The 72,089-nt window shown below is 39.7% G+C and overlaps 1 long non-coding RNA gene, 1 pseudogene and 2 gene segments (V, D, J or C); 3 read left to right on the top strand and 1 right to left on the bottom strand.

The window, feature by feature from the left end:
* Positions 1-15,747: 15,747 nt before the first annotated feature.
* Positions 15,748-16,623, top strand: LOC113899563. The segment is given in 2 exon segments: positions 15,748-15,985; positions 16,202-16,623. Coding segments are annotated over 2 exon segments (627 nt in total).
* A 22,679-nt stretch (positions 16,624-39,302) lies between these two features.
* Positions 39,303-42,658, bottom strand: LOC113899967. Its single transcript, XR_003513038.1, has 3 exons — positions 42,565-42,658; positions 40,302-40,519; positions 39,303-39,521 (listed from the first exon to the last, which is right to left on the bottom strand). It is a non-coding gene; the product is annotated as an uncharacterized LOC113899967 (long non-coding RNA).
* Positions 42,659-53,689: 11,031 nt separating this feature from the next.
* LOC113899562 lies at positions 53,690-54,409 on the top strand. The segment is given in 2 exon segments: positions 53,690-53,788; positions 53,991-54,409. Coding segments are annotated over 2 exon segments (471 nt in total).
* Positions 54,410-62,084: 7,675 nt separating this feature from the next.
* Positions 62,085-66,104, top strand: LOC113899388 (annotated as a pseudogene).
* The last annotated feature ends 5,985 nt before the right edge of the window (positions 66,105-72,089 follow it).

Raw genomic sequence — 72,089 nt, 5'->3', positions numbered from 1 at the left:
ATTAAAAAAAATCCCTGGACTCAGACAGTATTACTAGATAATTCTTTTGACATATTAGCATGAATTATACACTATTTCTTCCAGAAAAAAAAGGAGAAAAGAATTCATCACTCATTTTATGAAGCTAGTGTTCCCCTGAAATTAAAATCAGACAAAGATCATAACAGAAAACTGCAGAGAAACATATTTCATGAATACAGACATAAAGTTTCTTAAAAATATTAGCAAGTAAAATTCATCTATATTAAATGAGTAAAATACCAAGCACAAATGAATTTTTTTCAAGGATGCACATTACTTCAAATTGAAAATCAGCTGATGAAATTCACCATATTAACAGGATAAAAGAAGAAAAATTACATCATATTAATCTATGTAGAATAAACTTTTGCCAAAATTCAACAGTCAACTATGGTGAAGACTTTGAGAAACACAGGCATAGTGGGGAAGTTCCTCCATAGCTAGCAGTATGCTTACTAACAAAAGACTGTATATGTTTCCCTAAGACTGGGAACAAGGCAAGCACATCCACTCTCATCCCTCTCCTTCAGCACAGAGCTAAATGTCAGAGCCAGTGCAATAAACAAAGCAGATGTAAAGACAGTCTTGGACCAGAAAAGAAGCGAAAATGCCAGGCAATATGATTATCTATATAGAAAATCTCAAAGAATATACCCGCCAAAACTCTCAGACCTATTGAGTTCAGCAACACCATAGGAAATAAGATAAATGTATGTAGTCAATTTTATTTCTACATATTAGCGATGGACATGTGGACCTCAAAATTATATAATAACATTTATAATGACTTGAAAAAAGACCCTGAGTGGTCTTTTTTGTACTGAAAACATGTACAGAATTTTTAAGCTGAAAACTACAAAACACTGATGAAAGAAATTAAAGAAGACAGATGAAGAGACATCATGAGTTTGCAAACTGGAAGTTTCAAAGCGCTAAACATGACCGGTCTCTCCAAATTTATATACACATATTATAAAACTCCTGCTAAAATCCATCAGGATTTTAAAAAACAAATACAGGCAAGATTATTCTAAAATTTATATGTACAGGGAGAGATACTGGAATAATTTTTAAAATCTTGAAGAAATAAGAAGTCAGAACAATCAGTCAATCTGATTTCAGGCTAGAGTCATCAAGGTTATTTGGTACTGGTGCAGGGATACACACACAGTTCATTGGAAATGAACAGAGAACCCATAAATAGATCCACACAAATATACACAACTGACCTTTTCTGGCAAAGCACCAAATAAATTCGATAGAGGAAGGATAACCCTTTCAACAGATAGTGTTGGAGACAGTTGAAATCCATTGGCAGGAAAAATTAACCTTGATTCAGGTGTCACACTTCATACATACATTCTTTAAAATGAATCACAGACTTAAATGTAAAACATTAAATTATAAAAAATTTTATGAAAAAATACAGGATAAAAGTTTGATATGTGTATGGGCCAAGAGCCTTTGGACTTGACAACAAAACAACAGTCTATAAAATTTTCTTAAAATGACAAACTAAACTTCAAAATTAAGATCTTTTGCCCTGCAAAACAATTGTAAGAGCATAAAAAGACAAGCTACCAACTGTGAAAAACTATTATTTGGAAACCATACATTCCACAAGAAAGTAATATCTAGAATATATAAATAACTCTCAAAGTTAAACAGTATTTAAATAAGGCAAACATTTCACTTAGACCATGGGCAAAGAGCTATTTACCACAGAAGTATACAGATAGCAAATAAGCATATAAAAATATATTCAACATCATAAATCATTGGAGAAATACAATTAAAACCACAATAAGATATCACTAAGAGCACAGTCTAGTGTGTGTGTGGTAGCAGCACAAGGTGGGGGCTTCCCAGGTAGCTGAGATGGTTCTGCCTGCAGTGTGAGAGACTTGAGTTAGATCCTGGGTCTGGAAGATCCTCTGGAGAAGGGAATGACAACCCACTCCAGTATTCTTACCTGGAGAATTCCATGAACAGAGGGGCCTGGCAAACTATAGTCCACGGGGTTGCAAAGAGTTGGACAAAACTGAGTGACTCAGGGAGGAGAGAAGGAGCACAAGGTGGATTTAATTTACATTTGTTGATGAGTAATGGTGTTGACATCTGCTGGATCATCGAAAAAGCAAGAGAGTTCCAGAAAAACATCTATTTCTGCTTTATTGACTATGCCAAAGCCTTTGACTGTGTGGATCGCAATACACTGTGGAAAATTCTGAGAGATGGGAATACCAGACCACCTTACCTGCCTCTTGAGAAACCTGTATGCAGCTCAGGAAGCAACAGTTAGAACTGGACATGGAACAACAGACTGGTTCCAATAGGAAAAGGAGTTCGTCAAGGCTGTATGTTGTCACCCTGTTTATTTAACTTATATGCAGAGTACATCATGAGAAACGCTGGACTGGAAGAAACAGAAACTGGAATCAAGATTGCCGGGAGAAATATCAATAACCTCAGATATGCAGATGACACCACCCTTATGGCAGAAAGTGAAGAGCAACTAAAAAGCCTCTTGATGAAAGTGAAAGTGGAGAATGAAAAAGTTCCGAAAACGAAGATCATGGCATCCGGTCCCACCACTTCATGGGAAATAGATGGGGAAACAGTGGAAACAGTGTCAGACTTTATTTTTCTGGGCTCCAAAATCACTGCAGATGGTGACTGCAGCCATGAAATTAAAAGACGCTTACTCCTTGGAAGGAAAGTTATGACTAACCTAGATAGCATATTCAAAAGCAGAGACATTACTTTGCCAACAAAGGTTTGTCTAGTCAAGGCTATGGTTTTTCCTGTGGTCATGTATGGATGTGAGAGTTGGACTGTGAAGAAGGCTGAGTGCTGAAGAATTGATGCTTTTGAACTGTGGTGTTGGAGAAGACTCTTGAGAGTCCCTGGGACTGCAAGGAGATCCAACCAGTCCATTCTGAAGGAGATCAGCCCTGGGTGTTCTTTGGAAGGAATGATGCTAAAGCTGAAACTCCAGTACTTTGGCCACCTCATGTGAAGAGTTGACTCATTGGAAAAGACTCTGATGCTGGGAGGGATTGGGGGCAGGAGGACAAGCGGACAACAGAGCATGAGATGGCTGGATGGCATCACTGACTCAGTGGACATGAGTTTGGGTGAACTCCAGGAGTTGATGATGTACAGGGAGGCCTGGCGTACTGCAATTCATGGGGTCGCAAAGAATCGGACAGGACTGAGCAACTGATCTGATCTGAGAGCCGATTAACAATGTTGTGATAGTTTCAGGTGAACAGTGAGGGGCTCAGGCATGCATGTACATGTATCCATTCTCCCCCGGTTCCCCTCCAATCCACGTAATGTTGAGCAGAGTTCCATGTACTACAATAGGTCCTTGTTGGTTATCCATTTTAAATATAGTAGTGTATACATGACCATCCCAAATTCCCTAACTATCCTTTTCCCCTTATGACAACCATAAGTCTGTTTTCTAAGTCTGTGAGTCTTGTTCTGTTTTGTAAGTAAGTTCATTTGTATCATTTCTTTTTAGACCTCACATACAAGGGATGCCATATGATATTTCTCTGTCTGACTTACTTCACTCAGTATGAAATGCTCTAGGTCCATCCATGTTGCTACAGATGGCATTATTTCATTCTTTTTAATGGCTGGGCAATATTTCATTGTAGATATACACCACATCTTCTTTATACACTCCTCTGTTAATGAACAATTAGGTTCTTCTTTTACCTTCAAATTTGAGCTTTCCAAAAGGTTGCATGCTCAGAAGGGTTCAAGTTTGAGAAATCCCATGGGCAGAGAAGGCTGGTGGTCTACAGTCCATAAGGATACTGGAGTGGGTTGTCATCTCCTTCTACAGGGTATCTTCCTGGTCCAGGGATCGAACCCATGTCTCCTGCATCTCCTACACTGGCAGGCAGATTCTTACTGCTAAGCCATCTGGGAAGCCCCCTTTTAAGAGATCATATAGTAGTACTATAGTGCTCAGTCGTGTCCAACTTTTTGAGACCCCATGAACTATTGTAGACTGCCAGGTTCCTCTGTCCATGGCATTCTTCAGGTAAGAATACTAGAGTGCATTGCTGTTTCCTCCTCCAGGGGATCTTCCCGACTCAGAGGCTAAACCTGCATCTCCTTCTTCTTCTCCATTGGCAGGCAGACTTTTTACCACTGAGCCATACTTGTGGACTTTTGGCCTGGGTTTAGTTCTGCAGTTCAATTACTCAGTCACTGGAGGGGGCTGCTTCAACTGAAAACAGCTGTCCTTTCTGGGAGAAGGAAAGGGAAAAGTGTTTTCCATTGATGTGACAAAGAAAAATGAAAAATGATATACTTCCATTCTCTCTCTCTCTTTTGAATGTTTAAATATTCATTTTCATGTTAAAAAGAAAGAGTTACCCTGTGGTTAGAATACCTGTATGCTGAACTACAAAGTCACTTTTATTTCTGAAACAGTTCCAGAAAAAAAAAAAAAAGAAAGAAAGAAAGAAAGAAAAAAGGAAATAGAAATCCAAAAGTAAGGAAGAGTAAGATCAAAATATTCTGGTAGATTCCATCCACAGCCCCAACAGAAGCCATTCCCTCTAAAGGCTGCATCTCTAATTCAGTGCATTTTGTGATATCAGGTTCTTATGTTTCTCACCATCAATTTAGATATTTCTGAGCAGGCTGTCTCTACATTTAAAAGCTACAGCTTTGCATGCTTTTATTTGAAAAGGTATTTATTCCAACACACCTTTCAGTGTTTTAGTATATTGCCTATATTGCATACAAGAAATATCTGCTATCCATGTTTGAGCATAACTTTCCCACCACCCATACTGTTCCTTTACATAACGGGTGACACGCGATATATTACACATAGTACAGTTTTGAGGGAGGAGATGGTTGTTGGGTTTATAGACCACCTATCTTGCCATTTGCAGAGACTAGAATGGAGAACTGAGGCTGTTTTTGAGTTGATGAGAGTAGATAGGTGATGAAGGAAGGATTCAGATGGAACCACCCTCTGTGGTCAGTGGAGTTGGAATGAGTGATCTTCCCTGACAGAGACTTTACCGTGGTCCCAACATCCCAACATTGGGAAGATCTTATTCTCTTTTGACAACTTGTACTTTAAAATCCCTGCCTGAGTGTCTGTGGTCAAGGATTTTGGATATCTTAGCCCAACAGCCTAAGCTCTTTCCATGTACCTTCCTGAACACTACTTTATTTGTTTCCCTCCTCTGATTATCTTTTCCCTTCCCTATTACTTATGCTTTTATCCCTTCCTCTGATTTTTTCTGCCACTTACATCCACCCTACACTCCACCCCGATTTTGTTTGCATTCCTTCCTGTCTTTTCTCTCTGCTTCAGCATCCTTGGTGCACAGCACCTACAAGCAAGGGCATAGAGAACATGAGGATTAAAGATCACTCTTCAAGAAGAATGAGGTGAACACCATCTGAGTCATCAGTTACTATATCAAGAACAGATGCACTGAGAAATGTTTACCTAGATGGTGGTAGACACGTGATTCCAAGGACCTTTACAGCAGCCCAGAACTCCAGGTTGTATAGCTTTCGTCTCAACGTTATTAATATTTTCTGTCCTCCAGAGAACATCACTGCCTGCTCTGTAGTTTCACATACAGTTTCTGGAATGTGGATGGAAATTTTCATCTCCTTAAAACACAGAGCTCAGTACAGTTTTCTGGTATTAATTAATGTTTTCCATAAGCTTCATAGAACACCAATTTCTTTAAGGAACCAAATGATAGAACAATGGCTCTGGATAGACGGATCATTGTGATTGGTAAAAGTCATTGTAAAAGTCATTGTTCCTTTTACAGAACCAGACTTTAAACTTCACAGAGGATGGCATCAGACACCGTGTGAGTTGGGGATACCTCTCCTTGTTTGGAGGACTTGACTAAAACAGGGGAGGAAGAGCTAGACAAGGAACTGCTTGATCATTGGCTAACAGATCCTGGCAACAACACACTGATACCTGCACTGGTTCTAAGTCTCTACCAGTTGTAGTTCTTTCTGTTTTGTGGAAATAAGCCTAGGAGCAGACAGAAGTCTGAGCTCTGAGCCCATGGTCCTGGTTTCTCCTTGAAGTATGAGGCTGGTGACTGTAGTAACCGTGTTTCTGACCTTGGGTAAGTATTCTATGTCTATAAGGGATGACTTGAGGTCAAAGGGCCATGAAGTGTTATTGCTCTCTGCTCTCCCTGTGCTCTATTTAGCATTATAACAATGGAATTGAGAACTGATCTATGCATTTGCCAGGGAGCACAAACTTCTACATGACAGGTTAAATCATAGCCATGGTCCCAGAAGAGCACTTAGCAGTAATCAGTTTGTAAGAAATCCCTGGGTTTACTGAGCAAAGGACCCATGAGATAAAGGCTATAGAGTCTCAGATTCTTGCCATATGTCTTTGGTCTCTATATAATAAACACCAATGATATTTTGCAAGACATAGATAAAAACACTGGAATAGGGGGTAGGTTCAGACAGTTATGGGAATATTATATGCTTGATTCACAGAATTACACTGATTTGTGGTCAGGGGCTAATCTTATTTTCTTGACCCTTTAGGGACTGTGGTTGATGCTAAGACCACACAGCCCAACTCTATGGATTGTGCTGAAGGAGAAAATGTAAACCTGCCTTGTAACCACTCTATAATTCGTGGAGAAGACTATATACATTGGTATCGGCAAAATCCTAGTCAGAGTCCACAGTATGTCATTCATGGCTTACGAGGCACAGTGAACAACAGCATGGCCTCTCTGCACATAGCTTCAGACAGAAAGTCCAGCACCTTGGTCCTGCCCCAGGTCACCCTGAGAGTTGCCGCTGTGTACTACTGCACCCTGAGAGAGGCACACTGGGACAGATGGGGCTGCACCTGTGCAGTATCTCTGGTGGGAAGAAGTGAGGACAGAGTGGGGAGAGCAGTCACGAGAGCAAATCTAGAGTCATCTAGAAAGAGAGTCAGAGAGCAGTAAGAGATGAGGAAAATGAAGGGAAAGGAAAGGGAAGAAGATGCATAAAGAAAAGAGAAAGAGGACAAGGAATAAGCACCTAGTTTATTGATGTACCTGAGAAGAATTTTGAGGAATGTCAGAATCATAATTTTAGCATAGCAATAAAGAGGTGTTAATAATTTTTTATGGCTCCTCCTCATGTCAATAAAATGTTGGTTTCAGTGTGCTAGTCCCAACATAAAAAGTGGGAAACATACAAATAATTCTCCTTGTACCAAAGGCTTCTTTCACTTGGATCCAGGGCCAAGTCCGGACTCTGATGTGTTATAGTTGTTCCACTTACCAGAAACAAATTACTCTTTCTCTGAGAAAAATCTGAAATGTTATTGTTTCTATTCTAGAACATTCATATTTCCCATGAAGAAGTTTTTGAAAGAAACAAAAATTAAGTGAATAATAAGTTTTCACTTTCTAGGCAAGTCTGGAAACCCTGCTTCTATAAAGAGTTTTCATCATTTTTGATATTCCCTAAGCAGCACAAGGCTCAGCAGTAAAGAATCTGCCTGCTGCAGAGGCTGCAGGAGAGAGATGAGGGTTCGATCCCAGGGTTAGGAAGATCCCCTGGAGGAGGGCATGGCAACTCACTCCAATATTCTTGCCTGGGGCATCCCTGGCAGACTACAGACCCTAGAGTTGCAAAGAGTGGGACATGACTGAAGCGACTTAGCATGCAGGCATGCAAGCAGCATGTGGGGCTTACCCTGGTGGCTCAGTGGTAAAGAATCTTCCTGCCAATGCAGATTCAACCCCTGGTTGGACAACTAAGATCCTGCATGCCTTGGAGCAACTAGGCTTACGTGTTGCTACTACTGAAGCATCCTTGAACTGTCCATCTGAATGTTAGTGCCTGCAGATCACTTCACTTTCACTGCAGTGAAAATATACAGGTCCTCCTCTTCCATCCCTTTTACCCCCAAATCTACTGACAGAGAATCGATATTATTTACAGAGTCTGAGATAAGAGCACCATCTAAAATTATCTTCACATGGCTTCAAAAATACTTATTTTTCTCTAAAATAGCTTACTAAAATTAACAAGCAGAATACAAAACTAGTAATCAACAGTTTTAAAAATATATTTACAATAGAAATTTTATTTAAAACAATTTATTTTAAAATTAAAATTATAGATGCTTTAATAAAAATAAAACTATTACAATTAAATTTTCAATGTCCAGCTAGTGGTTAAGATAACTAATATTGCTTTTTATGCAGCCCTAGTCTAAAATAAATAGATATCTTTTAAAGTAATCAGTACCATTTTTACAGAATCCATATATATGCATTAATATGCGATATTTGTTTTTCTCTTTCTGACTTACTTCACTTTGTTTAACAGGCTCTAGTTTCATCCACCTCACTAGAACTGTCTCAAATGTGTTTTTTTATGGCTGAGTAATATTCCATTGTATATAGATACCACATGTATATAGGTACCACATGTATATAGGTACCACAACTTCTTTATCCATTCATCTGTTGCTGGACCCTATTTGCAGGACAAACATAGAGATGCAGATATAGAGAACAGACTTTGGACACAGTAGGGGAAGGAGAGGGTGGGATGAATTGAGAATAGCATTGAAACATATACATTACCATTTGCAAAAGAGACAGCTAGTGGGAGGTTGCTGTATGATGCAGGGAGCTCAACACGGTGTTCTGTGACAACCTAGAGGAATAGGTGGAAGGTTCAAAGGGAGGGGACGTATGTATACTTCTGGCTGATTCACATCATTTTATGGCAGAAGCCAACACAACATTGTAAAGTAATTATCCTCCAATTAAAAATAAATTAATTAAATAAAATTTAAAATACTGTTTAATACAGCAAAGTATTCCAGCCAATAGGAGCAAGTTCTGATACTGTGCTGATTCATGAGCACCCTTTAGAACCAGAAGTGAGAGCATAAGAGAAGCAAAAGCTGGATCCTAGCACTTCTGGGAAAAAGCATTTCATTACGAAAGAATCTACTGCATTCATGCCATGTGAGAGGAGGACGGGGCTATACAGTTAATTTTTGCTTTCTTTTCCCTAAAATTCACCCAAATTCCAAACCAGAGTCTGCGTTCTCCGGTATGTTCTCAGAAAGTATCCCTTAAGTCATAAAATAATGATCTTTCTATTTCCTTTTCTCACTCTACCCCTGGAGCACATTCTGAGTTGGCTGCGGTGGGAGGTTGGGGCGTCCTGTCAGTGTCACCTGAGCAGGATTTGTTGGGTGAGCTGATTGGCTGCAGGAGCAGGTACAACTTAAGACACTCATTCCCTCCCTCGGGGTTTAGTTAAGTGTCTTACAGTGAAAATGTCCCAACAAGAAGAGGAAGCATCATGAAGAGGCTAGCAGGCACTGTGCTGGGGCTTCTGTTTGCCCAGGTTTGCTGTGAGTTGGGGCTGCCCCACAGGGGATCTGAAGGAATGAGGCGCTGCTCTATTGTTGGGGGAGGGAGAGGAGCTGATAAGTCCTGCAGACTTTTTATCCTTCTCATCATCTATGGGGATGGGGAGGGCACTTTCAGGGTTTAGTAGGAGTTACAGTGACCCTCACCAGTGACTGTTTCTCTTTCCTCATCAGGTGTGCGAGGGGTGGATGTGGAGCAGAGTCCCCCAGCCCTGAGTCTCCAGGAGGGAGCCAGCTACACAATTCTGTGTAATTTTTCCAGTTCCCCACGGAGTGTGATTTGGTATCTTCAGAACTCTGGGGGCTGCATCATACAGCTGTTTTACATTCCTTCAGGGACAAAGCAGGATGGAAGATTAAATGCCACGACAGCTCCTAAAGAAGGCCGCAGCTCACTGCACATTTCCTCTTCACAGACCACAGACTCAGGCACTTACTTCTGTGCTGTGCAGCACAGTGCTCCCCAGGCACCTGCAGCCTGTACTCAAACCTGCAGCCGAGGCTCCAGCCACACTTTGCTGTGTAGATGAAACACATACAAACAAACACACACACATCAGTGTGTGCATAACAAGTCTTAATATATTTAATAAAACTGAAATTATACAGAATTTATTCTTTGACCAAGAAGGAAATGATATAGGAAATCAAGTGCAAAGAGATGTCTCTAGAAACTCCAAAATATTTGGATTATATGCACTAACTTTAAAACAACTCTAGGTTAAAGAAACAATTACAATGGCTATTAGAAAATATTTTGAAAGTAAATATTGTGAGAGCACATTATATAAATATGTGTGAGATGGAGCTAAAATAATACATAAAAGGAAATTTATCTTTTTAAGTACTTATATTACTAAAGAAAGATGTTGAAACAATGTTATGAAGACTCAGCAAAAAATGATAGAAAAGCAAAGTAAACCCAACATAAAATGAAAGATGTAATAATAAAATGTTCAATTGGTGAAATATAAATAAAATGATAGCGATAACCATGAAACACAAATTTAATTTTGTTAAAATGATTAATAAAATCAATATATTCCTAGGTATAATTATCAAGGGGAAAAAGAAAAAAGACAAATTATTAATATAAGTAATAAAAAAGAGAACCATTCTACAAGCTCTATAATGTTATAAATGTAATGGAAGAATATCATTAACAAGTTTATGTCACTGAGTAAATGTGTAGAAGTAGATCCACACAGGAAAACTTATTTTTTGACAAATGCAAAGACAGTTCAATAGAGGTAACAACATAGTCTTATGAGCAAATGAGGTTGGGATGATTGTATATTCTTGGAAAATAATTGAAAATTGACCTAAATATTACATCTTATACAAAAAATTGTGTACAGTCTCACAATGAACTATACATCCAACTATAAAATGTAATATTAAACCTTTTAGGAAACACATAAGAGAATATCTTCATGACCTAGGGTAAGACAAAAAGATTTTTGACATGACACCAAAACGCAATCCATACAACATAAATAACTTAGATTTCATCAAAATTAAAAATGTTTGCTCTGTGAAAGACACAGTTAAGAGAAGAAAAAAGATAAACCACAAAATGGCCGGAAATATTTGCAAAATACATTTTCATAAAAAAACTGTACTTAGAATACAATGAACTGTTCAAAACTCAGCAGGAGGAAACAAACAATCCAGTTGAAACCTGGACAAAAAGATTCAGACACTTTACCAAAGAGCTATGTGGTAAGGAAATAAGCATATAGAGAGATGGTCAGTGTTGTTAGTAGTTCAGTTCAGTTCAGTCACTCAGTCATGTCCAACTCTTTGCGACCCCATGAATCACAGCACACAGGCCTCCTTGTCCATCACCAACTCCTGGAGTTTACTTGAACTCATGTCCATCGAGTCAGTGATGCCATCCAGCCATCTCATGCTCTGTTGTCCGCTTGTCCTCCTGCCCCCAATCCCTCCCAGCATCAGAGTCTTTTCCAATGTGTCAACTCTTTGCATGATGTGGCCAAAGTACTAGAGTTTGAGCTTCAGCATCAGTCCTTCCAATGAACACCCAGGACTGATCTCCTTTAGAATGGACTGGTTGGATCTCCTTGCAGTCCAAGGAACTCTCAGGAGTCTTCTCCAACACCACAGTTGAAAAGCATTAATTCTTCAGCACTCAGCTTTCTTCACAGTCCAACTCTCACATCCATACATGACCACTGGAAAAACCATAGCCTTGACTAGACGGACCTTTGTTGGCAAAGTAATGTCTCTGCTTTTGAATATGCTATCTAGGTTGGTCATAACTTTCCTTCCAAGGAGTAAGCATCTTTTAATTTCATGGCTGCAGTCACCATCTGCAGTGATTTTGGAGCCCAAAAAAATAAAGTCTGACTGTTTCCACTGTTTCCCCATCTATTTCCCATGAAGTGATGGGACCAGATGCCATGATCTTGGTTTTCTGAATGTTGAGTTTTAAGCCAACTTTTTCACTCTCCTCTTTCACTTTCATCAAGAGGCTTTTTAGTTCCTCTTCACTTTCTGCCATTAGGGTGGTGTCATCTGCATATCTGGGGTTATTGATATTTCTCCCAGCAATCTTGATTCCAGCTTGTGCTTCTTCCAGCCCAGCCTTTCTTATGATGTACTCTGCATAGAAGTTAATTATACAGCCTTGACATATTCCTTTTCCTATTGGAACCAGTCTGTTGTTCCATGTCCAGTTCTAACTGTTGCTTCCTGGCCTGCATACTGGTTTCTCAAGAGGCAGGTCAGGTGGTCTGGTATTCCCATCTCTTTAAGAATTTTCCACAGTTTATTGTCATCCACATAGTCAAAGGCTTTGGCATAGTCAATAAAGCAGAACCACAAAGCAATACCACTTCACATCTATCATAAAGGCTAAAATTAAAAATACTGGCAATATCCAATTCTGGCAAAGATGGAGAGAAATTGGATCTCTCATACATTGCTGGTGGGTGAATGGTCCAGTCATTCTGGAAAACATTCCAAGAGTTTTGCATAAGCTTAAATACTCACTTACCTTACAACTCAGCAAAGCACACTCCTGGGTATTTACGCTTGAAAAATGAAAAACATTCACACAAAAATCTCTACCTGAATATTCATGGCAGCTATATTTGTGGTCACCAAAAACTGGAAATCAGCCAAGTATCTTTCACTGGGTAAATGCAACTGTAATACATCTTCTGTACAATGACATCTTACAGATTTTTCGCAACTTTCAATAGAGTTGTGTCTGAATAAGCCATTTTCAGTTGAGAATATCATAGGTGGAAAATACATTTAATATACCTAACCCAGCCTCCCTTGAAGGTGCTCAACATTTACATTAGCCTACAGATGGGAGAAATCATCTAACACAAAGTCTATTTTATAAAAAAGTGTTGAAAATCTCATGTAATTTATTGAGTACTGTACTTAAAGTGGGGCTTCCCAGGTGATGCTAGTGGTAAAGAACCTGCCTGCCAATGAGGGAGACACAAAAGACACAGTTCAATCTCTGGATGGGGAAGATCCCCTGGAGGAGGACATGGAAGCCCACTCCAGTATTCTTGCCTAGAGAATTCCATGGACAGAGGAGCCCGCTGGGCTACAGTCTAGAGTGTCACAAAGAGTCGGACACGACAGCAGCGACTTAGCACACACACACTGAAAGTGAAAACCAGAATGGTTGTATGAGTACAGAATGAATGTAAGTGTGTCGGTTGTTTACGCTCATGATTTCAGGGCTGGCCAGGAGCTCAGCTCACTGCTGCCAGGAGCTCAGCTCACTGCTGCTGCTCAGAGTCATCCAGAATGGTCCAGTCATTCTGGAATATATGCCTCATGTTGCTAGGATGGGAAAAGATCAAATTAAAAAATTCCAAGTATGGTTTCTACTGAATGTGTATTGCTTTCTTACCACTGGGAAGTAAAAAAACCTGAAATCAATACCATAAATTGGTGACAGTTTGTAGCAATTAAAAGAAACAGATTACTGATACATTTAGCAGCCTAGATGGGCCTTCCTAGGTGAATCAGTGGTAAAGAATCTGCCTGAAATGCAGAAGACCTGGGATTTATCCTTGGGTTGGGAAGATTCCCTGGAGAAGGAAATGGCAACTCAGTCCAGTATTTTTGCCTGGGAAATTCCGTAGACAAAGGAGCCCGGCGGGCTACAATATATGGGGTCATAAAGGAGTTAGACAGGACTTAGTGACTAAACAAATATAGCCTAGATGGATCTCAGGATGCTATGGTGAATGAAAAAAAAGTCAATTTCAGAGACGACATGGTGTATAATTACACTTATTGGATTATTATGATTATATACCTAGTATGATTCTACTTATATAACATTCTCAAAAGGACAAAATACAGAGATGAAAAGGGGATCAGTAGTTACTGGGGTTATAAAGAATTGCAGGGATGGGGAGGGTATGCAAAGAGGGTTTCTTTAGAGAAATGGAACAATTCTGTGTCATGATTTTAGTGGTGGTACAAGAACCTATATATGTGATAAAACTTCATAGAGCTTCATATCAAAACCAAAGAGCACATATAAAAACTGATGTGTAATATTATGGTCTGTATTCTGATAAAAAATTTTATCAGTATCAGTTTCCTAATATATATGTAATTATTATATTAATATATATCTATATTTTATAGTATCATGCTGCTGCACAGGCTGCTGTGGTCATTCATGATTTCCTCTGCTTAGTTACAAATAATTTCAAGCCCAGGCATTCGTTGCCTGTCAGCGCTCAGAAGTGAAATGGGACAGAAGAGTAGATGTCTCAGATAAATACAACCTTTCCTTTCTGCTTCACTCATTCACGAGTTATTTTGATCTTAAATTATGTGAACTGGCACTGTTTTAGAACTTGTCTGTATTTTCTTTTCTACTTGCCTATGTGCTTTTGTTCTTTTATATTAATTCATCTCTTACAGCAATGAAACCAAGTGGAAGGTTGACAGCTGCATTCCACATGGACATGAAACAGTGCAGAGAACTTCAGTCACCAGCTTCTGTGGGGTTGACAGGTACTAAGTGTTTGCAGTCTGTAGATATTGAGTTTCATAGGAGTGCATTATAGCATTACATAAGAGAAAAATCCAGCATGTCTATCTTAACTTTATTTTACAAAGAGAAATAATAATGAGTGAGTAACAAGTGAGACTGAATACTATGGACCAATGAGACAGAAAATGTGACATGATAATTCTAGGACACATGATCTAATAAGTACAATTCTACATTTAGAGGTAAGAGGATTGAATACCCTGATCCCCCTCAAAGTCTAATACATAAGAATCAATATCAGATTTCAAAAGAATATTTTATTCCTGTTATAATTTCATTTAAATACAAACCACTGAATAGGCTCTGAAATTCAGATGGACTGATTTTTTAAAAATCATTTCATGTTGAAATAATTTTATTTATTGAAAAATCTGAGTGGAGCCCTGGAACTCAGTAAAAAAAATAATAGAGAGATATACATTAATTATTTTGGATAAGATTGCTTTTCACCAGAAGGCCTAAGATCTGTGAATATTTTAAAACAGTCACTAGATTCTGGATGGAGACAAGTAAGTAAAGGCTAATTAATGACTAATCAGTAGATTACAAGAATGTTTCATAGGCTATACAAAATTATATCTTAAACAGGATGGAAAAGTCATTTTACTGAATAATTACCAATGTATGTCAAGTTGTCTAATTTTCAGTTTCCCTCAGTTCAAACCTTTAATATTAATTGCTTTCTTCATGCCCCTTTTCAGGATCTGCCAAACGTAATGTCCAGGGAAAAATAGGTAGACAAAGTAAAGATTTGTGGTGAGCCAGACAGTAGTCATATACTTAAAGCTATGGTTTTTCCAGTAGTCATGTATGGATGTGAGAGTTGGACCATAAAGAAAGTGGAGTACCAAAGAATTGATGCTTTTGAACTGTAGCATTGGAGAAAACTCTTGAGAGCCCCTTGGGCTGCAAGGAGATCAAACCAGTCCCTCCTAAAGGAAATCAGTCCTGAATATTCATTGAAAGGACTGATACTGAAGCTGAAACTCCAATACTTTGACCACCTGATGCGAAAAACTGACTCATTTGATAAGACCCTAATGCTGGGGAAGATTGAAGGCAGGAGGAGAACAGGATGACGGAGGATGAGATGGTTGGATGGCATCACCGACTCAATGGACATGACTCTGAGTAAACTCTGGGAGTTGGGGATGGACAGGAAGGCCTGGCAGGCTGCAGTCCATGGGGTCGCAAAGAGTCAGATAGGATTGAGTGACTGAACTGAACTGAGACTTTTTCCATCTGTGCACAGACCATGTGGTTGATCTACATGACAAACCCCACTTCCTGTCTTGGGGGAGAGTCACAAGGAACCCAGGTACTGTGTATATGTGCTCTCAGGCACTTAAAGACACTGAACTCTCAGCTTGAGGCAGAATTAAACAGATTTGTGCAGGGGAATCCATGCCTCATGCTGCTCTCCAGTCTGCTCTGGGTGTTCCTGGCCATTACCTTCTCTGGTAGGGATGCTTCCAAGCATGGGTGTGAGTGTTCAGGGTGAAAGGCCTGCACACAGGCGTGTGGTGCTTCACCGGGACTTGGGGAGGAAAAGAGGACTGGAGAAAAGCAAGCGTCTTATGATTTCAGTTTAGTTTTTCTTTTTGGAGACCTAAATGAGTCTAATTCCTATACTATTTTATTCACGCTTCATCTCTGTTTTCTGATTTTTTCCACAGGATCTGGTGTGGCCCAGAAAGTTACTCAAGACCAGCCAGACATAAACCGTCAAGTGGGGCAGTCAGTCACTCTGAACTGTCAGTATGAAGTAAGTTGGAACATGATCTCCTACTACATTTTTTGGTACAAGCAGCTTCCCAGTGGACAGATGACTTACCTTATTCGTCAGTATTCAGAAGATGGGAATGCAAGGGACGGCCGTTACTCTGTAAACTTCCAGAAAGCAGATAACTCCATCAGCCTCACCATTTCAGCCTTACAGCTGGAAGATACTGGAAAGTACTTCTGTGCTCTCCGTGAACTCACAGTGGTTGAAGTAATAGGAAAAGCTGAACAAAAACCCCAGAGCTTAATAAGAGAGAGCCTCCCTGCTGCAGGACTCCAGCTGAGATGCACACCTGCAGATCCCAGCAAGAAATGATAATTGTGTGGTTGCTTCATCTGTGGTCTGGATCATAGAATTTAATTCTAAATAAAAGCTTCTTCCTTGTTATTTGATGTTCAGAGTAATTTTCTACTGTTAACATTCTCTTCTTGAATTTTTGACTTTAAATCAATCATACAGAACATGTGTAAAGTTGTCTAAACTTGCTCCATAAATAATTAAAAGTGACAGTTTCACTAAAATACACTCACATCACAAATCTGAGTATAGTTATTTGGAATCATCATAAAAATAATTTCCTTAGTCCTTTGTTCTTAGTCTTGCGTCACTGAAGGTACAATCAGAGAAGCAGAGCCACCAGTGGTGTGGAATGAGAAATTAGTTATAAAGATTAGAACTCAGGTAATTGCTAGATCTGGTGGAAGAGTGTATACAAAACTGTTATCTTGATATCTGATGTTGAGACTGAACTCATTCTTTGTCAGCTAGAGTAATATTTGAAGAAGAAAGTTGGATATAGACCAGAGCCTGGACAAACTATGACTCATAAGGACAAACTAGAGTCACGAGGTAAATGGAAACCACAAAGACACACTAAAATTTGTCTGTTTCACCTCCTTCAGTCTCACAGTAGTGAGTGACCTTAGGAGAAGTGGGTGTCATTTGGCGTCATGCTGCCTGCATACTCGGCCCAAAACAGAAAAGACAAGGAGGAGGTTTGGTGGGAAGTGAAGGAGTTGTGAGTCAAGAATAAGTTGAGCTATCAGATCAGCAGCAATATGAGTGAACAACCATAGTCCCTGGAGCTCTGTGCCAACCCCCAAAACATAAAACCTATGGTTACTTCATCACAATCACCTTGCAAATGTTACACAAATTTCTTTTGTGGCCAACCCTAACCAAGAACAATACGGGAAGCACCTTCTGGGAAAGATATTTCCAGTTAGTTAAGATATTACAAAGCTGCTACAGGACCCTCTTTGTTAACCTGGAATCCATCTGTACTCTCTTAACAACTTTTGAATAAAGAAAGTAAAATTATGCTTCTTGCTAATGTTGTTGCTGTTCAGTCACTAAGTCGTGTCTGACTTTTTGTGACCCCATGGACTGGAGCATGACAGGCTCCTGTATCCTCCACCATCTTTCAGTTTGCTCAAATTCACCTCCCTTGATTTGGTAATGCTATCTAACCATCTCATCCTCTGCTGCCCCCTTCTCCTTTTGTGTTCAATCTTTCCCAGAACCAGGGTCTTTCCCAATGAGTGGCTCTTCTCATCAAGTGGCCAAATTACTGGAGTTTCAGCTTCATCATCAGTCCTTTCAATGAATATTCAGGGTTGATTTCCTTTAGGATTGACTGGCTTGATCTCCTTGCAGTCCAAGGGACTCTCAAGAGTCTTTTCCAACACCACAGTTCTTGCTAATATAATGCAGTAATTCCTCATTCAACCCAAAAGATTCTAACCTCATCCTGCAAAGATTATAGCAAGTTCATTTATCCATTTGGGAGTGAAGTTATTTTCTTTTCTAGCTAAGCCACATTCTCCCATTGAATCCTTTATCTTCACTACTAAGCTATAAGAAGATATAAGATTGACTTATATTAGCATATCTTACGTTACTACATGCAGGCAAATGGGAGAGGGGAGTTAAAATTGGTTAATGTAATACATAAATATATTTATATCAAAATGAAAAACAAATTCACATAAGTATTATTGTTCTCATTCCTGAAAATGACCACATGATTATAGCTGGTATTTATAACTACCTTTTCTATTACCCATCCCATAACCTCTTGTCCACTCACTGCCATACTTGACTTCCTATAAAACAATCTCCTTATTCAGGAGCAATGCTATGAGGAAAGCCATAAATTTGAATAAGGAATTCTGCAAGTCCACCACTCTGGTTTTGGCAGAAGATTGCAACTTTCACTACAATGATTGAAGTCGAATTCAAAAATCTATTTAAGTGGAAACAATCTTGCCAATACCCATGGACACTTTCCAGATTGTATTCTGGGAAACATCATTAAGAATGATACCTAACTTCACATCAGAAGCAATAGAAGCCACCAAGGTAAAATATTTTTTAAATGCTTAAAGAGAAAAAACAAAAAAAACTTTCAAGGTAGTATCTTATGAACATGAAAATGTATTTTTAAATTGTGTTTGTTATAAATCACTACTAAGAGTTTTGAAAGTCAGTGCACAGACTGATAAACTATATCTGCAATATGTATTTCTGAAAAAGGACTCAGATGAAGATTATGTTAAACAAAATATGTTAAAAGTTCCTCAAATCAATAAGAAAACAGATAATGAGAATGACAAAATCTTGGAAAGCCAACTGAGAAATGTGATATCCAATAGGTAATAAATATATAAAGACTTTAATGAAAATAAAACCTTATCTGAGGGTTCCATCTGGGTCCTTTCAGTATTTTGAGTATGTCAGTGTGGCTAGGAGAATATGATCCCAGGGAATAGGGAAAAATAATGACTGTATCCAGAAAAATAATTGATTAAGTGAATTTCCTAGAAGCTTCCATCATTGAACTGATATGGAGTAAAGAACAAACAGTAATAGGTCACAGACCTGGACATTGAAGGAGAGGTAGGTTTTACTAGAACAAAGAAAGTTGGTATTTATTGAGCTTTCTCTTTTTCAGGCACTGGTTTGCATTTTGGATTCATTATCTAATTTAAATATAAAAATCCTGTGAGATAAGTTTCATTATTCCCATTTTTTTAATCTATATGAAATGAGCCAAAACTCTCCTAACTGTGAAAAGCATCTCCAGCTTTTATTGCCAGCCAGAGTGTATCATTTTAAGGGGCTCCTTAGGAGCAAGATTTGGACTATGGAGAAGCACTTGACCCCAGAACATAGTGGCTAGATGTCTTAGTGGTTCGTGACATTACTGGTTTAAACTGGAAGCTAAAGGGAACTAGGAACGAAAATGCCAAACCATAGATTCAATTGCCCCAGGATCAGTAGGTGAGGAAATCATCCACTAACCAGTTAACAGTGCTGGATGCCTTAGTAAGTTTCTTGTGTCATAGTGTGCTGGGGAAAACAAGGGCTACAAAGAGGTTTTATTCCTTTAACACTCTAAGCTTGTTTCCCTATCAAGCCCTGTGCCCCTTGTCTGCTTCTCTACTGTGATGCTTGGTTGTTGTTTAGTCACAAAGCTCTATCTGACTCATCCTCAGTGATAGTCACCTACACACTCGGCCGTCAGTGAATTCCAGCCTTTTGAGTCCTGGCTGCCTGGACTACTTGCTTGGTGTCCTGTGATAAACACTGAATTTTGCTTCACTGCAATCCGCATGAGCAAGTGGACGCAGGAAGGTCCACAACCAGTAAAGAATCCACCTGCAATGCAGGGGACACAGGAGACTCGGGTTCAATCCCTGAGTCAGGAAGATCCCCCGGAGGAGGAAATGCAACCCACTCCAGTATTCTTGCCTGCAATATCCCGTGGATAGAGGAACCTGGCAGGCTACAGTCCATGGGGTCCCCAAAATGTCAGACATGACTTAGTGACTAAACAACTATATATATATATGCATACACTAAGTTGCTTCAGTCGTGTCCGACTCTTTGCGACCCTATGGACTATAGCATACCAGGCTCTTCTGTCCAAGAATACTGGAGTGGGTTGCCATCTCCTTCTCTAGGGGATCTTCCTGACCCAGTAATCGAACCCGCATCTTCTCCATTCCAGGTGGATTGTTTATCACTGAGCCACTTGGGAAACCCATTATATATGTGTGTGTGTGTGTGTGTGTGTGTGTGTGTGTGTGTGCGTGTGTGGTGCAAAAGATAAAAGTATTTCTAGAGTTCACACTATTCAAACTCTAAAATAAAAGGCTAAGTTGGATTCATTTTGATTTTTTTTATCTAGATGTCAACATTTCTACCTTGCAAGCCTCTTCAGGCAATATTTATTTAATTTACCTAGTGGTCAATTGGCTTGGCCTCTATTTCAAATAATTATGATGGCTTTGGTTTCAGGATTCTGCCTTATTAGTTGAAGGAATGCTCCCTACTGTTGGAGACATATACTTCCTGGTTTGGACAAAGCCCCTCCAATATGTGGGTAAATTTACCAAGGAATTAGTAGTCTTATTAGAAATAAGCTCCATAGCAAATGAACTTTTTGAATGGTGTGGTCTTGTCCTCACAATCTTATCCTCAAGCGGTCTGATTGCTGCAAGTTGACTGATTGTGTGATCTGGAGGGAAAAAAAAGTAAATTGATTTGTGGTGACTTGTGTGTGTCAAGGCTTCCCAGGTGGCGCTAGTGGTAAAGAACTCACATGTCAATGCTGGAAACATGAAATGCGGGTTCAATCCCTGGGTCTGGAAGATCTCCTGGAGGAGGGCATGGCAACCCACTGCAGTATTCTTGCCCCGAGAATCCCATGGACAGTAGAGCCTGGTTGGTTACAGTCCCTGGGGTTGCAAAGAGTTGGACAAAACTAAGAAACTTTCACTACACTACACTACTGTTTATCTAGCATTCCCTCCCCAACCATATGTTCATACTTCTAAACAGGAGATGTTAATGAGGCTTTTTAGATATTCCTTTACTAACTGCAGCTGCATCTCTTTTCTTGGGAATTTAGTTAGAATTTGGCCATTGAGATGCCTTCCAATCCTGTTTCACTTTTCATACCACAATTTAAATTTGAGTAAGTGGAAGGCACTGCTCTGACTTTTAGCACCACCCTATACTGTTTACGTGAGATGAAATATGGGTCACAAAGAGTTGAACATGACTTAGTGACTGAACAACCATGTTGTTTCCTTTGCTTATTTCAGTTGTTCATTGGAAAGAAGATTTTGTAGTTGGGCACCCCTAGATTCTAATATTTGAGAATGTGAAGAATGAACACTCTGTAGAGAAATCAGTTTCTATGATTGACACTGTCTTTCTGAACAGGAGTGAGCAGCCTTTTGACTGTGGTGTCAGGAAGGAGAAAGCCCCAATTTCACCTGAAGTTTCCCTTCCAGCTCTTTCTATGCTTTACATTGGTATAGATGGAAACCTACAAAAAGCCCCAAGAACCTGTTTGTAATGAGTGTAAATGGGGATGAAAAGAAGCAAGGATGAGTGAGAGTCACTCTGAATACTAAGGAGGGCTACAGCTCCATGTACATCAGAGGATCCCAGCCTGAAGACTCAGCCACCTACCTCTGTGCCTCCACACAGTGTCCCTCAGCCCCCTGCAGCTCATACCCAAAGCCGTGCCTGCTGCTGCTCTGGGACCAGCGTTGAGGAAGAGTCATGTGTGGGAAGGAAAAGGGAAATTCAATGAACTACACGGTGTTTTCAGTAATCAGGGGGAAATGTAAACATAAACAGGTGTTCCAGTCACTGTAGTTCCCTCAGCTAAATGGACTGTTAGTGAACACCAGGAACCTTGACTCCTACCAGTATATTGGCCATACATATCATTGAGTGAGATCTCTAGCCTTCTCTTTTACCACAATTTAAAGTGCACTAGATGATTATTAAAAGATGTCAAACAAAATAATGTGGCTCAGCTAGGGCAACATTTAAACTTCACTGTTGCTACATCTGAGACTAGACCTAGTTTTCACCTGCATGAATGCAACATGGAGATATGCCTTCTTCTCACACACCTGGCATGGAAATCTGCATGTTTTATAACACAACAGTCAATTATGTCTCATTAACTCATTGGAGATTTTGAATTTGGTTTAGTTCAACCTTCTGCATTTGTAAAAACCACTGGATATCTGAAAGGAGAAATGATAGGGGAAGTTCGCCACTGTCTCCTGAGAAAGCTGTACAGCTACAGTTAGAATCAGACATAGAACAGCAGACTGGTTCAAAATTGGGATTGGAGTATGTGGGGGATGTTATTGTCACCGTGCTTTTTTAAGTCTATGCAGAGTACATTATGCAGGACCACAGGCTGGATGAATCACAAGCTGGAATCAAAACTGCTGGGAGAAATATCAATAACCTCAGATATGCAGATGACACCACCCTGATGGCAGAAAGCAAAGAGGAACTAAAGAGCCTCTTGATGAGGTTGAAAGAGCAGAGAGAAAAAGCTGGCTTGAAAGTCAACATTCAAAAAATTAAAATCAAGACCTCTGGTCCCATCACTTCATGGCAAATAGGTGGGGGAAAAGTGGTAGCCGTGGCAAATATTATATTTTTAGGCTGCAAAATCACTGGGGATGGTGACTGCAGCCATGAAATTAAAAGACACTTTCTCCTTGGAAGATAAGCTATGACAAACCTACATAGTGTATTAAAAAACAGAGGCATCACTTTGCCGACAAAGATCTGTATAGTCAAGGCTATGGTTTTCCCAGTAGTCATAAATGGAGACTTGAACCCATAAATGTGAGAGTTGAACCCTAAAGAAGGCTGACCACAGAACTGATCATTTTGAATTGTGGTAGTGGAGAAGACTCTTGAAGAGTCCTGGGACAGTATGGTGATCAAAGCGGTCAATCCTACTGGAAATCAACTCTGAATATTCTTTGAAAGGACTGATGCTGAAGCTGATTCTCTGATACTTTGGCCACCTGATGCCAAGAGCTAACTCATTGGAAAAGATCCTGATGCTGGGAAAAATCGAGGGCAGGAGGAGAAGATGGTGACAAAGGATGAGATACTTGGATGGCATCACTGACTAGTGAACACGTGAGTGGAAGTTGCTCATGTCCTACTCTTTGCAACCCCACAGAGTATACAGTCCATGGAATTCTCCAGGCCAGAATACTGGAGCGAGTAGTCTTTCCCTTCTCTAGGGGATCTTCCCAACTCAGGGATTGAACCCAGGCTCCCACATTGCAGGCAGATTCTTTACCAACTGAGCCACCAGGGAAGTCCAAGAATACTGGAGTGGGTAGCCTATCCCTTCTTCAGCGGATCTTCCCGATCCAGGAATCCATACGGGGTCTTCCGCATTGTGGGTGGATTCTTTACCAGTTGAGCTACCAGGAAACATGAGTTTGAGCATATTGGGAGATAACGAAGGACAGAGAAGCCTGGCATGCTGTTGTCCACGACGTTGCAAAGAGTCAGACACAACTTAGTGACTGAACAACAACAGCAATTTAATATGCAAACCCCAGAAAACACTCTTAGCTTAGAAGGGGAAGAAATTCAAGCCTGGGTAAGAATAGGGAGGATATCGGGAGGGGCACAAAAGACTCAATAGGAAATTTGCTCTATTGACCTCCAGGGGGTGATGTTGCATTAACTGGAAATGTCACCTCTAATAAAAGCTCCTTTTCACTTCTATGAGCTTCTGTACCTCACAGCTCACTGAGGTGCTGTGATAATCACCAGGAGCAGTGATTATCAAGGAAGCATCTCTTATTGATAGTCACTAGAACTTGCTTGCATTGGGATCCTTTGAATCTCAGATTTCCCTGTAATATGACTCAGCACACTCTGGCACATTCCTTCCTGCTCCTCAGGGGAGATCTTCCGCAATATGGCTCTCCGCTTCCTTCCTGTATAGCCATGCTCTTACCACCCTTCTCCTGTTGGGAATGTTCTTCATAGGGAATCAGTAACATTATATTCCATGCTCCTGCCTCTATAGACCAAACAGAGTTCTGGTTGAAATCTGAATAGAGACACTCTCATTATAAGCAGGTCTGTCCTAGTCTCACTGATTCAGCACTGCTGTTGCAGGAAGAACTGGAGCCCAGTCAGTGACCTGCCTGACAGCCACATCACTGGCTCAAAGGGGCTTCCTTAAGTGGAGATGCAACTATTCCTCCCTCTAGTTAACTTCCCTATCTCTTCTTATATGCCCAGACAATAGAGTAGGAAGGAAAAAAGGTTTGCTTTATCTAGAGGCTGCCTGTAACAGGCATTCTAGGTTAAACACATTTTCATGCAAAGTTCCAAGTGACCCACTGTGGTTGCCCCCCTCCTCTTCTCTCTCTTCTAATTCAACTCCTCTAATACCCACTGTGTGCCCAATAATAATTGATTCTAATCAACTTTATTTTCTACACTATTTCTCACAGTTCCTTTAGTAAACATTTGCCATAATCTCGAACTACTCATCTGATCCTCGTGTCTGCAGATCACTTCAATTTTACCTCAGTGAAAATATACAGGTCCTCATTTCCATCCTTTTTACCTCAAAATCCATATACACTGAACCATTATTATTCATAGAGTCTGAGAAAAAGCAAAGATTGCCTTTCATATGTTTTTAAAACCCTTATTTTTCTTTTGAAATAACCTACTAGAGGCAAAAAGCAGAATACAATAACAATAGTTAACAGTTAAAATGTATTTTGTGTAAAATAGATAACTAATGGGAAGTTGCAATATAAACAGGGAGCCCATACTGGTGCTCTGTGAGGAACTAGAGCATTGGAGGGAGGCTCAAGAGGGAGGGGATATATATATATATAATACTAACTGATTCACTTTGTTGTACAGCAGAAAATGACCCAAAATGTAAAGCAATTATTCTCTAATTTAAAAAATAATAAAATAAAATTTATTTAAACCTGAAATTTTATTTAAAATTTATTTTAAAATTATGTTTTTAATTAATTAATTAATCTTAATTGGAGGGTAATTATTTTACAATATTGTGGAGGTTTTTGCTGTATTTCAACATGAATGAGTTTTAACAAAAATAAAACTATTAGTTTTAATAAAAATAAAGCTATTTACAATTCTATTTTCAATGCTCATCAAGTGACAAAAAATAATATCACACTTTATGTAGGTTCAGTCTAAAATAAATATATATATATATTTTTAAAGTAAACTGCAAAATGTTCCAGCCAAGACTGCTATGAATACTGTGTTGATTCATGAGCACCCTTCAGAATCACAGGTGAGTACATACGAAATGCCAAAGAGGAAAAAAAAAAAAAAAGGATCCTGAGAACTTCTGGGAAATAAAATTTCATTTTGCAAGAATCTCCTGCATCCATGCCAGCTAGATAATTAATGTTTGTTTTCTGTTCCCTAAAATCCTCCACAAATTCAAATCAGAGTCTGCCTTCTTTGCAATGTTCTTAGAAAATGCCCCTCAAGTCCTAAAATAATGACCTTTCTATTTCTCACTCTCCTCACTCCTCTGCAGTCCATTCTGAATTGGTTGAGGTGGGAGGGTGGGGCTTTCTATCAGAAAGTGAGGGCATGAGCAGGATTTGTTGGGTAAGCCGATTGGCTGCAGGAGCGGAACATTTCCACAAGGACTTAGGACACTCACCCCCTCAGGGTTTAGTAAAGTGTCTTACAGTGAAAATATCTCAGTAAGAAGAGGAAACATCATGAAGAGGATAGCAGGCACTGTGCTGGGGCTTTTGTTTGCCCAGGTTTGCTGTGAGTTGGGGCTACGCCAGAGGAGCATCTGAAGGATTGAGCAGCTGCTGTATTGTTAAGGGAGGGAGAGGAGCTGACAAGTCCTGCAGACTTTCTATCCTCATCTATGGGATCAGCGGAAGAGCAGGTGGGGGGCAGGTGGAGGCACTTTCAGGGTTTTATAGGAGTTACAGTGACCCTCATCAGCGACTGTTTCCCTTTCTTCATCTGGTGTTCGAGGGGTGGATGTGGAGCACAGTCCCCCAGCCCTGAGTCTCCAGGAAGGTGCCAACTCCACGCTTCAGTGTAATTTTTCCACTTACCCACAGAATGTGAATTGGTATCTTAAGAACCCTGGGGGCCGCCTCATCCACCTGGTTTACGTTCCTTCAGGGACAAAGCAGTTTGGAAGATTAACGGCCACGACAGTCCCTACAGAACGCCGCAGTTCACTGCACATTTCCTCTTCGCAGACCACAGACTCAGGCACTTACTTCTGTGCTGTGCAGCACAGTGCTCCCCAGGCACCTGCAGCCTCTACACAAACCCTCCGCGGGCTCAGCCCCTCCTCCAGCCACAGTCACACCGTGAAGCCACCACAGGGCATTTGCAGTGCTTAGTATTTCTTATGAACATTGGTATAGGTATAACCACAAGCGCTTTTTAGCCCTACAGATTTGTCTATCTCCTTCTGCACCAGAACCTCTAACTTGTAACTAAAAAAGTAGCTGATAAGAGAACAGAATTAAAATAAATATTTCCCACAGTATGCCAGACTCCAAAACAGTAAACATTGAAAGCAACTAAAAGAAGAGAGAAATCTCTCCAGTAAAGATACTATCCAGCTTGGTTGGGTGTCTCAAGAATGTTCAATCTGTCTCACTGTGATGTATCCCAACAGGCAACTGCAAGCACTGGTATCCCATCCTATGAGTGCAGCAAAGTGAAGAGAAAATATTTGCTCAGTGTTTAATATGAATTTGACCACTTATAATATATTTCTTATAGTTCTGGATGCAAGAAATCTAAAATCCATTTCGCTGTCTACAGCCAAGGTCTTGGCAGGGTTGATTCCTTCCAGATTCTCTGGGGAAGAATCTGTTTCCTTTCCTTTTGTAGCTTCTGGAGGCCACTTGAATCCATGGCTCAAGACCCCTTCTTGAATCACTCCAAATCTTACTTTCACCACCATGGCTCCCTCCTCTCCTGGAGTCAAATCTTTTTCTGACTCTGTCCTATAAGGTATAAAGATTTAAAGCACAGAAATCTCAATTAAATAGAGCTGGCAGAAGAATGGGAGTTCTCCTGACCTGTGGACATCACAGAGGGCAAAAAGAAGACGAAAGAAGCCTTTACTTCCCTGGTCAGGATGCAGTCAATGGAAAGTCAAGGGCATTCTGTTTACTATAACCCTCCTAATTTCCTTGTCTTCTCTATAAAAGCATTTCCTTTCCTTGTTCAGTGGGGACTTGCATGTGGCTCCTCATGGTTGCAGATCTGGAATTTCAGTCCTTTGGTGATATCAAATAAACTCATCTTTTCTGGAGAAATATTTGGCAGTCTGTCATTTGTTCCCTGTACCTTGTGATTTTGTTTTTGTTCTGTTGTATTTGTTCCTTTGTTTTGATTCATTTTTATATATCATATATAAGTAAAAAACAGTATTTATCTTTCTCTGATTTATTTCACTAAGTATAATACACTCCATATCTATCTGTGTTGTTCCATTTGGCAAGATTGCATTCTTTTTTATATTTGATTAATGTTCTATTGTGTGATGTGTGTGTGTGTGTGTGTGTGTGTGTGTGTGTGTGTGAGGGTATATAGATAGATAGATAGATGAAAGATTGATATTTTCTTTATCCATTCATCTATGAATGAACACTTAGCTTGGTTCCAGATCTTGGTTACTGTAAAAAATGCTGCTATAAACATTGGAGTGCAGATACAATTTGGAAGAGTTTTGTTTTCTTTGGACAAATACCTAGGAGAGAAATTGCTGGGTCATCTGGTAGTTGTATTTTTAGTGTTTTGAGAAGAATCTCCATAACGTTTTCCATAGTAGCTCCTCCAATTTCCAACCCAGCGGCAGTGCATTAGGGTTTCCTTTCTTCTGCATCCTCACCACACTTGTTATTTCTTTTCTTTTGATAATAGTCATTCTGATAGATGTGAGGTGACACCTCGTTTTGACATAGATTTGCTCTTTTTCTGAATATTAGAGACTTTGGACAGCTTTTCATGTACCTATTGGCTATCTCTTTGGAAAAATGGCTAGTCAGGTCTTATGTCCAGTTTTTAATCAGACTGTGTTTTTGTTATTGAGGTATATATATATAATGTCTTTGTGTACTTTGGATATTAATCTCTTATTGCAAATACCTACTCCCCATCAGTAATTTGCCTTTTATTTTTGTTGATCGTTTCTTTGCTGTGCATTAGATTTTAGTTTGATTCAGTTCACTTCAGTTCAGTCGCTCAGTTGTGTCCGACTCTTTGCGACTCCATGAACTGCAGCATGCCAGGCCTCCCTGTCCATCACCAACTCCCAGAGTTCACCTAAACTCATGTCCATCGAGTCGGTGATGCCATCCAACCATCCACTTCTCCTGCTGCCCCCAATCCCTCCCAGCATCAGGGGCTTTTCAAATGAGTCAACTCGTTGCATGAGGTGGCCAAAGTATTGGCGTTTCAGTCTTAATATGAGTCCTTCCAATGATCACCCAGGACTGGTCTCCTTTAGGATGGACTGGTTGGATCTCCTTGTAGTCCAAGGGACTCTCAAGAGTCTTCTCCAACGCCACAGTTCAAAAGCATCAATTGTTCGGCACTCAGCTTTCTTCACAGTCCAACTCTCACATCCATACATGATTACTGGAAAAACCATAGCCTTGACTAGATGGACCTTTGTTGGCAAAGTAATATCTCTGCTTTTTAATATGGTATCTAGGTTGATCATAACTTTCCTTCCAGGGAGTAAGTGTCTTTTAATTTCATGGCTGCAATCACCATCTGCAGTGATTTTGGAGCCCCCCAAAATAAACTGTTTTCACTGTTTCCCCATCTATTTCCCATGAAGTGATGGGACCAGATGCCATGATCTTAGTTTTCTGAACGTTGATTTATGTTAGTTTGATTAGGTCCTGTTTATTTATTTTTCCTTTTGTTGCCCTTGCCTTTGAGACGGAAAAAAAAATATGGCAAAGAGAAATGTCAATGAGCATACTGCCTATACTTTCTTTTTCAAGTTTTAAAAGTTTCAGGTCTTACATTTCGGTCTTTAATCCATTTTGAGCTTATATTTGTATATGTTGTGAGAAAATGTTCTAATTTTGGTCTTTTCCTTTTAGGTGTTCAGTATGGTCAACACCACTTACTGAAGAAACTGTCTTTCCCCCATTTCAATAAGCTATATAAAATCATTCAGAGTAATATCTCTACATGCTCACAGAAGGGCAACACTGCTTCAGAGTCAATTAACTTCTGTCCCACATACAGAGATTCTTCAACTAGCCAGAAAAGATCCTTTAAATATCTATTAAATTTTTATCTCCAACTTTTCTTCAAATTACATCTCTGAATCTTGTATGTACATAGGTATCCATACATCTACCTAAATAGTATCTGTATATATTTTAGTTTAACAGTTTTAAAACTATGGCTTTGAAAATTAATATTTAAATCATTTAATATTTAATATTATTTAATAATTATTATTTAATAATTTAATATTTAATAATATTTAATATTAAAATTAATATTTCTTTTAAACAGCATGATTTTTCCTTTGACATTAAGGGCATATGAGTTTCTCTAATATAAATTTATAATGTTTTCACCCAGATACATCCCAAACTCCAATCGTACTGAGTTAATCAGTGCCAGAATTCCCTCACCCCATTCTTTACTAAGAAATATACTGGTGATGTAAGTTCCAGTTCAAGCAGCTCCTCCATCAGAACTACTCTCTGGCTGAGTCCAGAAGTGAGTCCATTATCATTTTCTTGGGCCTATCATATAGAAACATATTTCTCTTTAGTAGCTTTTATCTGAATGTACTTGTATTGGGAGTGGGTTGACTGAAGATTGCTACTTCTGTTTCTTTCTTGAACGAGACCCAAGTATGACCATTTTAGGCATTAGTAATATATACTGAAGACATACATGGATAAATGAATAAATAAAAAATAAAACACACCAAAAATTCAACAAACAATAAAAAATCCCCTTCGAGAGCTGGAGTAGATGGGATTAGATTGAGGAGTGGGAATGGTTATTATTGTCTCCTGTTTAACTGTGATGATGTTTTTCTTTGATAGTATCTGAGATGACCTCAAATACAGAGACCACAAAGTCTTTAAAAAAAAATGAGCTCCTTAATTTCTGTTTCTATACCCTGATGTGTTGACCTCTAAAGCCAAAATGGTTCTTCACATTTTTGTATTTTACCTGTGAGAATAAGGTGTAACTCAGTATGAGAACTACCAAAAATGTTTCATTACTGAATGATCATGGTCCCATATCTTCTGAATTCTGCAGAGTTTTCCCAGCTAATCTTATCAATTTGGAGATGAAAGATTCTCCAGAACAAGTTATTCCAGTGCTTCTCAATTTATTTTCTCCATGCTTATTCTTGGAAACATTTATTTGCCTGATTTATATTTTATAAGAAGTATAAATTGAAATTTATCTAATTATATTTTATTAATTCTTAGGATCATGTAAAGTGTGGAAACCCCGAATGATGGTGTTAAAATGTAAATTCCATCAGGGCAAAAGGACTATGTATCTTTATGTTCTGCTCCATAAGCTTTGCTTGTAATGATATATTATGCCCCTTGTGTATCCTCAATAGACTTTAACTAGTATTTGTAATAAAAAAGAAATGCCCCCTACGTACTAATCTTGTGACTTCATGGGAGTCCCTCTTTTCCCCATTGTAAAATAACGCTAGTCCTATTAAAACATCAAACTGTCCTGATACATGATTTTTAACCTTCTAGGAGGTATGAAGAAAAGGAAGAAGGGGAAAGTGTGAGAGAAATTCTATCCTGCACTTTATCCTTGTAAGGGGGGCATTTCAGATTCCCAATGAATTTAATTCAGTGATTCTAAATTAGCACAGAATGAGAAATACTACTTTCGAGAGAGAGGTTTAAGAGAAAGCACTTGTGAGATGATGGGGCCTACTGAAAGAATAAAAGCAGGTGTGACCTTAAAGTCAGAGTTCTCGCTGGCTGAGAAGAGGAGAAGAGGAACTTGAGTTGTCACTGAGCACTGGCGCCAGAAACAATGGACAAGATACTGGGAGCATCATTTTCACTTCTGTGGCTTCAACTAGGCTGTGAGTTGTGGAGGAGAAAACCTAGGATATCTCATTAATTAGGGGGACTGGGAAAATTGGGTTACAAACAAGTTCATGCAGATAGAAACTTTAAGAAATAAACATATGTCTGCGGAACTGGTGGGTTTTTATCTCTTTAAGTGGGGGTGAATGGCCAACAGAAGGAAAAACGTGACCAAGAGCAGGTAAAACAGCACCCTTAATCTTTGACAGTCCAAGAAGGAGAGATTTCCATTCTTGTTCAGAATGAACTATAGTTTTTTTTTTTTTTTTTTTTTTACTACTTCCTATGGTACTGGCAATACCCTTGTAAAGGCCCTGCATTCTTGATAGCCATACGTTTAGCTGGGAATGAAATGGAGGAGGGAAGATTCACAGGGAAGTTTTCCTAAGTAAGAGTGCCAAACAGCTCTCATTGAGCATCACAACTGTCTTGCCTGCAGACTCAGCTGCCTACTTCTGTGCAGCAAGTGCACAGTGCTCCCCAGGCACCTGCACCTGTACCCAAACCTGCAGCAGAGGCTCCAGACACACCTATGTAGATGAAATACACACACAGACACATACAATTTGTTTGTGCATAAAAAGTCTTAATATATTGAATAAAACTGATATTATATAGAATTTATTTTTTGACCAAAATGGAAATGATATGGATCAAGTGCAAAGAAATGTCTCTAGAAACTCCTAAATATTTGATACATATTTAAATCTTATAACTTTAAAACAAGCCTAAGTTAAAAAAAAAAAAAAAAAAAAACATTTACGATGGATGCCAGAAGATATTTTGAAAGTAAATGCTGGGAGCGCACACTATGTAAATATGTATGAGATCCAGCTAAAATAACACATAGAAGGAAATTTATCTTTTTAAATACTTATATTAATGAATAAAAAAGGTTGATAAACTACTATCAAGGCTTTCAGGAAAAGATGATAGAAAAGCAAATTAAACCCAATGTAAACTGAAAGAAGCAAATAATAAAATGTTCAAATGGTGAATTACAAAGAAAACTATGGAGGTAACCATGAAATCAGTCAGTTCAGTCTTTGTGACCCCAAGGACTGCAGCACAACAGGCTTCTCTGTCCATCACCAGCTCCCGGAGCTTGCTCAAATTCATGTCCATCAAGTTGGTGATGCCATGCAACCATCTCATCCTCTGTAGTCTCCTTCTCCTCCTGCCTTCAATCTTTCCCAGCAACAGGGTCTTTTGCAATGAGTCAGTTCTTCGCATCAGGTGGCCAAAGTTTTGGAGCTTCAGCTTTGGGATGAGTCCTTCCAATGAATATTCAGGACTGATTTCCTTTAGGATTGACTGGTTGGATCTCCTTGCTGTCCAACAGACCCTTAAGAGTCTTCTCCAACACCACAGTTCAAAAACATCAATTTTTTGGCACTCAGCTTTCTTAATAGTCCAATTCTCACATCCATACATGACTTCTGGAAAAACCATAGCTTTGACTATATTGACCTTTGTCAGCAAAGCAACGTCTCTGCTTTTTAATATCTTGTCTAGGTTGGTCATAGTTTTGCTTTCAAGAAGCAAGCATCTTTTAATTTCATGGCTGCAGTCCCCATTCACAATGATTTTGGAGCCCAAGAAAATAAAGTCTGTCACTGTTTCCATTGTTTCCCCATCTATTTGCCATGAAATGATGGGACTGGATGCCATGATCTTAGTTTTTTGAATGTTGAGTTTTAAGCCAACTTTTTCATTCTCTTCTTACACTTTCTTCAAGAGGCTCTTTAGTTCCTCTTCACTTCCTGCCATAAGGGTGCTATCACCTGCATATCTGAGGTTACTGATATTTCTCCTAGCAATCTTGGTTCCAGCTTGTGCTTCATCCAGTCTGGCATTTTGCATGATGTACTCCGCATATAAGTTAAATAAGCAGGGTGACAATATGCAGGCTTGACGTACTCCTTTCTGAATTTGGAACCAGTCTGTTGTTCCATGTCCAGTTCTAACTGTTGCTTCTTGACTTGCATACAGATTTCTCAGGAGGCAGGTCAGGTGGTCTGGTATTCCTATCTCTTGAAGAATTTTCCACAGTTTGTTGTGATCCACACAGCTTTGGAATAGTCAATAAAGCAGAAATAGATGTTTTTTTTCTGGAATTTTCTTGCTTTTTCTATGATCCAACAGATGTTGGCAATTTGATCTCTAGTTTATCTACCTTTTCTGGATCCAGCTTGAACATCTGGAAGTTCATGGTTCACATGCTGTTGAAGCCTGTCTTGGATAATTTTGAGCAGTACTTTGCTAGTGAATGAGAAGACTGAAATCGTGTGGTAGTTTGAAAATTCTTTGGCATTGCCTTTCTTTGGGATTGGAATGAAAACTGACCTTTTCCAGTCCTGTGGCCACTGCTGAGTTTTCCAAATTTGCTGGCATATTGAGTGCAGCACTTTCACAGCATCATCTTTTATGATTTGAAATAGCTCAACTGGAATTCCATCACCTCCACTAGTTTTGTTCGTAGTGATGCTTCCTAACAAAGGTTCGTCTAGTCAAAGCTATAGTTTTTCCAGTAGTCTTTATGGATGTGATTCCTGGACTATAAAGAAAAGTGAGTGTCAAAGAATTGATGCTTTGAATTTCAGTGTTGGAGAAGACTCTTGAGAGTCCCTTGAACTACAAGGAGATCCAACCAGTCAATCCGAAAGGAAATCAGTCCTGAATACTCATTGGAAGGACTGATGCTGAAGCTGAAACGCCAATACTTTGGCCACTAATGGGAAGAACTGACTTCTGGGAAAAGACCCTGGTGCTGGAAAAGGTTGAAGTTGGGAAGAGAATGGGACAGTAGAACATAAAATGGCATCACCGACTCGGTGGACATGAGTTTGAGCAAGCTCTGAGAGTTGGTGATAGACAGAGAAGCCTGATGTGCTGCAGTCCATGGGATTGCAGAGAGTTGACCACAACTGAGTGACTGAACTGAACTGATACATAGTGTGATTCTGCTTAAACAACATTCTCAAAGGGACAGAATATAAAGATAAAGAGGAGATCAGTAGTTAGCAGGGTTATAAAAAGTTTCAGAGATGGGGAAAGTATTCAAAGAGGATTTCTTTAGAGATGAAACAATTTTGTGTCATGATTTTAGTGGTGTTACAAGAATCTATACATGTGATAAAATTTCTTAGAGTGATGCGTCAAAACCTAAGAGTGTATATGAGAACTGATTTATAAAGTTATTATATTTTGAAAAAATTTTATTAATATAAATTTATTAATAGATATATAGTTATTATATTAATATATGTATCTATATTATATAATATGATGCTCTGCAAGCTGCTGTAGTCATTCATGATCTCCTCTCCTTAATTACAAGTGATTTCAAGCCTGGGCATTTATTGTTTGTCAACACTTAGATGTAAAATGAGACAGAAGAGTAGGTGTCTCAGATAAATACAAACTCACCTCCGCGCTTCACTCATTCATGAGTTACTTTGATCCGTGAACTTGCACTCTTTTAGACCTTGTCTGTATTTTATTTTCTACTTGTTTATTTGCCTTTGGTTTGTTTATATTAATTCATCTATTGCAACAACGAAACCAAATGGAAGATTGGCAGCTACATTCCACATGAACATGAGACAGTGTACAGAATCTGAGTCACCATCTTCTGTGGTGTTCACAAGTACTAAGTGTCTGCAGTTTGTAGATATTAAGTTTTGTAAGAGTGCGTTATAGCATTTTCTCACAGAAAGATCTGGCATGTTTATCTTAACTTTATTTTATAAAGAGAAATAGTAATGAGCAACTGACAAATGAGACTGAATACTTTGGACCAATGAGACACAAAATGTGACATGAGGATGATTCTAGGACATGTGGTCTAATAAGGACAATTCTATATTTAGAGGCAACAGGAGTGAATATCCTGATCCCCCTCAAAGTCTAATACATAAAACTCAATATCAGATTTCAAAAGAATAATATTTTATTCCTGATATAATGGTTTAAATATAAACCACTGAATAGATTCCGATTTTCAGATGGACTGATTGTTAAAAATCATTTCATGTTGAAGTAATTTTATTGATTGAAAAACCTAAGTAGAGCCCTGCAACTCAGTAAAAAAAAAAAAAAAAAGCAGAGACACATTAATTACTTTGGATAAGATTGCTTTTCACCCAGAAAGCCTAAGATCTGTGAATGCTTTAAAATAGTCACTAGATTCTGGATGGAGCAAAGTAAGCATAGGCTAAATTAATGACCAATCTGTAGATTACAAGAATGTATCGTAGGCTATACTAAATTATATCTTAAACAGGATGGCAAAGTTATTTTACTGAATCAATGTATGTCAACTTGTTTAATCTTCAGTCTCCCTCAGTTTAAACCTTTAATATTATTTCTTTCTTCATGCTTTTTTTCAGGATCTGCCAAACTTAATGACCAGGGAAAGAAAACTACACAACGTAAAGGTGTGTTGTGAGCCAGACTTCATCGTACACAGACCATGTGGTCGATGAACATGACACCCTACTTCCTGTTTCGGGGGAGTCACACAGGAACCCAGGTACTGTGTATATGTGCTGCCAGGCACTTACAGACACCGAACTCTCAACTTGAGGCAGAATTAAACACATTTGAGCAGGGGAATCCACACTTCATGCCGCTCTCCAGCCTGCTCTGGGTGTTCCTGGCCTTCACCTTCTGTGGTAGGGATGCTTCCAAACATGGGTGCACGTGTTCAGGGTGAGAGGACTGCACACCGGCACGTGGAGCTTCACAGGAATTTGGGGAGGAAAGGAGGACTGGAGAAAAGCAGGCATCTTAGGATTTCAGTTTAGTTTGTAAATATTTGGGTCCAAAATTTGTCTAATTTCTACAGTATTTGTTCACTATTTCACCTCTGTTTTCTTATTTTTTTCCACAGGATCTGGTGTGGCCCAGAATGTTACTCAAGACCAGCCAGTCATAATCAGTCAAGCAGGGAAGGTAGCCACCCTTAACTGTCGGTATGAAATAAGTAGGAATGTGCATGACTACTGAATTTTTTGGTACAAGCAGCTTCCCAGTGAAGAGATGACTTACATCATTCATCAGTATTCAGAAGACAGGAATGAAAGGGAGGGCCGCTACGCTGTAAACTTCCAGAAAGCACGTAAATCCATCAGCCTCACTCTTTCATTCTTAAAACTGGAACATTTTGTAAAGTATTTCTGTGCTCTCTGGGAACTCACAGTGTTTGAAGTAATAGGAAAAGCTGAACAAAACCCCCAGAGCTTAATAAGAGAGAGTCCCCCTGCTTTAGGACCCCAGCTTAAATGCACACCTGCAGACCTCAGACAAGAAATGATAGTCCTGTGGTAGCTTAATCTGTGATCTGGATCAGAGGAATTAATTCTAAATAAAAGCTTCTTCTGTGTCATTTGGATTCTGGTGTTCAGAATAACCTGCTACTAATACATTCTCCTCTTGAATTTTTGAATTTAAATCAATCATACAGAACATGTGTAACCTTGTCTAAAGTTATAAACTAGCTCCATAATAATGTAAAGTGACAGTTTCACTAAAATACACTCATATCACACACCTGGGTCTAGTTATCTGGAATCATGATGGAAATAATTTCCTGAATCCTTTCTTCTTAGACTTATGTCACTTAAGGTGCAGTTAGACAAGCAGAATCACCAGTGGTATGGAATAAGAAATTAGTTATAAAGATTAGAACTCAGGCAATTTCTAGATTTGGTGGAAGAGTGTATACAAAGCTGTTATCCTCGTATCTAGTGTTGAGAATAAATTCATTGTTAATCAGCTAGAGTAATAGTTGTAGAACAAAGCTGGAAATAGACTGAAGTGTGGACAAACGGTGACTCATAAGGACATATTAGAACCATGAGGATAATGGAACCCACAAGACACACTAAAACTTGTCTACGTCTCACCTCCTTCAGTCTCACAGTAGTGGGTGACCTTGGGAGGAGTGGGTGTCATTTGATATCATGCTTAAAATTGGCTTAAAACTCAACATTCAGAAAAATAAGATCATGGCCTCTGGTCCCATCACTTCATGGCAAATAGATTGGGAAACAATGGAAACAGTGATGGACTTCATTTTTTGGGCTCCAAAATCATTGCAGATGGTGACTACAGTCATGAAATTAAAAGACACTTGCTCCTTGGAAGAAAAGTTATGACCAACCTAGATTGCATATTAAAAAGCAGAGACATTTCTTTGCCAACAAAGATCCATCTAGTCAAAGCTATGGTTTTTCCAGTAGTCATGTATGGATGTGAGATTTGCACTATAAAGAAAGCTGAGTGCAAAGAATTGATACTTTTGAACTGCGGTGTTATAGAAGACTCTTGAGAATTCCTTGGACTGCAAGATCAAACCAGTCCATCCTAAAGGAAATCAGACCTGAATATTCATTGGAAGGACTGATGCTGAAGCTGAAACTCCAATATTTTGGCCATCTGATGTGAAGCATCCGGTCCCATCACTTCATGGGGAATAGATGGGGAAACAGGGGAAACAGTGTCAGACTTTATTTTTGGGGGCTCCAAAATCACTTCAGATGGTGACTGCAGCCATGAAATTAAAAGATGCTTACTTCTTGGAAGAAAAGTTATGACCAACCTAGATAGCATATTCAAAAGCAGAGACATTACTTTGCCAACAAATGTTCGTCTACTCAAGGCTATGGTTTTTCCTGTTGTCACGTATGGATGTGAGAGTTGGACTGTGAAGAAGGCTGAGTGCCTAAAAATTGATGCTTTTGAACTGTGGTGTTGGAGAAGACTCTTGAGAGTCCCTTGGACTGCAAGGAGATCCAACCAGTCCATTCTGAAGGAGATCAGCCCTGGGATTTCTTTGGAAGGAATGATGCTAAAGCTGAAACTCCAGTACTTTGGCCACCTCATGTGAAGAGTTGACTCATTGGAAAAGACTCTGATGCTGGGAGGGATTGGGGGCAGGAGGAGAAGGGGATGGCAGAGGATGAGATGGCTGGATGGCATCACTGACTCGATGGCCGTGAGTCTGGGTGAACTCCGGGAGTTGGTGATGGACAGGGAGGCCTGGCGTGCTGCGATTCATGGGGTCGCAAAGAGTCGGACACGACTGAGTGACTGAACTGAACTGATGTAAAGAACTGACTCATTGGAAAAGACCCTGATGCTGGTAAAGATTGAAGGCAGGAGGAGAAGGTGATGACAGAGGGTGAGATGGTTGCATGGCATCACTGACTCAATGGGCATTAATTTGAGTAAACGCTGGGAATTGGTGATGGCAGGGAAGCCTGGCGTGCTGCAGTCCATAGGGTCGCAAAGAGTCGGACATGACTGAGAAACTGCACTGAACTGAACTGAACTTACATACATACTTGGCCCAAGACAAAGAGAAGATGAGGAGGAGATTTGACGGAAAGTGGAGGTGTTGTGAGTCAACAATAAGATGAAATATCATATCAGCAGCAACATGTGTGAGTAGCCATAATCCCTGGAGCCCTGCACCAACCTCCAAAACATAAAAACTGTGGCTGCTTCATCACAACGACCTTCCAAATGTCACACAAATTTCTTTTGTGGCCAACCCTAAACCAGAACAATACAGGAAGCACATTCTGGGAAAGATATTTCCAGTCAGTTAAGGTAGCTCAAAACTGCTACAATATACTCTATGTTAATTTGGCATCCATCTGTACTCTTTTAACAGCTTTTGAATAAAGAAGAAAGCAAAACTATGTTTCTTGGTAATGTTGTTGTTGCTGTTCAGAAACTAGGTCGTGTCTGACTTTTTGTGACCCCATGGACTGCAGCACAAGGCCTCCTCTATCTTCCACTGTCTCCTGGAGTTTGCTCAAATTCATGTCCATTGATTTGGTGATACTATCCAACTGTCTTATCCTATGCTGCCCTCTTCTCCTTTTGCCTTCAATCTTTCCCAGCTTCAGAGTCTTTTCAAATGATATGGCTCTTCTCATCAAGTGGCCAAAGTGTTGGAGTTTCAGCCTCAGCATCAGTCCTTTCAATGAATATTCAGGGTTGATTTTTTTTTAGGATTGGCTGGGTTGACCTCCTTGCAGTCCAAGGGACTCTCAAGAATCTTCTCCAAAACCACAATTCTTGCTAATATGATGCAGTCGTTCCTTATTCAACCCCAAACAGTCTAAACATATCCTTCAAAGATTATAGCAAGTTCATTTATCCATTTGTGGGTGATGTTATTTTATCTTCTAGCAAAGCCACACTCTTCCACTGTATCCTGTATCTTCACTACTGAGATATAAAAATATATAAGATTGACTTACATTAGCATATCTTGTTACCACACATAGCAAATGGGAGAGGGGAGTTAAAATTGGTTAATATAAATACATAAATATATTTATATAAAATTGAAAAACAAATTTTCATAAGTGCTATTCTTCTTATTTCTGCAAATGACCACATGGTTAGAGCAGGTATTTATAACCACCTTTTCCATTACTCATCCTATAACCTCTTTGCTCATAGCAAGCACTTCCATTCACTGCTATACTTCTCTTCCTATAAAGCAATCTCCTTATTCAGGAGCAATGCTATGAGGAAAGTCATAAATTTGAATAAGGAATTCTGCAGGTCCACCACTCTGGTTTTGGCAGATGTTTGCAAACCATTGTATTCTGGGAAACATCATTAAAATGATACCTAACTTCATATTAGAAGCAATAGAAGCCACCAAAGTATATTTTTTAAAGAGCTTAAAGAAAAAAAGCAAAATATTCAAGCTAGTATCTTATGAGCATAAAAGTATATTTTTTAATTGTGTGTTTGTTATAAATCACTGCTAAGAGTTTTGAAAGTCAATGCACAGACTGATAAACTGTATTTGCCATGCATATTTCTGAAAAAGGACTCAAATGCAGAATATGTTAGAAGTTCCTTTAAATCATTAGGAAAACAGATAATAAAGAATGACAAAATCTTTGAGATTCAACTCAGAAATAAGATATCTGATAGCTAATACATATATAAAGACCTTAACATTATTATTAATTAGGGAAACGAAAATAATACCTTATCTCGGTGTTCCATCTGGGTCCTTTCAGTACTCTGAGTGTATCAATGTGGCTAGGAGAATATGACTCTAGGAAATAGGGAGAAATGACGACTGTCTCCAGGAAACTAAGTGATTAAGTGAATTTTCTAGAAGCTTCCATCATTGAACCAATGTGGAGAAAAGAACAAACAGTAACAAGTCACAGACCTGGACATTGAAGGAGAGGTAGGATTTCCTGGAAAAAAGAAAGTTGGTATTTACTGAGCTTTACTCAATGTGAGGCACTGTGGTTTGTGTTTCAGATTCATTATCTAATTCAAATATCAAATCCCTAAGAGATAGGTTTTATTGTTTCTTTAAAAAAAAATACTTTGGGAATGAGCCCTATCTTTCCTAATTGTGAAAAGCTTCTCTACCTTTTATTATCAGCCAGTTTGTCGCATTTTAGAGGGCTGCTTAGGAGCAAGGTCTGGACTATGGAGAAGCACTTGGCCCCAGAACTGGGTGGCTGGATGTCTCAGTGGTGGTGATACTACTGGTTTAAACTAGACACTAAAGGGAACGAAGAAAGAAATGCCAAAACATAGATTCAACTGTCCCAGGATCAGTAAATGAGGAAAGCATCCACTAACTAGTTCACAGTGCCAAATGCTTTTGTAAGTTTCTTAAGTAATAGTATGCTGGGAAAAGCAAGGACTACAATGAGATTTCATTCCTTAAACACCCCAAGCTTGTTTCCCTATCAAGACCTGTGCCCCTTGTTTTTTCCTCTCTCCTGTGATGCTTTGCTGTTGTTTAGTCACTAAGTCGTGTCTGACTCATCCTCTGTCCATGGGGTTTCCCAGGCAAGAGTACTGGAGTGCATAGCCATTTCCTTCCCTATGGGATCTTCCAGACCCAGAGATTGAGTCCACAGGAAGGTGGATTCCTTACCACTGAGCCAGTGATGCTATCCCCCAAATATGAACATGATGCACCTCTGAATCCCTTCATATTTCAACTCAAATGTCACCCTCCTGGGATCCAGCGTGAGGAACTCCACCCATGGGAAAGGTCATGAGGAAGGAGGCTCGGCACATGCAAAGGCGGGATCGAGCCTCAGGAGTCCCCCTGGATATTCTCGAGCATCTAATCCCAAAACCAGAGTCTGCCTACTTTACTGCTTTGTGCTCTCACCTCTGACTTGATGGGGGCTGTCTCCCACCACCATCTCGCTCTCTCTGAAAAGGAGTTAACTTACAGCTCCAGTTAATAAAGTTCCTGGGCATAATAGGAGTGTTTAAATCCAAACCCCTCCGATGGCTCTCTAACTTGCCTGACAAGTTTACCCGGACTCCTACAGCTATACATACGATTGTTTACAGTCTCCCAACCGTGAGAGGCATGGGAAGCTTAAGATATTCAAATAGCTTAGAGTCTCTCAGAGAGTTAGAAGCTGTCAGAATAAAACTAGTAGAAGATTTCATTAATGAGCCAATGCTTGCTGCCAAGTTTCCACATCCCTTGTATTTCATCCTTGAACATGTATTAATTAATATAGTTGGTATGTAGAAAAAATAAGTAGTGGCCTTGGTGTTAGCAACTTTAAACCCTTAAGGTAATAAATTATTTCCTTTGTTATAAACCCACTGCACCTCTGCCCTATAGGAATGCAACTTTATCTAACACCTTTGGAGGATGGCGCCAAACTTTAAAATAATTACTCTTAGAGAAAATAAGTCTTATGGTTGACAAGCCTTTGTCAGAGTCATAAAATGTTAATAGGCCTTCTGGCCAGAAGATGATGTAAGTCACCTAAACCATTTGTATAAGATAAGTTTGCAGAAAAGAAACCCTGGTTTCGATAAGGATCAAAGACTGCTGACTTTTCATGATTTCACACCCCCTGTTATCCTCTATGTGCAACTTATGGTATAAAAGCCCCTTTGAAAATAAAGCTACGGGCATTGCTCACTGAAGCTTGGCCTCCCCATGTCATTCTTTCTCTCAACCTCTGTCTGAGTCTCCATCTGTAGTGCAGAGGCCCGCCAAGCTTACTAATTTTGCCGGCTTCTAAGATCTGAACGGGGAGGCCTCAGTGTCTCCTCTCCCATGGGAGAACAGAAGGACGCCTGTGGCCTACATAAGTGGTGCAAACTTCTTGGCTTGAAGTTTTATTGGTTTTCCGCGTAAACCAAGCTACTCAGCCTCTTTTCTCCACTGAATTTTCCTGCTGAGCTATCCTCATTCTATTACTCTTTATATCTTTGATTAATATTTAATTAAAGCCAGTGTACTCACCGATGCTGTCTCCCCTTTGAACTCCCTGGATCGGCTGGGGCTGGACCTCGGCATCACCACTTTGTGAATCCTTTGTCGAAATCTGTTTTTCTGACCTAAGAATCAGACTCTATCTAGCACACTGCATGCAGCAAGAATGAAAGCTGATATACTGCCACCTGGTGTCCTGCTCAAACATTTTGTGAGGCTTTCTCTGGCTTCCCTGCTCCCCTCCAGTGATCTTGGATTAAATTGTGGGGAAGCCTAATCACAATAGGAGCTGCCAAGGCTGAACCAGTCAGTAAACTTCCCAGTGCAGAAATCAAGAGGGAGAGGATTCAGGAAACCTGGCTGTTTGTTTTTTCTTTTGCCTGCCATATGTGAAAGTGATTGATTCCAAATGACAAATACAACACGAGATGATTATGGCTGCAGAGTTGTAGGCTACCTTGTACAGAAAGTTTGAAATTGTTGCACAAGATAGATTTTTCTCTATTAAATCAAACTTCATTTACTGCTCTGCCCTTTTCTGTAGTATAGAAATATCCAGAGAAGTGGGAGCAAGATTCAATTATGAAAATACTAATAAACAGTAGTAGCAAACACAGGTTGGTATACTCTTTCTATGTTATAGTATAATACCCATTCTCTCCATATAATACCTTATATTTAAGGTAGTTAACATCAGTTAATGGGAACTGATTTCCCATTAACAGTAAGAAACATGATAGACTGCTGATACTTAGATTAACACATGAAATCTCCTCTGTAAACTGTTAAACAATCCTCAGAAAAATATTGAGCTTTATCTTGTAGATAGACTCCTCTGGAATTTCATTCTGTGGCTTCCTAGCCTCAAAGATTTTGTACATTACCACAGCTGGTTGAGAGCCTGTGACAGAGAAGGTGTTGTACTAAGTGATTTGCACGTGTGTTCACAATTCTTACTGGAACCCCTCAAAGTTGTGTCCATCCTACTTTAGGAAGACAGTGGGGCAAAGTGCTTAAGACCAAAGACTTAAGTTGTATTTCTAGATATAGCTTTCATTAGTTGTGTGACGTTGGGATTGTGACAGTAATTTTTATGCTTCCATTTCCTCATCTCTGCACTATGGTTATTGATAGAATTTATCATGCAGGGTTCTTACAAGAAACGAATGAAGTAATGAATGCTGATGCTGAGCCCAGTGCCCAGCAGAAAGATACTGGCTACTTAGAGAAATAAAATTGAACATGAGACAGTTTCAATACTTGACTGGTATTGCAGAGTAAGTGTCAGAGTGGAGCCCTCCCTCCATACCTTACTTGGAGGAGATGCTCTTCCTCATCCCAAGAGTAACTCTATCTTAACACAGTTTTGTATTGTCTTTAAAGTGCTTATTACTATTTAAAATTGTCTAATTTTTTTAAAGGAAGTTGTTTAATTTGTTCTCCTCCTACTGCATTCTAGGCCTTTTTGTTTTTTAAATTCTCTTCAGTGTTGCATCCTGCATTCCTGAACAATGCACAGCACTCACAGGAGACTATTTATCTATCTATCTATAGATAATTGAGCAGGACCTTATGGGGCAGACCACCCCATCTGCCCCTGCAATGTCCTCTCTCTGCCTCTTGTGTGTAGAAAAACTTTAGCTCCCAGACATTCCCCAAGTCCCAAAGTATAAATTTAATCAGAGAATTGAGAAAATGCAGAAAGAAAACAATCAAGCAAGACAAAACAATAATAGTTTCAGTTCAATTCAGTCGCACAGTCAGGTCCAACCCTTTGAGACCCTATGGACTGCAGCACACCAGGCTTCCCTGTCCATCACCAACTCCCAGAGCTTGCTCAAACTCATGTCCATAGAGTTGGTAATGCCATGCAACCATCTCATCCTCTGTCATCCCCTTCTCTTCCTGCCTTCAATCTTTCCCAGCATCAGAGTGTTTTCCGATGAGTCAGTTCTTTGCATCAGGTGGCCAAAGTATTGGAGCTTCAGCTTCAGCATCAGTCCTTCCAATGAATATTCAGGACTGATTTCCTTTACAACTGACTGGTTTGATCTCCTTGTAGTGCAAGGGACTCTCGTGAATCTTCTCCAATAGTTTAGCCATTAAACAAAGTCAAGGACCTTCAGATCCCCCCCAAGGACGGTGTGTAACATTCTGAGACATGTTCTTTGAGCTGTTTTGCAGAATCTGAAACCCCTACCAAGTGGAATAAGTTACCTGTATGTGCTCATAAGTGCTAGACCTCAGACTGTGTGTGTTAGTCACTCAGTCGTGTCCAACTCTTTGTGATCTCATGAGCTGTAGCTGCCAGGGTCCACTGTCCATGGAATTCTCCAGGCACGAATATTGGAGTGGGTTGCCATTTCCTTCTCCAGGGGATCTTCCTTCTCTAGGGATCAAACCTGGGGCTCTTGAATTGCAGGTGGATGCTTTACTGTCTCAGCTACTCTGGAAGCACCAGATCTAAGACTGGTTGTAAACAAAAGGTTGATTGTGCTGACTCCTGATTAACTCACCAGCAATGAATCAGAAGAATGTCCACAAGCTGATTATGAACCCCATAACTCCCTTCCCTCACCTTATCTTTAAAACATTTTCCCCACAGCCATCTGGGAATTCTAGGATTTTGAGTCCTGGCTGCATGGACTACTTGCTTGGTGCCCTGTGATAAACACTGCATTTTGCTTCACTGCAACCCACATGAGCAAGTGGGCCCAGGAATGGTTCAGCAATATATATTGTTGTTTAGTCGTTAAATCATGTCTGACTTTTTTGTGACCCGGTAGACGGTAGCTTGCCAGGCTCTGCTATCAACAGGATTTCCTAAGCAAGAATACTGGAGTGGGTTGCCATTTCCTTCTCCGTGGTATCTCCCTGACCCAGTGATCTAACTTGTGTCTCCTGCTTTTCAGGTGGATTCTTTACCAGTAAGCCACTTGGGAAACTAATATATATGTGTGTGTAGTGCAAAAGATAAAAGTATTTCTAGAGTTCACACTACTCAAACTCTAAAATAAAAGATTAAGTTGGACTCATTTTGATTTGTTAATTGAGAGTTGTCAACATTTTTACCATGCAAGCCACTTCAGGCAGATTGATTTAATTTATCTAGTGGTCAATTGGCTTGGCCTCTATTTCAGATAATTAAGATAGCTTTAGATTTCAGGATTCTGTCATATTAGTTGAAGGAATGCTTCCTGCTATTGGAGCCCTATACTTCCTGATTTGGACACAGACCCTCCAAGATGTGGGTAAATTTATCAAGGAATTAGTAGTCTCATCAGAAATAAGCTCCATAGCAAATGAGTTTTCTGAATGGTGTGGTCATGTCCTCAAAATCCTTTCCTCTAGTGGGCTGATTGCTGTGATCTGGAGAAAAGAAAAAAGAAATCAATCTGTAGTGACTTCTGTGTGTCAGGGCTTCACAGGTGGTGCTAGTTGGTAAAGAACTGGCCTGCCAATGCAGGAGATGTAAGAGACATGCGTTCAATCCCTGGGTCACGGTTTAGACACGGGTTTGATCCATGGAGGAGAGCATGGTAACCCACTCTGGTATTCTTGCCTGGAAAATCCCAATTACAGTAGAGCCTGGTGGGCTTCAGTCAATGGGTTGCAAAGAGTCAGACACAACTGGGCAACTAACAATACATTACACTATTGTTAGTCTCATGTCCCCTCCTGAAACATACATTTATACTTCTAAATAGGAGACATTAATGAGACTTTTCAGATATTCCTTTATTAACCATAGCTGCATCTCTTTTCTTAGGAAGGTAAGTCAAGAGTTAGCTGTTGAGACCTTCCAATCCTGTTTCTCTTTCAGAACATGAGTTAAGTTTCAGTATTCATGAGCTTTCCCCGTGGCTCAGACAGTGAAAAATCTACCTGCAATGCCGGAGACCTGAGTTTGACCTCTGAGTTGGGAAGATCCCCTGGAGGAGGGCATGGAAAGCCTCTCCAGTATTCTTGCCTGGAGAATCCCCATGGACAGAGAAACCTGGCGGGCTACAGTCCATGGGGTTGAAAAGAGTCGGATACAACTGAGCGACTGAGCACACAAGTGGAAGGCACTGCTCTGATTTTTATCACCTACCCCATACTGTTTAGGTGAGATGAGATGAGGTGGTTAGATAACATTACTGAGTCAATGCACATGAATTTGAGCAAACTCCGGGGCATAGTGGAGGACAGAGGACACTAGCGTGCCTGGGGTCACAAACAGTCAACTTAGCGACTGAACAACAACCATGCTGTTTCCTTTGCTTATTTCAGTTGTTCACTGGAAAGAAGGTTTTGCAGTCAATCTGCAGTACCAGATTCTAAGAAGTAGATTTAGATTCTGAACAGTCTTAATGCTATCTTGTACTAATAAATTTTCCTGGATGCATTTTATTTTTCCAACTACATATTGAGCTCACAGATAACGTTGCTTTTATAATTTTCAAAGGTTCTAGGGAAATTGTGGGCCCCAAATCACGTGTTTAAATAAATATGTACATGTTGAGTTAAACTAACGTTCTACCTGGACTGTAACAGATAAGACAGAACAAAATTCTTATTTATTTTTAAGCAACTCTACTGAGGTATAAGTGACATTCCCTAAAATTCATCCATTTTGAATTTCCAGTTTAATAATTTTTAGTAAATTATCCTTCATCCCCAATTATAGTTCTTTATTTCCATGCTTGGCCCCATAGCTACCACTGACCACATTTATAATTTTATAAGTTCCTTTTGTGAATATTAAGGGTGGGGAGATTTGGGAAAATAGCATTGAAACATGTATAATATCATGTATGAAACAAGTCGCCAGTCCAAGTTCGATGCACGGTACTGGATGCTTGGGGCTGGTGCACTGGGACAACCCAGAGGGAGGGGAGGGGAAGGAGAAGGGTGGAGGGTTCAGGATGGGGAACGCGGGTATACCTGTGGTGGATTCATTTCGATGTTTGGCAAAACTAATACAATATTGTAAAGTTTAAAAATAAAATAAAATTTAAAAAAAAAGAAAAAAAATATGCAATCTTGTGTCTGGCTATTATTCCTTAACATAATTTTTAAAAATTATTTATCTTGTAGCATACTTTAGTATTTCACTTATATTTATTGATGAATAGCAATTCACTGGCAAATGAATTACATTTCGTTTATCCATTCACCAGATGTTGCACGTTTTGGTGCTATTAGGAAGAATAACCATAAAGTAAGTTCCCAGTATTTTTAGAATATACCTTTGCTAGCACTTACACATTTACTGAGTGTCACAAATGTAGGTGGTGTGGCAGATTCCAAACACTATAGACTACTTAGCCAGATAGATATGCAATGTGATTTTTACTATGCCGCCTACCATATGTGTGATCTCAAATTTACTTGATCTCTTTCAGCTTAAGTTTCTTGTTTGTAAGTTGGAAATAATATCTCTATTGCATAACTTTTCTATTAGAATGCTGTGCAGAAAAATAATTTAACCATAAGACTTGTGCACATTTATAAATTGGGATTTGAAAGTTTATAAATTTTATTGAAATTTTATGTAAAAGATTCCTAACCAAAGTGTGTTTCCTTCCATATTTGCAATTCCAATCTCTCTCAAGTTGAATAATAGCAGCCCATCCTAAGGCAACCCAGTTCTGAAAGGTTGTCGGCTCTCTTTGCATTGTGAGCTCGTGAGAGATATCCTTAATGTTTGTGAAGTTGGTCTCAAGAAAGCAGAATTTGATCCCTCCTTGAACCACAGGAAACTGATTCGAGGGCAGAAATGGGGTATTTCTAGCACATGTATGTGTTATCCTCTCTTATTGGCTGGGCAACCAGATGCAGAATCCTATTACCTGAAGCAGAATGTTCCACAGATCTAGGCTGTAGAACTTTCCATGTTGGAGATACTTGATCAGGATAAATGGAGAGGAGAACTTTTCTAGCCTCATTACTGATCCTGTGGTTTCATCCTGGTCATAAGTCCAGAGGCTGCTGAAGACATTCTGAGCAGTCTGGGATGGTGATGGGCAAGGTGGGGGTGGGGCACAGTCAGGCACCTCCAGGTTCTAATATTTGGGAATGTGAAGACAACGAATACTCTGTAGATAAATTATTTTCTATGTATGACCTTGTCTTTCTGAACAGGAGTGAACAGGCTCTTGACTGTGGAACAGCGTCCTCCTTCGCTATGTTCAGAAAAGATAGAGTCCCAATTTCACCTGCAGTTCCCCTTCCAGCTCTTTCTATGTTTTACACAGTACAGATGGGAACCTGCAAAAAGCCCCCAAGAACCTGTTTGTAGTGAATGTAAATGGGGATGAAAAAGAGCAAGGACAAGTGAGAGTCACTCTGAATACTAAGGAGGGCTACAGCTCCCTGTATATCAGAGGACTGAAGACTCAGCCACATACTTCTGTACCTCCACACAGTGCCGCTAAGCCCACTGCAAGCCCAAAGCCTTGCCTGCTTCTGCTCTGGGACCAGGGTTGAGGAAGAGCTATGTGTGGATTGGAAAAGGGAAAGCCAATGAACCACAGTGTTTTCAGTAATCAGGGGGAAGTGGAAATAGATTAATAGGCATTCCAGTCACTGTAGTTCCCTCAACTAACTAGACTGTACTGAACATCACTAACCTTGACTTCCACCAGTATATTGGCCTCAGTGAGTCAGATCTCTAGCCTCTTTTCCCATGGTTTAAAATGCACTAAATGATTACTCAAAGATATCAAGCAAAATAATGTGGTTCAACTAGGTCAACATTTAAACTCCACTGTTGCTACATCCTAAGAGCTAGACCTTCTGTGGTGTTTCTTCACATTCATGAATGAGACATGGACAGACACCTTCTTCTCACACACCTGGCAAGAAAATCTGCATGTTTTATACCAGAACAGTTGATTATGCCTCATTAAGTCATTGGTGAGAGTTTGATTTTTGCCAGAGTCCAACTCCAGCAGCCAGGGATTCAATTTGGAGAGGTGAATGGTGTCGGCGAATGAGACAGCCTCTCAGTTTTCTTGGACTGCCTATTTATTTCAAGTTTAAGATTCTCTTCTATACTTTTACAAAAACATTAGGCCAGAGGTTTGACATTTTCAGTTCCCCCTCTCCCAGATTTATTATCTCCATAAATCATTGTTGCTCTTCAAACAGAGTTCCTGCTTCAATGATTCTCTCGGAATTGGCCTTATCATCTATTATCTACTTCCTCTAATGTGTCCTATAGTTAACTTGTGATTACATAGTAACTCATGCTACATTCCTCAGTTTACTACTTATCTTCCTAAATCCTGTTTGCCCCTAACATCCTGAGCTCACTGTCTCTTAAAAAGGCTTCTAGCTATAGTCTCTAAAAATTTCTAATTTCTATAAGCTATAATAAAATATGCTAACTTTACAACATTCCTTAAATCTTTAACTTCTAACTGTTTTAATTATTTCTAAGCCCTAAATTCAGTAAACTCTTTTGCCATAAACATTCTCCTCACAAATAAGCTTCAGATATCAATTCCTCCCATGGCCTCAAGCTACGGCCTATGTGCTCATCCTGGAACACTCTTTTGTAAAAGTCCTTGAACAAATGTCAATGATTAACTTTATGAATTATTTTCTGAGCCCAGCTGCAGAAGGCTTTGTGCCTCCTCATGCTCCTCTCAAGAACAATAAGCACATTACTATTCCTTTTCAGTCAACTCAGCCGAGGAGAGGAAAAGACAAGTCAGAATTACAAGGCCTAACTCCTTAATCCCGGGTCCGTGCCTGGGGAATGAGGAGAGGGGGCTGGGGCCGTGCCTCCATTTTGTCAGTAATGCCTAATGTGGCTCCCGACAGATTTTGGTTTAGTTCAACCTTCTCACTGCATGTCTACCTGTATTTCATTTCTTCTCATATGAAGCTATTTGCATTTTTAAAACCCACTTTTGATATCTGAAAGGAACATTGATAGGGGAAGTCCACCACTGTCTTCTGAGAAACCTGTATGTGGGTCAAGAAGCAACAGTTAGAATCAGACATGGAACCACAGACTGGCTCAAAATTGGGAAAGGAGTATGTCAGGGCTGTATATTGTCACCCTGCTTATTTAACTATATGCAGAATACCTCATGCAAAACCCTGGGCTGGATGAATCACAATCTGGAATCAAGATTTCTGGGAGAAATATCAATAACCTCAGATATGCAGATGACACCACGCTTACGGTAGAAAGCCAAGAGGAACTAAAGAACCTCTTGATGAGGGTGAAAGAGGACAGTGAAAAAGCTGGATTAAAACTGAAAATTTGAAAAACTAAGATCATGACATTATGTCCCATCACTTTATGGCAAATAGGCAGGGGAAAAGTGGAAGCAGTGGCAGATACTATATTCTAGGTATGCAAAGTCCCTGCATGGTGACTGCAGCCATGAAATTAAAGGATGCTTGCTTCTTGGAAGAAAAGCTCTTACAAACCTAGACAGTCTATTAAAAAGCAAAGACATCACTTTGCTGACAAAGATCTGTATAGTCAAGACTATCATTTTCGCAGTAGTCATGTATGGATGTGAGAGTTTGACCATAAAGTCTGAGCATTGAAAAATTGATGCTTTTGAGTTGTGGTGCTGGGGAAGACTCTTGAGAGTCTTTGGACATCATGGAGATCAAAACCATCAATTCTAAAGGAAATCAACCCTGAATATACTTTGGAAGACTGCTGCTGAAGCTCCAATACTTTGGCCATGTGATGTGAAGAGCCAGCTCATTTGAAAAGATCCTGATGCTGGAATAGATTGAGGCAGGAGGAGAAGATGGTGACAGAGGACAAGATAGTTGGATGGCTTCACTGACTCAGTGAACATCAATTTGACAAACTCTGGGAGATAGTGAATACAGGGAAGCCTGGCATCCTGCAGTCCATGGGGCCTCAGAGTCGAACACAACTTAGTGACTGAACAACAACAACAACTTAATTAGAATACAGAAAAGAGGAGAGGGGCAACCAGAGTGGGTCACTTGGAACTTTGGCACAAAAATGTACTTAACCTAGAGTGCCCGTTATAGGTGACCACTGGATAAATGAACCCCTGAAAACACTCATCAAATTAGAATGGGAAGAAATTCAACCCTGGTAAGAATGGGGAGGAAATATGGCATAAAAGTCTCAAGGTAGGATTTGTTCCAATTGCTGTCCTCCAGGGGGTGATGTTGCATAAACTGGAAATGTCACCTCCAGCAAAAGTTCCATTTCACTCCTATGAGCTTCTGTATCTCTCAGCTCACTGAGGTACACATTTGAATAGGTTCAACACTAGAAGCCATCATTGTCAAGGAAGAATTTCTGCCTGACAGTCACTATAATTTGCTTAAATAATGATCTTTTGAATCTCAGATTTCCTTGTAATAGCACTCAGCACACTGGCGCATTCCCTCCTGCTCCTTAGGGAAGATCTTCCACAATATGGCTCTCATCTTAATTTCTGCATAGTCAGATTCTCCACCACCCTTCTCCTGTTGGGAATGCTCTTCATAGGGAATCAGTAACATTACATTCCATGCTCCTGCCTCTATAGAACAAACCAGTTCTGGTTGAAATCTGAACAGAGACATTGTCTTATTATAGACAGATTTGTCCTGGTTTCATTGATTTAGCGCTACTGTTTCAGGAAGAACTGGAGGCCAGTCAGTGACCCGCCTGACAATCACATCACTGGCTCTAAAGGGGCCCCCTGAAGTGGAGGTACAACTATTCCTACCTCTACTGAACTTCCTTATCTCTTCTTGTATGTCCAGACAATAGAATATGAAGGAATAAAAGGCTTTGTTTATCCAGTGGTCACCTATAACAGGCATTCTAGGTTAAGTGCATTTTTGTGCCAAAGTTCCAATTGACCCACTCTGGTTGCCCCTCTCCTCTTTTCTCTCTTCTAATTTTATTTCTCTAATATACACTGTGTGGCCAATAATAATTATTATTACTTTTATTTTTCTACACTGTCTCTCACAGTTCCTTTAGTCAACATTTGCAACGGTCTCGAACTGTCCATCTGTTCCTGAGAGTCTGCAGATCACTTCAGTTTTACTTCAGTGAAAATATACAAGTCCTCATTTTCTATCCCCTTTACCTCTAAATTCATATACAGGGAACCATTATTAATCATAGACTCTGAGAAAAAGCAGAATTTTTTTTCATATGCTTTAAAAAATACTTATTGTTCTTTTAAAATAACCTACTAGAGGTAAAAAGCAGAATCCAAATAGCAATAATCAACAGTTAAAATGTATTTAGTGTAAAATAGATAACTAGTGGGAAGATGCGATATATCAGATGGAGCCCATACTGGTGCTCTGTGAGGAACTAGAGAGTTGGGATGGAAAAGGGGAGGGAGGCTCAAGAGGGATGGTATATATATGTATATATAACCATGACTGATTCTCATTGTTGTATGGCAGAAATTAACACAACAATGTAAAGCAATTATCCTCTAATTTAAAAAATAACAAAATAAATAAAATATGATGTATTTAAACCTGAAATTTTATTTAAAATTTATTTTTATTTTAAAATTATATGTTTTAATAAAAATTAAAAAAAATAAAATTATAATTTCAGTGCCCATCTAGAGATTCAAAATAATATATGTAGGTAATTTATGTAGGTTCAGTCTAGAATATATATATATATATATATATATATAATTTAAAAATGAAACTGCTTAATACTGCAAAGTGTTCCAGCCAAGACTGAAATGAATACTGTGCTGATGTGTGAGCATCCTTCAGAATCACAGGTTTGTACACAGGAGATGCAAAAAAAAAAAAAAAAAAAGAATCCCGAGAACTCCTGAGAAAATATTTCATTATGCAAGAATCTTCTGCATCCATGCCATCTGAGACTAAAACTATGGCTAGATAATTAATTTTTGTTTTCTCTTCCCTAAAATCCTCCACAAATTCAAAATCAGAGTCTACCTTCACTGCAATGTTCTTAGAAAATGCCCCTCAAGTCCTAAAATAATGACCTTTCTATTTCCCACTCTGCTCCACTCCTCTGCAGCCCATTCTGAATTGGTTGAGGTGAGAGGGTGGGGCTTCCTGTCACAAAGTGAGGGCATGAGCAGGACTTGTTGGGTGAGCTGACTGGCTGCAGGAGCAGGAACATTTCCACAACAGCTTATGACACTCCCTCCCTCAGGGTTTAGTGAAGTATCTTACAGTGAAAATGTCTCAGTAAGAAGAGGAAGCATCATGAAGAGGCTAGCAGGCACTGTGCTGGGGCTTTTGTTTGCCCAGGTTTGCTGTGAGTTGGGGCTGCCCCAGAGGGGCGTCTGAAGGATTGAGCAGCTGTAGTATTGTTAAGGGAGAGAGAGGAACTTACAAGTCCTGCAGACTTTCTATCCTTCTCATCATCTATGGGAGTTGTGTGTGTGTGTGGGAGGTCACTTCCACGATTTTGTCAGAGTTACAATGACCCTCTCCTGTGACTGTTTGTTTCTCATCAGGTGTGCAAGGGCTGGATGTGGAGCAGAGTCCCCCGGCCTTGAGTCTCCAGGAGGGAGCCAGCCACATGCTGAGGTGCAATTTTTCTGCCTCCGTGAGCAATGTACAGTGGTATCTTCAGAACCCCAGTGGCCGCCTTATCCACCTGTTTAACATTCCTTCAGGAACAAAACAAGATGGAAGATTAAACGCCACGACAATCCCTAAAGAACGTCGCAGCTCACTGCACATTTCCTCTTCGCAGACCACAGACTCAGGCACTTACTTCTGTGCTGTGCAGCACAGTGCTCCCCAGGCACCTGCAGCCTCTACACAAACCCTCCGTGGGCTCAGCCCCTCTTCCAGCCACAGTCACACCGTGAAGCCACCACAGGGCATTTGCAGTGTTGATTATTTCTTACCTACACTCGTACAGTTTTAATCACAGCCACTTTTTGGCCCTACAGATTATGAACTTTGGTCTTTATCTTCCTTTCTCAATCTGTATTTCCTTCTGCACTACAGACTTCTAACTTGGAACTAGCAGAATAGCTGATAAGAGGACAAAAATTAAATATTCAATCATAGTATGCTGTATGACCTAAATCAAATCCCTTATGATTATATAGTGGAAGTGAGAAATAGATTTAAGGGCCTAGATCTGATAGATAGAGTGCCTGATGAACTATGGAATGAGGTTCGTGACATTGTACAGGAGACAGGGATCAAGACCATCCCCGTGGAAAAGAAATGCAAAAAAGCAAAATGGCTGTCTGGGGAGGCCTTACAAATAGCTGTGAAAAGAAGAGAAGCAAAGGAGCAAAGGAAATATATCAGCATCTGAATGCAGAGTTCCAAAGAATAGCAAGAAGAGATAAGAAAGCCTTCCTCAGCGATCAATGCAAAGAAATAGAGGAAAACAACAGAATGGGAAAGACTAGAGATCTCTTCAAGAAAATTAGAGATACCAAGGGAACATTTCATGCAAAGATGGGCTTGATAAAGGATAGAAATGGTATGGACCTAACAGAAGCAGAAGATATTAAGAAGAGGTGGCAAGAATACACAGAAGAACTGTACAAAAAAGATCTTCACGACCCAGATAATCACGATGGTGTGATCACTGACCTAGAGCCAGACATCCTGGAATGCGAAGTCAAGTGGGCCTTAGAAAGCATCACTACCAACAAAGCTAGCGGAGGTGATGGAATTCCAGTTGAGCTATTTCAAATCCTTAAAGATGATGCTGTGAAAGTGCTGCACTCAATATGCCAGCAAATTTGGAAAACTCAGCAGTGGCCACAGGACTGGAAAAGGTCAGTTTTCATTCCAATCCCAAAGAAAGGCAATGCCAAAGAATGCTCAAACTACTGCACAATTGCACTCATCTCACACGCTAGTAAAGTAATGCTCAAAATTCTTCAAGCCAGGCTTCAGTAATACCTAAACCATGAACTTCCTGATGTTCAAGCTGGTTTTAGAAAAGGCAGAGGAACCAGAGATCAAATTGCCAACATCCGCTGGATCATAGAAAAAGCAAGAGAGTTCCAGAAAAACATCTATTTCTGCTTTATTGACTATGCCAAAGCCTTGACTGTGTGGGTCACAATAAACTGTGGACAATTCTGAAAGAGCTGGGAATACCAGTCCACCTGATCTGCCTCTTGAGAAATTTGTATGCAGGTCAGGAAGCAACAGTTAGAACTGGACATGGAACAACAGACTGGTTCCAAATAGGAAAAGGAGTTTGTCAAGGCTGTATATTGCCACCCTGCTTCTTTAACTTATATGCAGAGTACATTATGAGAAACGCTGGACTGGAGGAAGCACAAGCTGGAATCAAGATTGTGGGGGAAAATATCAATAACCTCAGATATGCAGATGACATCACCCTTATGGAAGAAAGTGAAGAGGAAAGCCTCTTGATGAAAGTGAAAGTGGAAAGTGAAAAAGTTGGCTTAAAGCTCAACATTCAGAAAATGAAGATCATGGCATCTGGTCCCATAACTTCATGGGAAATAGATGGGGAAACAGTGGAAACAGTGTTAGATTTTATTTTTCTGGGCTCCCAAATCACTGTAGATGGTTATTGCAGCCATGAAATTGGAAGACGCTTACTCCTTGGAAGGAAAGTTATGACCAACCTAGATAGCATATTCAAAAGCAGAGACATTACTTTGCCAACAAAGGTCTGTCTAGTCAAGGCTATGGTTTTTCCAGTAGTCATGTATGGGTGTGAGAGTTGGACTGTGAAGAAGGCTGAGCGCCGAAGAATTGATGCCTTTGAAGTGTGGTGTTGGAGAAGACTCTTGAGAGTCCCTTGGACTGCAAGGAGATCCAACCAGTGCATTCTGAAGGAGATCAGCCCTGGGATTTCTTTGGAAGGAATGATGCTAAAGCTGAAACTCCAGTACTTTGGCCACCTCATGTGAAGAGTTGACTCATTGGAAAAGACTCTGATGCTGGGAGGGATTGGGGGCAGGAGGAGAAGGGGACGACAGAGGATGAGATGGCTGGATGGCATTACTGACTCAATGGACGTGAGTCTGGGTGAACTCTGGGAGTTGGTGATGGACAGGGAGGCCTGGCATGCTGTGATTCATAGGGTCGCAAAGAGTCAGACACGACTGAGCGACTGAACTGAACTGAACTGAACTGAAAAGTGGTAAAAAGTGAGAAGAATTCAGAGAAAAAAATAATTCCAATAAAGTTGTTTTCCTGATTAGTTAGAAGTCTCAAGAATGTTCATATCTTCCTCACCAGAATGTGTCCCAAAAGACACTTGCATCATCCCATCCTATGAGTGCAGCAAAGTGAATAAGAACAATAAACCTTACTCAATGTTTAATATGAGCTTGGTAACTTAGAAGAGAATTATTCTGGATGCAATAAATCTTAAACCCATTTCACTGTCTATAGTCAAGGTCTTGGAAGAGTTGATTCCTTCTTGAGATCTAAAGGATAATCCATTTCCTTGCCTTTTTTAGCTTTTGAAGGCCAACTAAATTCTTTGGTTCATGACTCCTTCTTGAATCACTAGAACTTGCTTCCCTCACCTTCCTCTTTTGGAGTCAAATATCTTTCTGTCTCTGTCCTATAAGGTATAAAAAGTATTAAACAGAAACCTCAATTAAATAGGGTTGGGAGACAGGGGGATCTCTCAGGACCTGTGGACATAGTAGAGGGCAAAGGGCAGATGAAATATGCCTCTTATTTCCTGGCAAGGACTCAGCCAATGAAAAGCCATGGACTCTTGTTTACTGTAGCATCTCAGCTTCCTTTCTCAATTTACATTGTCTTAAATTCTTTTCAACAATGTCTTACAGTTTTCAGAGAACAGGTCTTTCACCTCATTGGTTAAATTTATGCCAGGTACTTTTGATTCTTTTTGATTCAACTAGAAATTGGATTGCTTTCTTAAATTCTCTTTCTGATAGTTATTATTAGTGTATAGAAATGCAACAGATTTCTGTATATTAATCTTGTATCCTGAAACTTTATCTTGTAATCAACTTTGTTGATTGTTTCTATTTTGTTGGTGGCGTCTTTACAATTTTCTATATAGAGTATCATGCTGTCTGTAATTAGAGACAGTTTACCTCTTTCTTTTCAACTTGGATGCCAATCATTTCTTTTTCCCATCTGATTACTTAGACTAGGACTTCTAGTACTATGTTAAATAGAAATGGTGAGAGTTGCATCCTTGTCTTGGTACTGATCTTAGAGAAAAAGATTAAGTTTTTTACCATTTAGTATGATGTCAGCTGTAGATTTGTAACAAATGGTCTATTATTTCAAGGCATGCTCTCTTTATACCAAATATGTTGACGGTTTTTATCATGAATGTTAAATCTTGTCAAAATCTTTTTCTGCATCTATTGACATAGTCATGTAATTTTTATCCTTTATTCTGTTAACATGGTATATCACCTTGCTTGATTAGTGGATAGTGAACCATCATTGCACATCTGAAATAAATCTCTTGATCATGATGTGTGATTCTTTCAAGTTTTGTTGAATTCAGTTTGCTACTATTTTGTTAAGAATTTTTGCATCTAGCTTGGGGCTAGTGCACTGGGATGACCCAGAGGGGTGGTATGGGGAGGGAGGAGGGAGGGGGGTTCAGGATGGGGAACACATGTATATCCATGGTGGATTCATGTTGATGTATGGCAAAACCAATACATATTGTAAAGTAATTAAACTCCAATTAAAATAAATAAATTTATATTAAAAAAAAGAAAACAAAAAAAGAATTTTTGCATCTATATTCATCAGAAATATTGGCCTGAATTTTCTTTTTTGTAGAATCTTTGTCTGATTTTGGTATCAGGATATTGTAGGCCTCAGAGAATGAGAGTGAGAGCATTTCCTAATCTTTGATTTTTAGGAATAATTTGCAAAGGGTGGGTACTAATTTTTCTTTAAATATTCAGTTGAATTTCTTCTTGAAGCATATAACCCTGGATTTCTGTTTCTCGGGAATTTTTTGATTACTGGTTCAACTTAATTACTAGTAATTGGTCTGTTCAAATTTTCTTTTTCTTTCACATTCCATCTTGGAAGACTGTGTGTGTCCAGGAAGGTATTGTTTTTACAGTCATATTTTTAGGTTCCAAGCATTAGGACTTGAATAACTTTGGGAGCCCTTTTTCAGGCTACCACATTTATTACAGCAATTCTGGCTATCCATTTTCCACTACTCTGGCACTTGCTGTTATCTGCTTGTTTATTTGCCTAGTGACTTGACTATTTCAGGTAAGTTAATTTTTCCCACAGTTTACAGCCTATGATGTTGTTCCTCAAAGGATATAGTCTTGGGTACATTCTCAGACATCCTGATGCAGCAGTGGTTTAGCAAGGCTCTTTAACAGTCTTTTTCTCTAATTTCTATGCTAGACTATTTGCTTCTGTTTGTATTACACTTAGGCAATAGACTCCACTAATTTCTGGCTGATTTTTTTTCAACAGTACTGCTGCTGCTGCTGCTAAGTCGCTTCAGTCGTGTCCGATTCTGTGTGATCCCACAGATGGCAGCCCACCAGGCTCCCACGTCCCTGGGATTCTCCAGGCAAGAACACTGGAGTGGGTTGCCTTCTCCAATGCATGAAAGTGAAAAGTGAAAGTGAAGTCGCTCAGTAGTGTCCAACTCTTAGCGAACCCATGGGCTGCAGCCTACCAGGCTCCTCTGTCTATGGGATTTTCCAGGCAAGAGTAATGGAGTGGGTTACCAGTGCCTTCTCCGTTCAACAATGCTATGAAGCCATAAATTGTTCCCAGGTCTCATCTAATTAAATCAAGCCTGTTTGCAGAGCCAGCCTTTGAAACTTTTCTTTGAGATCTTCAGACCAGAGAGGACTTTTCCTAGCTATCCCCCTTTCCTGTACTTTCTGTTAAGATTTTAAGTTGTTGTCTATGAATTAACTTGTTGATCTCATTGAGTTGCAGCCTTCTCCAATTGTTTACCATAAGCATCTCCATTGTTTTCAACAGCACCCTGAAACTTGGGCTTCCCAATGATGGTTTCATATAAAGTCTTCTCAAAGGGAGACCTCTGTTTTAACAGCTGCTTCTTTCCGTGGGCATAACACCTGAGCCACTGCTCTGGACCTGTAATAAGGGACAGTTGGCTGCTTGTCTCAGAGTGACATCCCTGTGTTATGAGAAGTGTGACAGAAGGGAACAGTAGCCTTTTGTCTTCTTGATTTGCCTTTGCCAGCATGAAATCACTACTCTATGAGCCGGGATGAGGGCAAGAGGACCCAGTATTCTCAGCCTACCATGCCTGACGTAGAACCTCTGTGCTACAAGTGAGGTGAGAAGTGGCCGTAGATCTGTCAGCTTTTCTTGTTTGTAATACAGTTTCTGTAACACAGACCTGGGGGAGGTAAGAAAGGACAGCAGCCAGCCTCTCTGTAGAAGTATCCACTTTTAAAAAACAATATTTTAGGGGCTGATAGCAGTACAGGGTTATCATATCTCCTACAGAGGGGCTGGCTGCTGTCCTTTCTTACCTCCCCCAGGTCTGTGTTACAGAAACTGTATTACAGTTGTGTCCAACTCTTCTCAACCGCATGGACTGTAGCTCACCCAGTCTCCTCTGTCCACGGGGATTCTCAGGCAAGAACATTGGAGTGGGTTGTCACGCCCTCCTAAAGGGGATCTTTCCACCTAGGGATCAAACTCAGATTTCCCACATTGCAGGCAGATTATTGACTGAACTACCAGGGAAGCCCATGAATATTGGAGTGGGTAGCCTATCCCTTCTCCAGGGCACCTTCCCAACCCAGGAAATGAACTGGGGTCTCCTGCATTGCAGGCAGATTCTTTAGCAGCTGAGCTACCAGGGAAGCACCCCCCACCCCCATATCGAACTCATTTCAAAAATTAAAAAAATATAAATTCAGAGTTTGATATGAGACTGTCCAAAGAATTGTTCTGGGTATGGATGTATTTTGAGTAACAGAATACAGTCATAAGATCCTTTAATTGAGAAGTTTAAAAGACTTAAATAATATGAAGAGAAATGAATGATATTTCATATTTAGTCAACCAGTTGTTAGAAAAAGTTGGGTGTTTTTAAATTAGAGAACAATTCCTACTGTATGTGGTTCCATTAAACTTAATAGAGATTCCACTTCAAAATCTAAAGATTCTTCAAACAATTTCGCTGAGGCTGTCATTACTGAGACAGGAAGATGTGAAGTGAACAGTGAAGTGAAAGTCACTCAGTCATGTCTGACTCTTTGTGACCCCATGGACTATACCGTCCATGGATTTCTCCAGGCCAGAATACTGGAGTGGGTAACCTTTCCCTTCTCTAGAGGATCTTCCCAACCCAGAGATCGAACCCAGGTCTCCCGCATTGCAGGCAGATTCTTTACCATCTGAGCCACAGGGGAAGCCCAAGAATACTAGAGTGGGTAGCCTATACCTTCTCCAGTGGAACTTCCTGACCCAGAAATTGAACTGGGGTCTCCTGCATTGCAGGTGCATTCTTTACCAGCTGAGCTATCGGGGGAAGATAAGTTTTGGCTAATTTATCAAGAAATAGGCTGTGATAGGCAGTGGGTCTTTGTTGTTTGCCATGATGTAGAGTCATATCTCTAGGCATGGCTTTCCTGTTATATTCATACACAAAGATTTATTACAGACAGGAAATGGTTAGGGATGTGGTGGCACAGGTGTAGGCTTGGGGGTGGAATCAATGGTGATCTTAGGGTTAGCTGTCTTATGGAGGCGTATGAGATCACCTGTTATGTACTTCTTTTAGAGCTGGGCATACAGGATATATAACAGTTTGGTATGGCTCGTTTATGGTCCCAGTTGAGTTAATGGGATGAATATAAATTCAAAGGTTTGATAACCTAATGACAAAACTAAGATATCTACAGAGCTGGACTGTCTAAATTAGTAGAGAATAAAAGGGGGTTTCTGTGACAGGAGTCAATCTCTGCAACCTCAGCCTAAACCCTTTAGAAAAGGATAATTAGATTTTCCTGCTTTGGCCCCAAGATGGGCAACTGAAAATATTGATAGTGAGGAGAAGTATTAGTGTAACCATAGGCAGAATAGAAGAGCTAAAGTGCTTTGCCTTCTTACCATAAAGTGATTTATTTCTACCTTAGGTGGAAGAACTGAACACAGAAGTGAGGATGCATGGTTAGTATGTCTTACATTATTTCCATAATACATTGCAGATAATATTTTTAAATAAGAGCTACTCACTCATTTCTTTCACAGAAGCAATGACCCAACACAGCATTGTGTGTGTGTGTGTGTGTGGGGGGGTGCTTCTTTGCAATATCAAATTTAACTCGTGTTTATTTTAAGATGTAATTGCTATCAGTTGAAGAACTGGTTAATATAAAAGGAAGTTTGGGGTGAGTAGGACTCTCACCTGGTTCATAGAGAAGTTGATGTAACCCACATCAACTTGCTACTCAACTAACTACATCAACTTGTTACTCAACTTGCTACATCAACTCACCCCTGTTTCCTGTTGTGGGGCAGCAGCAGCACATACCCAGCAATTCTTCCCTCACCCTGCCAGGCTCACCTCACCTTGCAAAGCCTTGACATTGAAGATATTTTCCATCTAGTGGAAGAGCTGAAACATGCTTCTCTCCAGCCTTCTGAAGGTGGTCGTGGCTTCACTGTGTTTAGGTAAGGATGGTCTTGATGGGATTGTGCTTCCTCTGTGACCTAAGGACCAAAGAAACAGGCAGTCTTAAGGGTACCCTGGGAAGGAAGCCTAGCTGAGTGTAAAGTAGAATTTCTTTATTCTACTTCACTTGTTCCTAAATCTCTATTGTTTTTGTTCAGTAGCTAAGCTGTGTCTGACTCTTTATAACCTTACAGACTGCAGAACGCCAGGCTCCCCTGTTCTTTGCTATCTCCTGGAGTTTGCTCAAATTCACGTCCATTGAGTCCGTGATACTATCTAATCATCTCATCTTCTGCTGCACCCTTCGTCTTTTGTCTTCAATCTTTCCCAGCATCAGGGTCTTTTCCAATGTGTCTGCTCTTTGCCTCAGGTGGCCAAAGTATTGGAGCTTCAGCTTCAGCATCAGTCCTTTCAATGAATATTCAGGGTTGATTTCCTGTAGGATTAACTAGTTTGAGCTCCTTGCTGTCCAAGGGACTCTCAAGAGTCTTCTCCAGCACCACAATTTGAAAGCATCAATTCTTCAGCACTCAGCCTTCTTTCTGGTCCAACTCTGACATCCATACACGATTACTGGAAAACCCATAGATTTGACTATACAGATCTTTTTTGGCAAAGTAATGTCTCTGGGTTTTAATACACTGTCTAGCTTTTCCATAGCTTTCCTTCCAGGAAGCAAGTGTTTTTTAATTTCATGGCTACAGTCTACTTCTATCTATTTTTTCCTCTAGGATCCAGTATTGCCCAGAACGTAACTCAAGACCAACCACCAAAGTCAGTGCAGGAGAAAGAAACTGTGACCCTGGATTGCACATATGACACTGGTGATACAACTTATGGTCTAATTCTGGTACAAGCAACACAGCAGTGGGGAGATGACCTTCCTCATTCCCCAGGACTCTTATAACAAGCCAAATGCTGCAGAAGGTTGCTACTCATTGAATTTCCAGAAGGCAAGCAAATTCATCACTTACCATCTCAGCTTCACAACTGGAGGACTCTGCAGAGTATTTCTGTGCACTGAGTGAGCCCACAGTGAGAGGCATGTAGGAGGGACCTGTACCAAAACCCAGAGTTCTAATCGATACATCCACCTGCTGTAGGGACCTGGGTAGGGAATTGCATTCACAGACAGGAAGGGGTTAGTACTGTGGCAGCACAGGTGTAGGTTTATAGGGGAAACACTCATTCTAAGAAAGTATTTCTCTAGGTTCATAGACCATGTCTAGAGCTATCGCTCATCAAAAACATTCTTATCCCTGAACATTTGGATTTAAATTTCTTATCAAAGACAAATATAAGCACCAAAATCTTTATCATTTGGTGATTAGATTAAGCTAGAAGAATTGACTAAGGAAATTCAGAAATGTCTGAATTAAAAATCAGTTAAAAATATGTGTGAATTATTGGTCTTTCAGATCAGTTCAGTTCAGTTCAGTCGCTCACCTGTGTCTGACTCTTTGCAACCCCATGGACTGCAGCACACCAGGACTCCCTGCCTATCACCAACTCCTGGAGTCAACTCAAACTCATGTCCATTGAGTCAGTAATGCCATCCAACCATCTCATTCTCTGTTGCCCTCTTCTTCTCCCACCTTCAGTCTTTCCCAGAATCAAGGTTTTTTCCAATGAGTTAGTTCTTCACATCAGGTGGCCAAAGTATTGGACTTTCAGCCTCAGCATCAGTCCTTCCAATGAATATTCAGAACTGATTTCCTTTAGGATGGACTGGTTAGATCTCCTTGCAGTCCAAGGGACTCTCAAGAGTCTTCTCCAACACCACAGTTCAAAAGCATCAATTCTTCAGCGCTCAGCTTTCTTTATAGTCTAACTCTCACATCCATAATGACCACTGGAAAAACCATAGCCTTGACTAGATGGACCTATGTTGGCAGAGTAATGTCTCTTCTTTTTTCTTTTCTTTTTAAATTTGTTTATTTTTAATTGAAGGATAATTGCTTTACAGTACTGTGTTGGTTTCTACCAAACATCAACATGAATCAGTCATAGATTTACCCATGTCCCCTTCCACTTGAACATCCCTCCCACCTCCCTCCACAGCCCACCTTTCTTTCTTTTATTTTCTTTTTACTTTACAATATTGCATTTGTTTTGCCATACATCAACATGAATCCGCCACGGGTGTACACGTGTTCCCAATCCTGAACCCCCCTTCTACTTCCCTCCCCATACCATCCCTCTGGGTCATCCCAGTGCACCAGCCCCAAGCATCCTGTATCCTGCATCAAACCTGGACTGGCGATTCATTTCTTATATGATATTATATATGTTTTGATTCCATTCTCCCAAATCATTCCACCCTCGCCCTCTCCCAGAGTCCAAAGACTGTTCTATACATCTGTGTCTCTTTGGCTGTCTCGCATACAGGGTTATTGTTACCATCTTTCTAAATTCCATATATATGCGTTAGTACACTCTATTGGTGTTTTTATCTCTGGCTTACTTCACTCTGTATAATCGGCTCCAGGTTCATCCACCTCATTAGAACTGACTCAAATGTATTATTTTAATGGCTGAGTAATACTCCATTGTGTATATGTACCACAGCTTTCTTATCCATTCATCTGCTGATGGACATCTAGGTTGCTTCCATGTCCTGGCTATTATAAACAGTGCTGCGATGAACACTGGGGTACACGTGTCTCTTTCAGTTCTGGTTTCCTCAGTGTGTATGCCCAGCAGTGAGATTGTTGGATCATAAGGCAGTTCTATTTCCATTTTTTTAAGGAATCTCCACACTGTTCTCCATAGTGGCTGTACTAGTTTGCATTCCCACCAACAGTGTAAGAGGGTTCCCTTTTCTCCACACCCTCTCCAGCATTTACTGCTTGTAGACTTTTGGATCACAGCCATTCTGACTGGCATGAAATGGTACCTCATTGTGGTTTTGATTTGCATTTCTCTGATAATGAATGATGTTGAGCATCTCTTCATGTGTTTGTTAGCCATCTGTATGTCTTCTTTGGAGAAATGTTTAGTTCTTTGGCTCATTTTTTGATTGGGTCATTTATTTTTCTGGAGTTGAGCTGTAGGAGTTGCTTGTATATTTTTGAGATTAGTTCTTTGTCAGTTGCTTCATTTGCTATTATTTTCTCCCATTCTGAAGGCTGTCTTTTCACCTTGCTTATACTTTCTTTTGTTGTGCAGAAGCTTTTAATTTTAATTAGATCTCATTTGTTTATTTTTGCTTTTATTTCCTATATTCTGGGATGTTGGGGGCCAGAGTGAGGTACTCCACCTGTGGCAAAGGTCATGAGGAAGGAGGCTCGACATACGCAAAGGCGGGATCGAGCCTCAGGAGTCCCCCTGGAAATCCTCGAGCATCTACCCCCATAACCAGAGCCTGCCTACTTTACTACTTTGTGCTCTCACCTACACCTCTGACTTTACGGGGGGCTGTCCCCCACCACCTCTTTCAGAGAAGGAGTTAACTTAGAGCTCCAGTTAATAAAAACTCTTAGGTGGGACAAGAATGTTTTAACTTACAAACTCCTCTGAAGGTTCTCTAGCCTGCCTGACAGGCTTGTCTGGCCACATGTGATTGCTCACAGCCTCCCAACCGTGAGAGGCATGAGATGCTTTAAACCTTCTAAAAACAGGTTCCTTAGAAAAGTTAGAAAACTATTAGTATAAGTATAATGGGCTGATTAGAAATTGTATTGGTGAAGGGTTTTTCATTTGTTGAGCCAATGTTTGTTGCTAAGTCTCCATATCCCCTGCCCTTACACACATTAATGAATACACAGAAGAAATAAGTATTAACCTTTGATATTAATCACGTTAGACCTTAGGCTAAATTCTTTCCTTAACTAAAACCCACTACACCCTCACCCTATAGGAATGTAACTTTATTTGGGTGGCGTCTGTTTTAAGAATAATCACCCCTGGAGAAATAAGTGTCCTGGTTGACTGATCGCTGTCACAAGGAGAGGGTCATAAATTGTCAGCAGGCTCCCTGGCCAGAAGATGATGTAACACCCCTAAGACCCGTGTATACATTTGTATGAAGCACCTGACTGATAAAAGTCAGGACTGCTGACCCCAGGTGACTTTTGCATAACATCTCAGTGTATAAAAGTAGACCATGGAAAATAAAGACTTGGGATCAGTTTCTCGAAATACTGGTCTCCCCATGTCACTCTCTCTCTCACTCTGGCTGAGTCTCCATCTGGAGCACGGAACCCACCATGCTTACTAATTATGCCTGGGCTTCTAAGATCCGACCGGGGAGGCCTCAGTGTCTCCTCTCTTTCGGGAGAACGGAAGGACGCCTGTGGCCTACGTAAGTGGTGCAAGCTTCTTGTCTTGAAGTTTTATTGGTCTCCCGCGTAAACCAAGCTACTCAGCCTCTTTTCTCCACTGAATTTTCCTACTGAGCTATCCTTATTCTATTACTCTTTATATCTTTAATTAATATCTAATTGAAGCTATTGTATCCTGATCCTTGCCAATGCCGTCCCCGCTTCGAATACCCTGGATCAGCCGGGGCTGGACCCCGGCACTGGGAGGTGGGTCATAGAGGATCCTGCTCTGATTTATGTTGGAGAGTGTTTTGCCTATGTTCTCCTCTCAGAGTTTTATAGTTTCTGGTCTTATGTTTAGATCTTTAATCCATTTTGAGTTTATTTTTGTGTATGGTGTTAGAAACTATTGTAGTTTCATTCTTTTACAAGTGATTGATCAGTTTTCCCAGCACCACTTGTTAAAGAGATTGTCTTTTCTCCATTGTATATTCCTGCCTCCTTTGTCAAAGATAAGGTGTCCATAGGTGCATGGATTTATCTCTGGGCTTTCTATTTTGTTCCATTGATCAATATTTCTGTCTTTGTGCCAGTACCATACTGTCTTGATGACTGTGGCTTTGTAGTAGAGCCTGAAGTCAGGCAGGTTGATTCCTCTAGTTCCATTCTTCTTTCTCAAGATTGCTTTGGCTATTCGAGGTTTTTTGTATTTCCATACAAATTGTGAAATTATTTGATCTAGCTCTGTGAAAAATACCATTGGTAGCTTGATAGGGATTGTATTGAATCTATAGATTGCTTGGGTAGTATATTGATTCTTCTGATCCATGAACATGGTATATTTCTCCATCTATTAGTGTCCTCTTTGATTTCTTTCACCAGTGTTTTATAGTTTTATATATATAGGCCTTTAGTTCCTTTAGGTAGATATATTCCTGAGTATTTTATTCTTTTCATTGCAGTGGTGAATGGGATTGTTTCCTTAATTTCTCATTATTAGTGTGTAGGAATGCAAGGGATTTCTGTGTGTTGATTTTATATCCTGCAACTTTACTATATTCATTGATTAGCTCTAGTAATTTTCTGGTGGAGTCTTTAGGGTTTTCTATGTAAAGGATCATGTCATATGCAAACAGTAAGAGTTTTACTTCTTCTTTTCCAATTTGGATTCCTTTTATTTCTTTTTCTGCTCTGATTGCTCTGGCCAAAACTTCCAAAACTATGTTGAATAGTAGTCATAAATGTGGGCACATTGTCTTGTTCCTGACTTTAGGGAAAATGCTGTCAATTTTTCACCATTGAGAATAATGTTTGCTGTGGGTTTGTCATATATAGCTTTTATTATGTTGAGGTATGTTCCTTCTATTCCTGCTTTCTAGAGAGATTTTTTTTTTTATCATAAATGGATGTTGAATTTTGTCAAAGGCTTTCTCTGCATCTATTGAGATAATCATATGGCTTTTATTTTTCAATTTGTTAATGTGCTGTATTACACTGATTGATTTGTGGATATTAAAGAATCCTTGCATCCCTGGGATAAGCCCACTTTGTCATGGTGTATGATCTTTTTAATGTGTTGTTGGATTCTGATTGCTAGAATTTTGGTAAGGATTTTTGCATCTATGTTCATCAGTGATACTGGCTTGTAGTTTTCTTTTTTGGTGGCATCTTTGTCAGGTTTTGGTATTAGGGTGATTTTGGCCTCATAGAATGAGTTTGGAAGTTTACCTTCCTCTGAAATTTTCTGGAAGAGTTTGAGTAGGATAGGTGTTAGCTCTTCTCTAAATTTTTGGTAGAATTCAGCTGTGAAGCTGTCTGGACCTGGGCTTTTGTTTGCTGGAAGATTTCTGATTACAGTTTCAATTTTCATGTTTGTGATGGGTCTGTTAAGATTTTCTATTTCTTCCTGGTCCAGTTTTGGAAAGTTGTACTTTTCTAAGAATTTGTCCATTTCTTCCATGTTGTCCATTTTATTGGCATATAATTGTTGATAGTAGTCTCTTATGATCCTTTGTATTTCTGTGTTGTATGTTGTGATCTCTCCATTTTCATTTCTAATTTTATTGATTTAATTTTTCTCCCTTTGTTTATTGATGAGTCTGGCTAATGGTTTGTCAATTTTATTTATGCTTTCAAAAAACCAGCTTTTGGCTTTGCTGATTTTTGCTATGGTCTCCTTTGTTTCTTTTGCATTTATTTCTGCCCTAATTTTTAAGATTTCTTTCCTTCTACTAACCCTGGGGTTCTTCATTTCTTCCTTTTCTAGTTGCTTTAGGTGTAGAGTTAGGTTATTTATTTGACTTTATTCTTGTTTCTTGAGGTATGCCTGTATTTCTATGAACTTTCCCCTTAGCACTGCTTTTACAGTGTTCCACAGGTATTGAGTTGTTGTGTTTTCATTTTCATTCATTTCTATGTATATTTTGATTTCTTTTATGATTTCTTCTGTGATTTGTTGGTTATTCATCAGCGTGTTGTTCAGCCTCAATATATTGGAATTTTTAATAGTTTTTCTCCTGTAATTGAGATCTAATCTTACTGCATTGTGGTCAGAAAAGATGCTTGGAATGGTTTTATTTTATTTTTTTTTATTTACCAAAGCTAGATTTATGGCCCAGGATGTGATCTATCCTGGAGAAGGTTCCATGTGCGCTTGAGAAAAAGGTGAAATTCATTGTTTTGGGATGAAATGTCCTATAGATATCAATTAGGTCTAACTGGTCTATTGTATCATTTAAAGTTTGTGTTTCCTTGTTAATTTTCTGTTTAGTTGATCTATCCATAGGTGTGAGTGGGGTATTAAAGTCTCCCACTATTATTGTGTTATTGTTAATTTCTCCTTTCATATTGTTAGCATTTGTCTTACATATTGTGGTGCTCCCGTGTTGGGTGCATATATATTTATAATTGTTATATCTTCTTCTTGGATTGATCCTTTGATCATTATGTAGTGACCTTCTTTGTCTCTTTTCACAGCCTTTGTTTTAAAGTCTATTTTACCTGATATAAGTATTGCTACTCCTGCTTTTTTTTGGTCCCTATTTGCATGGAAAATCTTTTTCCAGCCCTTCACTTTCAGTCTGTATGTGTCCCCTGTTTTGAGGTGGGTCTCTTGTAGACAACGTATGTAGGGGTCTTATTTTTGTATCTATTCGGCCAGTCTTTGTGTTTTGGTTGGGGCATTCAACCCATTTACGTTTAAGGTAATTACTGATAAGTATGATCCCGTTGCCATTTACTTTATTGTTTTGGGTTCGAGTTTATACACCGTTTTTGTGTTTCCTGTCTAGAGAATATCCTTTAGTATTTGTTGGAGAGCTGGTTTGGTGGTGAAGAATTCTCTCCGCTTTTGCTTGTCTGAAAAGCTTTTGATTTCTCCTTCATATTTGAATGAGATCCTTGCTGGGTACAATAATCTGGGCTGTAGGTTATTTTCTTTCATCACTTTAAGTATGTCTTGCCATTCCCTCCTGGCTTGGAGAGTTTCTATTGAAAGATTAGCTGTTATCCTTATGGGAATTCCCTTGTGTGTTATTTGTTGTTTTTCCCTTGCTGCTTTTAATATTTGTTCTTTGTGTTTGATCTTTGTTAATTTGATTAATGTGTGTCTTGGGGTGTTTTGCCTTGGGTTTATCCTGTTTGGGACTCTCTGGGTTTCTTGGACTTGGGTGATTATTTCCTTCCCCATTTTAGGAAAGTTTTCAACTATTATTTCCTCAAGTATTTTCTCATGGTCTTTCTTTTTGTCTTCTTCTTCTGGGTCTCCTATGATTCGAATGTTGGAGCATTTAATATTGTCCTGGAGGTCTCTGAGATTGTCATTTCTTTTAATTCGTTTTTATTTTTTCCTCTCTGATTCATTTATTTCTACCATTCTATATTCTACATCACTAATCCTATCTTCTGCCTCCCTGATTCTAGGATTTCTTGCCTCCAGAGTGTTTTTGATCTCATATATTGCATTATTCATTATATATTTACTCTTTTTTATTTCTTCTAGGTCCTTGTTAAATCTTTCTTGCATATTATGAATCCTTGTCTCCAGGCTATTTATCTGTGATTCCATTTTAATTTCAAGATTTTGGATCGTTTTCACTATCATTATTCGGAATTCTTTATCAGGTAAATTCCCTATCTCTTCCTCTTTGGTTTGGTTTTGTGGGCATTTATCCTGTTCCTTTACCTGCTGGGTATTCCTCTGTCTCTTCCTCTTGTTTATATTGCTTCGTTTGGGGTAGCCTTTCTATACTCTGGCAGTTTGTGGAGTTCTCTTTATTGTGGATTTTCCTCACTGTGGGTAGGGTTGTATCAGTGGCTTTTCAAGGTTTCTTGGTTAGGGAAGCTTGTGTAGGTGTTCTGGTGGGTGGAGCTGGATTTCTTCTCTCTAGAGTGCAATGAAGTGTCCAGTAATGAGTTTTTGAGATGTCAGTGGTGATGGAGTAACTTTGGGCAGCCTGTTTATTGAAGCTAAGGGCTGTGTCCCTGTGTTGCTGGAGAATTTGTGTGGTTTGTCTTACTCTGGAACTTGTTGGCCCTTGGGTGGTGCTTGGTTTCAGTGTAGGTATGGAGGCATTTGATGAGCTCCTATTGATTAATGTTCCCTGGATTCAGGAGTTCTCTGGTGTTCTAAGGATTTGGACTTAAGCCTCCTGATTCTGATTTTCAGTCTTATTTTTACAGTAGTCTCAAGACTTCTCCTTCTATACAGCACCATTGATAAAACATCTAGGTTAAAGAAGAAAAGTTTCTCCACATTGAGGGACACCCAGAGAGGTTCACAGAGTTACATGGAGAAGAGGGAGGAGGGAGTTAGAGGTGACCTGAATGAGATGAGGTGGAATCAAAAGAGGAGAGAGCAAGCTAGCCAGTAATCACTTCCTTCTGTGTGCTCCACAGTCTGGACCGCTCAGAGATGTTCATGGAGTTATACAGAGAAGAGAAGAGGCAGGAAGGAGACAGAGGTGGCTAGGAGGATAAAAGGGGGGGATGAAAAGGAGAGAGACAGATCCAGCCAGTAATCAGTTCCCTAAGTGTTCTCCACCATCTGGAACACACAGAGATTCACAGAGTTGGGTAGAGAAGAGAAGGGGGAGGGAGGATACAGAGGCGACCTGGTGGAGAAAAAGGAGAGTCCAAAGGAGGAGAGAGCAGTCAAGCCAGTAATCTGGCTCTCAAGTAAAAATGGGTACTGAAAATTGGGTTTTTAAAGGTAGAAAATTGATAACAAATACCAAAAAGCAAAGATTAAAAATCTAGAGAAGTTGGATTTTCAAAATACAATATTAAAGAAAAAAAAAAGTAAAATAAAAAAAACAAAGTCACAAAAATCATTTATATATATATATATATATATATATATATATATGAATTTTGCTTTAAAAAATAGGGTCTTTTTTTTTGAAAAGTAATAGTAGGTTATAAAAATGAAAATTAAAGGAATAATAGAGTACCTAAAAATCTAAAGAAGTTAAAAAAAATGAATCATCTTAAAAATAGTAAATATATATCTAGGACTTTCTTTGGTGTTGTGGGCAGTGTGGGGTCAGTTCATTTTCAGATAGTTCTTTAGTCCATTTTATATTTCCCAAGATCTATAGGCCCCTTCATATGTAGTCGGTACTAACTACAGGGTTTTAATCTATTGTGCCTGTCACTTCCAAGTCGGTTCCCTCTGTTTTAGTTTCTTCTGTTTG

Source organism: Bos indicus x Bos taurus, chromosome 10 (genome assembly GCF_003369695.1).
Source record: "Bos indicus x Bos taurus breed Angus x Brahman F1 hybrid chromosome 10, Bos_hybrid_MaternalHap_v2.0, whole genome shotgun sequence".
Classification (NCBI taxonomy): Eukaryota; Metazoa; Chordata; class Mammalia; order Artiodactyla; family Bovidae; genus Bos; species Bos indicus x Bos taurus.
The sequence above is the reverse complement of the archived record's forward strand: the minus strand, read 5'-3'. Positions and strand labels throughout refer to the sequence as shown.